This window comes from Oryx dammah, unplaced genomic scaffold, assembly GCF_014754425.2.
Source record: "Oryx dammah isolate SB20612 unplaced genomic scaffold, SCBI_Odam_1.1 HiC_scaffold_27, whole genome shotgun sequence".
Taxonomy (NCBI): Eukaryota; Metazoa; Chordata; class Mammalia; order Artiodactyla; family Bovidae; genus Oryx; species Oryx dammah.
Genome location: NW_024070211.1, coordinates 11,918,736 through 11,990,824, shown reverse-complemented (window position 1 = coordinate 11,990,824; position 72,089 = coordinate 11,918,736).

Genomic DNA, 72,089 nt, shown 5'->3' with positions numbered 1-72,089 from the left:
ACTGTGCTGGTGATGACGGTGGTGGTGACTGTGCTGGTGATGGTGGTGGTGACTGTGCTGGTGATGATGGTGGTGGTGACTGTGCTGGTGATGATGGTGGTGGTGGAGATGATAGTAATGATGCTTATGGTGCTGGTGGCAGTGGTCATGGTGTTGGTGAAAATGGTGATGGTGGTGATGATGCTGGTTATGAATACGGTGATAACAATGATGATGATAATAGTTATGATGAGAAGGAGTGTTGCCAAAATACATCACTGGCTCGATGGACACGAGTCTGAGTGAACTCCGGGAGTTGGTGATGGACAGGGAGGGCTGGTGTGCTGCGATTCATGGGGTCACAAAGAGTTGGACACGACTGAGCAACTGAAATGAACTGAACTGAACTGTGCACCAATGCTGAATAGGAATACAGAGACAGTGTTTTGGAGAACAGAGAAAGAGTAGCTTTATTTCTTTGTCAGGCAAAGGGGAAACACAACAGGCTAGCACCTCGAAAACTGTGCCTCCCTCCCTGGGGAATAGGGAAAGGTCTTATAATAAGGGCTCTTCGTCAGGCGTATATGATAAGGATCAAAGCAATGACAATCTCACATTCTTCTTTCTTCTGCAAAGAAATTGGGTCTAGTTGTCTCCAAGGTTATTGCCTGCGACCTTCTTTCTGAAATAGAGAATGCTATGAGGGAATGTTACAAGGGTTGCGGGCACAGGAGGATGTGGGAATGTGTATGGGTGGGGGGAAGAATGCCAGGTACAGGACACACAGAGTCAGAGAATTATTACGGAATTAATTTTGTGAAGGACAAGTCTAGTTACATGCACTGTAAGTTAGAAACAGCTAAAGTAAAATTAAGTTGCTTAACTCTTACAGGTCTATTCTTGGGATTTCTATAGCCATGCACTCACTCCTTCATTTCCCTTGTTTCTTAGCAGAAAAACCCAAGTTTCCATTTCTGTTTTAACAGGAGCAGGATGGTGATGATGATGAAGATGGAAATGAGATGAGTGGAAGATGGTGACTACATGCTGACCACAGGTAAGTAGACTCCAAACTGGTTGGAACCAGAAGGTTGATTATTGAGACCCCTGAAATTTCATCCTGTTACCTCACCACCAACCAGTCAGAAGAAGGTTCATGTTGATCAAGCATCCTACACCCTCTCCCTCGTACTGTCTTCAAAATCCCTTGCCTGAAAGCCATCAAGGAGTTCAGGTCTTTTGAGCATGAGCTGACTGTTCTCCTTGTTTGGAGCCCTGCAGATAAGTGCTATACTTTCCTCCACCATAATTCAGCGTTGGTTGATTGGCTTTGCTGTGCATCAAGTGAGCAGAATCCAAGTTCAATTCGATAATGACTTTATCCTAAAGGTTACCTCATGGTTACATGATGGCTGCTGGAGTTCCAGCCCAGGAGAGCTACATTCTTGGGGGGGGGGGGAAGGAGGGAAGGAGAAAAAGGCTCCTTCCAGCTGAATAAATTCTCATCAAAGAACTTTCCTGGAAACTACATCCACCACCTCAACTCATATTTCATTAGCCACCCCATCTGCAAGGAAGATTTAGGGCAGAAAGCCACCCATAACAGTACTGCCCTCTTGCTACTAAAGGAAAATCGTAGACTGGATCCTGAGCAGAGGACCAGTAGTTTCTCCCATAGCCAGCAACCAGGAAATTTAAATACAAATGGGGAGAGCTCCAACCACAGAATTTCCTCCAGGAATTCCCCTGGCCTCACTTAAATCTGCTTTAAAAATAGTTAAAGATGATAAAATAGCAGAAAAAAATTTAAACATAAAAGGTAGAAACAAAAATTTAAGAACTCTTAATTTCATCATCCTATGTGATTTTCTGATTTATTTTACGTGTGTGTATGTCCGTGTGTGTGTGTGTATTTGGTCTTCATCCACTATTCCTGGCACAGAGCTCCTAAAACCCTTGCAAAGTAAAAGGGAAAATCGTTCAGTCATGTCTGACTCATTGTAATTCCATGGACTTTAGTCCACCAGGTCCTTTGTCCATGGAATTTTCCGGGCAAAAATACTGGTGTTGGTTGCCATTCTCTTCTCCAGGGGATCTTCCTGACCCAGGGATTGAACCCGGTCTCCTGCATTGCAGGAGGATTCTTTACCATCTGAGCCACAGGGAAGCCCAAAACTCTTGTAATTTCCTAGAGCCAAAAGCGTTTTTTATAATACTTTTTCATAATTTTTTGTTACGATATTTGCTTTTGTTCCTAGTTGCCATTGTGTTTCCTGAAAGAAATGGGGGAGAGGAGACTGGGGTGGGAGTCAGAGAGACTATGCTGAACGAGGGGGGAAGGAGGCCTGAAATAACTTCAGAATATAAAGGTATAATGGGTGTCTTTTGTTATTCATAACAAGTCCCTATCAACCACACCTGAGTTTACATTAATGAGGTGAGTTTTAGAAAGCCCCTAAGGATGAGGACTGGTTGCCACGGGAACCAATCGTGCGACTAGAAAGTTGGAACTTTCAGCCCCCACTCCCAACCTTCTGGGAGGGGTGAAGGGCTGGAGATTGACTTGATCGCTACTGGTCAATAATTTAATCAATTATGCCCACGTAATGAAGGCTCCATTAAAATCCCTGAACTGCAGTGCTCAGAGCACCTCCGGACTGGTGAACAAGAAGGCAGGCAACCCTGTGCAGGAGGGTGGCTGCCCTAAACACTACAGGGACAGACGTTTCTGTGCTTGAGACCCCGGGGGACTTCAAACCTCACCCTATGTACTTCTTCATCTGGCTGCTTAATTCATATCCTCTGTAATAAACCAGTAATCTTAAGTCAGTTGTTTTCCTGAGCTGCTCTGGGAAGTTAATCAAACCCAGGAGGCAGTCGTTGGAACAACCAATTTATAGCAGGTTATCGGAAGCATAAGTGACAACCTGAACGTACAGTTGGCCTGGACTGTGTCGGGGGCAGGGGCCGGGGTGGGGGCGTGCAGTTTTGTGGGACTGAGTTTTTAACCTATAGGATCTGACGCTATTTCCAGGTAGGGAGTATCAGAACTGCGTTAAAGTGTAGGCTGCCCTGTTGGTGTTGGGGAATTGCTCGATGTGGGAAAAGCCCACACATCCAACCAGTGTCAGGAGGGATGTGATGCTGATATTGAGATGAACGAGCCCCACAGGGCTGTGCTTTTCCATTACCTTAAAAATTAATTAAGCACCGTTAGTATTCTTGCACAGTTCCTCCTGGGATTTCTTTTTTTCTGGGTATATTTAGAATATACTTTCTATCCAGATGTATATACTGCTTTTCTTTTTCCCTCTATTTTATGAGCATCTTCCCAGGTGAGTTATTTCTTGACTGTCTGGTTTTTAACGGCTACATTACATTCCCTCATGTGTTTGTCCCATAATTGAGAGAGCTAATCCTCCGTTGTTAGGCAGAGAGCTGTGTGTGTCTGTGTGCTGCTAAGTCGCTTCAGTCATGTTCCTACGCTGCAACCCTATGGACAATAGCCCATCAGGCTTCTCTGTTCATGGGATTCTCCAGGCAAGAATCCTGGAATGGGTTGCCATGCCCTACTCCAGAGAATCTTCCCGACCCAGAAATCGAACCTGCGTCTCTTGCATGGGCTGGTGAGTTCTTTACCACTAGCTCCACCTGGGAAGCCCCAGGCAGATAGAGAGTTCCCATCTAAATAGTTTGTTATAAATGTCCCTATGATGACTGATTCTTCATGGAAATCTTTGTCTCCATCTGATTACTTCCTTATGATAGATTTGGGGACTTAGCGGAACACTACGTATGGATATTTTTAAGGCTTTGGATATGTTTTGCTAAATTGCTCTCCCAGAAGCTGGCCTGGGATCCACCCCCGCAAGCGGGTCCAAGAACATCCTCAGATGGGTTCTGCGGTCTCCTTCCTCCCCTCGTTCAGCATGGTCTCTCTGATTCCAATGTCAGCCTCCTCTCTCCTGATTCTTTCAGGAAACACAATGGCAAGGTTTATTTTCTGAAATATCTAATCGTGTATTTATCTCTAAGTACTTTAAAAAGTCAACATGATTAATCTCATTAAGTTTAATTTGCAGCAAATTATGCCTTTAGCTTGAAGTTGGGGTTGCTTTGCTGGCTGGAGATGAGACAGGGTTTGGCTATTTATAACAGAGCCCACGATGGTAACTAACAGCTCAGCTGGGTAAACAGCTTCAGGCCCTTTCTGAGGACGGTGCTATTCCTGGCTGGGAGTCTCAGAGTCCTGGCCACTGTACCCTCATGTCCCTGAGCCATCTCTGCTCTCTAAGCAGCCAATGACCATAATGACTGGAAGTTTCTAGCGAGTTGACCGCTCCCCACACCCCTCAGACCCTGCTTCCCTCTGCTTTTCCACCCTGGAGTTCTCCAGTGTCCTGGACACTTGACCAGCCATAACAAGCAAGGCAGCCCCAAAGTGCCAGGGCTTTAACACCCCCAGGGCACCTCTCAACCAGGGAGGGACAGGATAGGGGTAGATAAATAAATACTGAGCTTCCCTCTAAAGGACAGCCTGAGGCATGTTCCACACACCTCCTCAAAGGGCCCTCAGCAGGGCTGAGCCCTCAGTGTGACGGGCTCTCTGATTCAGGCTTCAGGGCTTTCCTCCCTGCACCCCCCCATCCCCTCCTCACTGTGCTTCCTGGGATCAGCTCCTACATAAACCCCCTGCTTTTTCGGAGGGCTCCAAACTCAGTCCTGATCACTCTGGAGCAGCAGCAGCTGGACAGTTAGAGTGGAGGATGTGAGAGGTACTCAGGGAGGGTGGGGCAGTGATGGACAGAAGGGTAAGTGGTGAAAGCACACTTTTCCCCATTTGAGCCTCTGGTAAGACTGTAGCCCTCTGAGACTCTCAACAGGGCATGCAGGTGGCACAAATTAGGAGACTGAGGTTGACCAGCATATACTAACTACCATGTGCAAAATAGAGAGCCGGGGGAGCCTGCTGTACAGCACAGGGAGTGCTCTGTGATGACCTAGACGGCGGGCATCCAAGAGGGAGGGGGTCCATGTACACATGCGGCTGATCCACTCCACTATACAGCAGAAACAGACACAACATTGTAAAGCGATTATATTCCAATAAAAAAAGAATAAATGGCCATTTAAAATATAAACAAATAAGCAGAACATGCAGCTGTCCTGTGCCCAGACTCCTCCTGAACCACAGAAACAAGTCTCATTTATCATCTCAGAGCGGTGGCTGTGGGTCTGTCCTTCCCTGACCTGACTCCCATCCCAGACACTCAACACCTGCCTTCTCCTGAGGGCACCTTATCCCTCCTAACTAGTGTCTGAGACCCCTCCTGTTCCCTGTGCTCACAGTCTGTCCACCTCCCAGGCCTCCATCTGGGGCCCAAAGCCTGCTTGGAGGTCTGCCTGTTGTCACCTGCCAGCCAGGTAGCTGGGCTGGACAGTGACCCCCGTCTCACCTTCCTGGGGCCAGGCACCAAGTCCTCCTGGGCAACCTTCTACCCCCGGCTCTGGACTGGCCTTCCCCTCTCCTGGTTTTAAGACCCAGGCCCCACATATCCTGCTGTGATGGTTAATTTTATATGTCAGCTTGGTGCTTGGGGTGACATTTGTGTTTAAATCAATGAACTTTGACTAAGCAAACGGCCCTCTGTAATACAGTGGGCCTCATCCAATCAGCTGAAGGGAATTCTCCAGCAGCCTGCCTCTCCAGACTCCTGGCCCCACACTGCAGATTTTTGACTCTCCAGCTTCTATAACGGCATCAGCTAAGTCTTTATAACAACTCACTTTCTATATACAGGTACACATCTTCCTGGTTCTGTTTCTCTGGAGAAGCCTGACAACACACTTGCCCAGGCCAAGAGCCAAGGTCCCCAGGGCTGTTCAGATATCGAGCAAATAACCTCCCAAAGCCAGTGGTCCTAGGTCTGGGGACCATATATTTGCTTAGCTCCTTTCCTTGTCCCACTCTGCTTCCCCTTCGCTATCTCTCCTCCTCCCAGAGAACCACTTCCTTAAGAATCTTTATCTCAGGCTCTGCTTCTAGGGAACCCAATCTCAGCTAATTGGTAATAGGAATGGTCCTAGGAAGTAAGTTCTTAAGATGTAATTGTAGAGATGATGCAAATTTGGCCCCTGTACACTGACTCCAAAATAAATCTTGAAGACAGAGTTTTGAGTAAAGTAGAAAAGAAAAGCTTTATTGCTTTGCCAGACAAAGGAGACCACAGCAGACTAACGCCCTCTAAACTGTGTTTCCCAGCCAAGCAGTGGGAAGTCTTAGAGTCCAGGGACTTAGTTGCTGATATTGATCAGGTCCACGCAGGGCCTGCGTCCCTTCAATCTAGAGAGCTTCTGCCGTCAGGTAGTCTCATGATCTGTTGCTCTTTGTTGCTCAGGCATTCAGTCACGTCTGACTCTTGGTGACCCCATGGACTGCAGCATGCCAGACTTCCCTGTCCTTTTAACCATTTCCCGGAGTTTGCTCAGACTCATGTCCTGGGACCTGACCTGTGTGTGTGTGTGTTGGCTGCTTAGTCATGTCTGACTCTTTGTGACCCCATGGACTGTAGCCTGCCAGTCTCCTCTGTCCATGGAATTCTCCAGGCAAGAATACTGGAGTGGGTTCACTTCAGCTCAGTTCAGTTGCTCAGTCATGTCTGACTCTTTGTGATCCCATGAACTACAGCATGCCAGCCTTCCTTGTCCATCACAGAGCCTGCTGAAACTCATGTCTATCAAGTCGGTGATGCCATCCAACCATCTCATCCTCAGTTATCCCCTTCTCCTCCTGCCTTCAGTCTTTCCCAGCATCAGGGTCTTTTCCAGTGAGTCAAAGTAGCCAAACTATTGGTGCTTCAGCTTCAGCATCAGTCCTTCCAACGAATATTCAGGATTTCCTTTAGGATGGACTGGTTGGATCTCCTTGCAGTCCAAAGGACTCTCAAGAGTCTTCTCCAACACCACAGTTCGAAGGCATCAATTCTTTGGCTCAGCCATCTTTACGGTCCAACTTTCACATTGCACATGACTACTGGAAAAACCATAGCTTTGACTAGACGGACCTTTGTTGGCAAAGTGGTATCTCTGCTTTTTAATACACTGTCTATGTTTGCCATTGCTTTCCTTCCAAGGAGCAAGCATCTTTTAAGTTAATGTCTGCAGTCACAGTCTGCAGTGGTTTTGGTTCTTAAGGTTCTTAAAATTATTTTTTGTTAGCTTTTTATTTTGTACTGGGGTATAGCCAGTTAGGGCTTTCCGAGTGACTCAGTGGGAAAGAATTCTGCCAACGCAGAAGACGCAGATTCAATCCCTGGGTCAGGACGATCTCCTCAAGAAGGAAACGGCAACCCACTGCAGTATTCTTGCCTGGATAACCCCATGGACAGAGGAGCCTTGCAGACTATAGTCCACGCAGTCACAAAGAGTCAGACAAGACTTATTAACTAAACAACAGCAACTAAACGACAATAGCCCATTAACAATACTATGATAGTTTCCAGTGAACGTTGTCGTTCCTTAACTGTGACCTTCTCTCTGAAACATCTTCCGTTTGGCGGGGGTTTTAGCTCTACAGATGAGCTCAAAGATATCATGTACATCCCTTGGGTAACCAGGTCCCTGCCCCAAGGCTACATTATTGTTTCTTGACTGTTCCTCCCTGTCTCTGCATCCACTCCCTTCTGTGATTAACACCTGTTTGAACCTGCCCTTTGGAACTCAGGGATGGGGACCCAGAAAGGCTTTGTCCCAGGAGCCTCACAAGGTCCTCTGCTCAGTCCTGGGCAGTGAAGACCCATCACTGGTGGTAAGAGAAGCAGAGACACCCCTGACGTGTGGTGGCAACGCCGTGGTTGAGACATCCACCACAGGGAACAGGGTTGGCGAGAGGGGAGCACTAGCTGGTGCAAGATCCTAAATACTATGGGAGGGAAGTAATTGTAAGGAAACTGGAACTGGAAGCTATTGTTGAATGGTTCTGATACATGAAGCCTGAAAATTACAGACTCAGATGTATTAACCAGCAACTTGAAGCAAATGTTCATCCGAGAACCTACTTGGCAGCTCATGGAGAGACATCCATCTCTTGTATCCAGAGACCAGACACAAGCCATCACTGTAAGAGTGACAGCTTCAATGAAGGATGAGTCCTCTGTCTGGGAAAGTTTTCTGTGTCCAGGTTAGGGCCCCTGATGAGACAGGAGCAAGCACCTGAGACTCAGGGTGAAGATATCTGGGTGGATGGGACATGAGAACCCAGATTCCCCAGAACCTTCAGGCCTGCAAAGTGACCCACTTCCCTTGTTGCAAGACAAAAGTCTCCTTTCCAAAGGATGATGGGGGGGCTTCAAATGAGAAGGTCTTTACATGAAAACCATTGTCCTCTTCAGGCTCTGCCTCTACATCCCCTTTTGGCCACCAGAGCTGAAACCAGGCTCAAATCTGAGCATAAACCAACAGCTAAAGCACCGAGTCTTCCAGGGGAGAAAAGGGATTGTATATATATCCAAGGAGCTGCGGGACCTGGCTACAAGGGCCAGCAGGAACCAGGAAAACAAGCCTGGAAATGGATCCTGGAAGTGCCGGATGGAGGAGAGCAGGGTATAAAGCTGGATAAAGCCACATGTTGATATAGGGGGACTGTCCTGTGACACAGGATTTAACACTCTGGGAAGGGCCTGTTCCAAAGCAGGGTTCCTTGGCAATTATAGGGATGAAAAGATCCCACCATGGCAGATGGCATAATTATCATAATGAGCAGTAAGGTTGAAATGACATCCTCATTAAATCTAAAAAAGTGTTGAGCTTCAAAAGACACTGGTAAGAAATTGAAAGACAAGCAATGGACTAAGAGAAAAGATCTGAAAATCAGATGTCTGATAAAGGACTGTTGCCAGAATACAGAAGGAATTCTTAAATCTCAGTAAATAGAAAATAATTTGATTTTCTAAATGGAAATATAGTTGATTTACAAAGTTGTGTTAGTTTCAGATGTCATATACATACTGTCATATACATCTTCATATACATATTGTCATATGACATATACAGTTGTCATATACATATTCCTTTTCAGATTCTTTTCCACTATAGGTTATTATAAGATATTGAGTATAGTTCCCTGTACTACACTGTCAGTCAGTCAGTTCAGTTGCACAGTCATGTCCGACTCTTCGTCACACCATGGACTGCAGCACTCCAGGCTTCCCTGTCCATCACCAACTCCTGGAGCTTGCTCAAACTCATGTCCATTGAGTCAGTGATACCATCTAACCATCTCATCCTCAGTCATCCCCTTCTCCTCCCACCTTCAATCTTTCCCAGCATCAGGGCCTTTTCTAATGTGTCAGTTCTTCGCATCAGTTGGCCAAAGTATTAGAGTTTCAGCTTCAGCATCAGTCCTTCCAATGAATATTCAGGACTGATTTCCTTTAGGATGGACTGGTTGGATCTCCCCTGTAATCCAAGGGACTCTCAAGAGTCTTCTCCAACACCACAGTTCAAAAGCACCAATTCTTCGGCACTCAACTTTCTTTATAGTCCAACTCTCACATCCATACATGACCACTGAAAAAAAAAAAAAAAGCTTTGACTTTGACCAGGAAAGCCCATTTTATATATAGTAGTGTGTATACATGGGCTTTCCTGGTGGCTCAGACGATAAAGAATCTGTCCACAGTGCAGGAGACCCAGGTTCAGTCCCTGGGTCAGGAAGATCCCCTGGTGAGGGGAATGGCAACCCACTCCAGTATTCTTGCCTGGAGAATCCCATGGACAGAGGAGCCTGGTGGGCTAAGGTCCATGGAGTCGCAAAGGGTCGGACATGACTAGGCAAGTAACAGTTTCACTTCTTCTTTTCTTCAGTGTGTATATGTTAATCCCAGACTCCTAATTTATCCCTCCTCCCCTTTACTCTTTGGGAAAATTTATCCCTCCTCCCCTTTACTCTTTGGGAACCATAAGTTTGTTTTCTATGTCTGTGAGTCTCTTTCTGTTTTGTAAATAAATTCAAAAATAACCTGATTTTTTTAAATAGGCAAAAAGACCTGAACAGATATGAATGGCAAATAAGTAGATGAAAAAGATACTTGGCATCTTTATTACTAGGAAAATGCAAATTAAAACCACAGTGAGATACCACTACATACCTCTTAGAATGGTTAAAAGTAGAGCCCAGTGATTTCAAATGTTAGTGAGGATATGAAACAACACAGCTGTCACACACTGGGGTGCGGGGGGGAAGCACTGTGGAAAGCCTCTGGCAGGTTCTCAAAAAGTTAAGCATGCAATCTGCTGTATGACCCAGCCATCCTACCTATAGGTATTTACCCAAGAAAAATAGAAGCACAAGTTCACTCAAAGACTCATACACACATGTTTATGGCAGCTTGTTTTGTAATATCAAAAACCTGGAAATAACTCAAATCTCCATCACCAGGTCAATGGATTAACAAACTGGCGTATCCAAGTGAAGGTTATTATTCAGCAATAAAAAGGAACAAACTATTTATACCCCGTAACATGGATGAAACTAAAACCATTTCCGAGTGAAAGAAACCAGACAAAAAGTACATGTTCTATAATAATTCCAGTTACGTATAATTCTGTTGATAAAAAATGTTAACTAATCTATAGTGAGAGAAGCAGATCACTGACTTCCTAGAAATAAAAAGGGAGGTGGAGAAGAGGTGAATAAAAGGGAAAAGATAGTACTGGCCTGGAGGCAGATGGCTGTCAACTTGTGGCCCACCAGGAATGGTAGCTCTCTCTTGTGCTGAACAGAACCTCAGCTGGTCTCAATGTGTTTCCAGACTGTCCTTTCCTAAAGTGAGTGCCAGAGGGGCCAGGCAGGATTTGCTGACAGCAGGTGAGTGAGGACCCCTTCTCCACCCAAGTCTCTAGGAAAGTATTCCAGGGGTCAGCCCATGCCAGTCTGGGTAATGGATGGCCTTTCTCTCATGTTCTCTGGGAGATGGACTCCTCATTAATCTGCTGCGGTGTCATTAAGTCAGAAAACATTTGTTCGTGGGGCTTCTGTTGGCCTTTAAAAACTGCAGCTTAAACATCAACCAGGGTTTAACTCTCCCCTTCCCAGCATAGGCCCAGGCCTTGGCCAGACAGGTTCACAGATCACTGGCCTTGACTCCCAGGAGGCCCCTGGATCCAGTTTCCATCTCTTAGCCCAGAGCAGGTGGGTGTGAGGGCAGAGGGGGGACAAAGGGAGAAGAGGAACCCTCGACTCCTGAGCCACTCAGTTCAGGTGTTTGTAGACAAAAGACTCTCCCCTTGGCAGGTTAAAGAGCAGAGGACTGGGGGGTGGGGAGGAGCTGTGGGGAGCTTGTTGGGGGCTGGGTGACAATGAGTCATTCCCTTGGCCTCTCTGTGCTGGGTTCCTACAGAGTTGGAGGGGCCTCCAGGCCCCAAGCTTCTAGGGTCTGTGTTTTACAGAGGGTAGAGCCTGCTTCCCTGAGAGGGGTGACATGTCCATGCCTCCACCAAGGCCCCTGCTCCCTGCTGGGACCACATGTCCCATGCGGCTAGGTAGCAGGGCCACCTCTGGGGATAGAGGGGAGTAGGTGACCCAGATGAGCTGATGGGGGGTGAGTCCCTGTTACTGAGGGTCCTTTGGGAGCCCAGCACTATGCCAGGACTCCCCACTCACCCTCACACACTATATCCTATACCAGCCTCAGACCACGAGAGAGAAGTCTCACCTTGACCCCTCCCCTTCCCTCCTCCCTGCTTTTGCACACGCAGTTCCTCCTCCTAACACACCTTCCCTCCTCCATCCAAGTCCCACCCAGTGCAAGGTCTGCCTCTTCCAGGAAGTCCTCCCTGATGACTAACAGTCAAGCCCTCAATGGTTACACCCAGCTGGCTCTTGGGTTGTTCAGTTTCCTAACACAGGTTGGTGCCACAAGGCCCAGACACAGACATTAGCTCATTTCATCATCTCAGCAGGTCAATCGATATTTACTGGATCCTGACTTGGAGCCAGGTGCTGCAGGGTCACAGAGGCGACAGGAACAAACATCCACGGAGCTCCTGCAGGTCCTTGCACCTGGTGGGTGGCTGGATTCAAAACCCGCCAGACTCCAGATCCACCCCCACCCCCTTACCTGTCCCCAGAACTCCTTGAACCCCCCTCAGCTGGGGCAGACCTCTTCCTGGAACCTGGAGCTTCCTGGTCACACAAGTAGGGCTCAGGCAGCCGCAGCTGTGCAGAGAGAGGGGGCGGGACAGGGGTCAGAGAGAAGGACCCTTGGGCAGGACTAGGGTGAGGCAAGTGAAACACTCCCTTCTCTGTGACTCCCCCATCTGATGTCCACCTGGGACTGCAGGCCCCCTGGCTGCACGCCTGTCCGCCCCCTTTCTCCAAACCATCCCCAGGGCCTGTCTGTTGCTATAGCACATGATGAATCTGCCTTTAGGATTCTGGTTCGAGATCTGTTCTCTTGCCTTCCCGAGCTGGTCAAGATTCTCAGAGAAATACTAAAGGGACAGATGGTGGTCACTGATCCCAGGTGGTGGGAGGACAAGGCCCAGGGTGAGAATGGACAATAAATCCCATCACTTGGAGCCAGTGATGACTTTTCCTGCAGATGTGTCTCAGCGTGAAAGCAGAGAGGGAGCGCAAAGGGCTTGTACATCCTCTCTGCTTGCCCAGGTCCTGAACTCCGTCCCTGGCTCCTCCCTGGAGCTGTTGGGGTGAGTTCCCAGTTCCCTGATGGGAGGCTAACAATGAATGACAGCTTGTGACCTCACTCTGGGCTGCTCCTGGGTAAACTTCAAGTTGAGAGAGAGGAGAAAGAGAAAATGAAATTCCAAGATGCTACAGCCAGAAGGGTCCCCAACAGTCTGAATCTAACTCTCATTATAGATGGAGAAACCGAGGCACTGAGAAGATACTGGACTTTACATATCTGAGCAGTGCTGGGCCCGGCACACAGGACTCCTGAGTGCCAATGCATCCGTGTGAGATGCTGTGTGTATGTGCACGCGTGCCTGCGTGTGTACAAGCTTTGTTAGGATGTGTGTCTGTGACGATCTCCCAGCACATGTGTGAAGGTTACAAGGACAGATGTGTGCAACAATCTCAGGGTGTGGGTGTGAATGTGAGTGGCTGGGTGTGTGAGAGGGATGTGGAGGTGGCCTGTGGGTGAGGGTGGTGGTCTCAAGATAGTGTAGCTCTTTCAGAGCATGTGCATGCCTGTCTCAGCAAGGCCACCCAGCTTGGGGACTCACTATTTGCAGAATGCAGGTGGAATTGGTGCCAGTGTGTGCAAGGTGCCAGGCACTGAAGGCGAAGCTCAGAGGCCAGAACTTGGTGCTGAGCCCCAGGGGTGAACTGACCCCTACCTTCTCCTGCTACAGGTCAGGGCCAGTCCAGAGCTCAGGCATTGAGCCTGTGAGTGGGTGACCTCAGTCATGGTTAAGGAGGAGGCCAGCCTGCCCAAGCTATGTGGGCAGTGGCTGGCATGGCTCAGGTGGTGACCCACATCCCTAATGTAGATTACAGACTCCTGGGATGGCAAGGAAGACCAGTCAGGTGCCTCCCAAGATCTCTCTGTCAACTCCTTGGCTAGCAACTCCTCCACACTCCTCCAGAGGTCGTAACATTTTGCCAGCTCTGGTTTCCTAGAGTCACTCCCCTGTCTGTGTTTACAGTGAAAGGGACTCCATGATTTAGAACATAGATGGAATCTTCAGTTATAGAGAAATTTGTCCAGAAGGCCAGCTCATTGTCCAGTGGGAGGAGCCACATCCTGACCCCAGCTTCTGAGGCCTCCCTGAGTCCCATGACCCTGGGGAGGGTGCAGCCCATTGACTCCACACCCAGGTCAGGAGGGGAAGGCGGGTGGCCAAAGTGAGACCAATGGTGTGATGGTTAAGAATTTATTTGGAATTAGACAGAGGCCTGAGTTCAACCTGCTCACGGTGTGACCTTGGGCAAGTCCCTCCACCACTCAGAGGACAAACATCTTATAGGGCAGGTCCCACATTGGGCTCTTGGACATCAATGTTGTTTCAGAAAACACCCATATTCCCAGAGAAAAGAAATTATTCTCCATCTAATTAGTTTAATTATTAGCAATCAAGTTGTGATCAGTGCAGCAGGGTGAGTGATTAGGAAAAATTACCTCCCCGCAAAAAGTTTAGATTTAACTTTTTTGGTTCCACAATCTAAACACCAAAAATAAAAAAGAGTGGGTTCTCTGTCCCCACCCCATCCCCCCCACTGGCTGAGAATTCCCCAAGGTGTGGGCACCAGCCCAGAGAGAGAATCAACCTACATCCAGATGGGCAGGAGGGCACACTGGGCCTGCTGAGACCATCAACCACAAGCCCTGGAAGATCTGTGCTGTCTCAAGACCACAACCTGCTCCTTTGGAAACCCCCCAGTTCCACCATCAGGCCCCTCTCATTCACCTGGTCACACCCATACACACCTCTGTCTGGAGACAAATGATATGTCTGTCTTTGGGTGTCAAAGTATTCTGATATTTTATTCCAATAGATCCTCCCTCAAGAGAACCCAGGCTTCTTGGGAACCAGAGATGGTTATATCATATGGGGGGTTGGGGGGGTATCCTGGAGGAGAAGTTGAACTGACTTCATGGCTTCCTGTCTCTGTAAGATTTGGCTCAGGTGGGATGGAGTGGGTAGGTGGGACTATCAGTGGCCTTCATCAAGAGAAGCCTGGGAAGCAGCCTGCAGGATATCATCTGGATAGAACAATGCTTCACCCAAAGGAATGAATGCCCAAGAGTGTGCAGGGCCTATAAGAGTCCCTTATATCATACTCCCTCTTTCTTCCCCTTCACTAAAGAGTGAGTCCTTGGCTTAGTTCAAGACTTAGGACCTATTTACTGAGAGCAGCACTCTGTGCCAGCCATCCATCGCTTAGGGATGAGCAGAGCCTGGAGATGGTTATTTTCAGTCCAGCTGAGTCAGGTAGACCAGCCTTTCCAACCACACCCTTTCTCAGCTTGTCCCCCAGTCTGCATAAGATATCTCATCATGGGCAGAGGAACCAGGAGGAGGAGGACTATAGAGGAAGGTGGGAAGGGATAGACGGAGGGGCTTTCCTTTACTGGCTGCGTGTTGGAAGGGGGAGGGAGACAACATTCTTTAGAGGAGCTAGGAGGATGTCAGGACTTCCTTCCCTTCCCCAGCACCTGCTTTGGGGTTTAAAGAAGAATAAACAGGACACAGTACTCAGAACCGTAACTTCGGGTACCCAGAATCCAGAATTATATATAATCCAGGATCCAGATTGTAGAATCCTAGACCTCAGAGTTATAGATTATAAAACTGTAAACCATTGAACCTAGAAGTAAAGACCCCAGAGTCACAAAATTCTAAACTCAGAATTCAGAACCCAGAGACACAGGATCCAGAACCATGGAATATAGAGCAGAGAATAAGGGACCCTGAACATGGAATTATAGAGCTCAGATCCCAGAATTACGGACCTTAGAACACTAGAGACTATTCATAGGACTTTTCCCTCTCACTGAAATGCCCTCTGCCTCCTATACCATCTGAAATCCTTCAGCACCCACCCAAATACTTTGCCCCACAGGAAGTTTCCCTGGTGCCCCTACCTTTGGCAGGCCTCTTTCCTTCAAGCTGTCTAGGCATTTCCTAGATCCTGTGATGCTGTCCACACCTGCCCTCTCCTCTCATATTATATTTCCACCTGCATCCACACTTCATCCCTGCATTGGGTCTGACCCATTTCCATGCTCCTGGTAAACATTTGAGGCATGTTTGTGGAAAGAGTAAATTCTTGAATCATTTAACCTGAACTCCCTCAAGTTTCACAGGACTTGCCTAAAACCCAGAAAGGGAATACATTTTTCCAATGGTCATACAATATATTTGGAAATCTCAGAGAAGATCCTAGTCCTTCTTATTATAAACCTAGAGCTTCTTCTCCACCCCAGGTTATCTCTGAAGAACTAGAGAGTTGATATGGAAAGCTGTTATATCTCATTGCTTTATAATATCCCCAGTGTTGTTAAGTTCATGCTCAAAAGCCTCAAAAGCATTGGAGAAACGACTCAGTGTGGTAATGCCAGTGATAGCAGTAGGAATGAAAATAGGATTACTGGAGGTAGAGGTTGGTGGGGGGGAGGCGGGGCGGGGCGGACCTGACCTTGTGGGTATGCAAGAGTGTATGCCAGTTAAAGAGCAGTGAAAAATCCCAGAGGTAGATGTATCCTGTGTTCAGAGACTACAGGTGGAGGGTAATCATAGGTCATATTATAGGAGACCCTGTAGGGTTTTATATGCCATCCTACGAGGGTTAGGCCTTACCTAATGTGTATCTTTTGAGGGGTTCCCAGGTGGTGCTCCGGTAAAGAAACTGCCCGCCAATGCAGGAGACCTAAGAGACATGGGCTCAATCCCTGGATTGGGAAGAGCCCCTGGAGAGGGGCATGGCAACCCACTCCAGTATTCCTGCCTGGAGAATCCCATGGATAGAGGAGCCTGGCAGGCTACAGTCCATGGGATCACACAGAGTCAGTTCAGTTCAGTTCAGTTCAGTCGCTCAGTTATGTCCGACTCTGCATCCCATGAATCGCAGCACGCCAGGCCTCCCTGTCCATCACCGTCTCCCGGAGTTCACTCAGACTCGCGTCCATAGAGTCCGTGATGCCATCCAGCCATCTCATCCTCTGTCGTCCCCTTCTCCTCCTGCCCCCAATCCTTCCCAGCATCAGAGTCTTTTCCAATGAGTCAACTCTTCACATGAGGTGGCCAAAGTACTGGAGTTTCAGCTTTAGCATCATTTCTTCCAAAGAAATCCCAGGGCTGATCTCCTTCAAAATGGACTGGTTGGATCTCTTTGCAGTCCAAGGGACCTTCAAGAGTCTTCTCCAACACCACAGTTCAAACACATCAATTCTTCAGTGCTCAGCCTTCTTCACAGTCCAACTCTCACATCCATACATGACCACAGGAAAAACCATAGCCTTGACTAGATGGACCTTAGTCGGCAAAGTAATGTCTCTGCTTTTCAATATGCTATCTAGGTTAGTCATAACTTTTCTTCCAAGAAGTAAGCGTCTTTTAATTTCATGGCTGCAATCACCATCTGCAGTGATTTTGGACCCCAAAAAAAATAAAGTCTGACACTGTTTCCACTGTTTCCCCATCTATTTCCCATGAAGTGATGGGACGAGATGCCATGATCTTCGTTTTCTGAATATTGAGCTTTAAGCCAACTTTTTCACTCTCCCCTTTCACTTTCATCAAGAGGTTTTTTAGCTCCTCTTCACTTTCTGCCATAAGGGTGGTGTCATCTGCATATCTGAGGTTATTGATATTTATCCCAGCAATCTTCATTCCAGCTTGTGTTTCTTCCAGTCCAGCGTTTCTCATGATGTACTCTGCATAGAAGTTAAATAAGCAGGGTGACAATATACAGCCTTGACGTACTCCTTTTCCTGTTTGGAACCAGTCTGTTGTTCCATGTCCAGTTCTAACTGTTGCTTCCTGACCTGCATACAGATTTCTCAAGAGGCAGGTTAGGTGGTCTGGTATTCCCATCTCTTTCCGAATTTTCCACAGTTTATTGTGATCCACACAGTCAAAGGCTTTGGCATAGTCAATAAAGCAGAAGTAGATGTTTTTCTGGAACTCTCTTGCTTTTTCCATGATCCAGCAGATGTTGGCAATTTGATCTCTGGTTCCTCTGCCTTTTCTAAAACCAGCTTGAACATCAGGGAGTTCACGTTTCACGTATTGCTGAAGCCTGGCTTGGAGAATTTTGAGCATTACTTTACTAGCATGTGAGATGAGGGCAATTGTGCAGTAGTTTGAGCATTCTTTGGCATTGCCTTTCTTTGGAATTGGAATGAAAACGGACCTTTTCCAGTCCTGTGGCCACTGCTGAGTTTTCCAAATTTACTGGCATATTGAGTGTAGCACTTTCATAGCATCATCTTTCAGGATTTGAAATAGCTCAACTGAAATTCAATCACCTCCACTAGCTGTGTTCGTAGTGATGCTTTCTAAGGCCCACTTGACTTCACATTACAAGATGTCTGGCTCTAGATTAGTGATCACATCATCATGATTATCTGGGTCGTGAAGATCTTTCTTGTACAGTTCTTCCATGTATTCTTGCCACCTCTTCTTAATATCTTCTGCTTCTGTTAGGTCCAGACCATTTCTGTCCTTTATCGAGCCCATCTTTGCATGCAATGTTCCCTTGGTATCTCTAATTTTCTTGAAGAGATCTCTAGTCTTTCCCATTCTGTTGTTTTCCTCTATTTCTTTCCATTGATCACTGAAGAAGGCTTTCTTATCTCTTCTTGCTAGTCTCTGGAACTCTGCATTCAGATGCTTCTATCTTTCCTTTTCTCCTTTGCTTTTCACCTCTCTTCTTTTCACAGCTATTTGTAAGGCCTCCCCAGACAGCCATTTTGCTTTTTTGCATTTCTTTTCTATGGGGATGGTCTTGATCCCTGTCTCCTGTACAATGTCACGAACCTCATTCCATAGTTCATCAGGCACTCTATCTATCTGATCTAGACCCTTAAATCTATTTCTCACTTCCACTGTATAATCATAAAGGATTTGACTTAGGTCATACCTGAATGGTCTAGTGGTTTCCCCTACTTTCTTCAATTTAAGTCTGAATTTGGCAATAAGGAGTTCATGATCTGAGCCACAGTCAGCTCCTGGTCTTGTTTTTGTTGACTGTTTAGAGCTTATCCATCTTTGACTGTGAAGAATATAATCAATCTGATTTTGGTGTTGACCATCTGGTGATGTCCATGTGTAGAGTCTTCTCTTATGTTGTTGGAAGAGGGTGTTTGCTATGACCAGTGCATTTTCTTGGCAAAACTCTATTAGTCTTTGCCCTGCTTCATTCCGCATTCCAAGGCCAAATTTGCCTGTTACTCCAGGTGTTTCTTGACTTCCTACTTTTGCATTCCAGTCCCCTATAATGAAAAGGACATCTTTGTTGGGTGTTAGTTCTAAAAGGTCTTGTAGGTCTTCATAAAACCATTCAACTTCAGCTTCTTCAGCATTACTGGATGGGGCATAGACTTGGATAACTGTGATATTGAATGGTTTGCCTTGGAAATGAACAGAGATCATTCTGTCGTTTTTGAGATTGCATCCAAGTACTGCATTTCGGACTCTTTTGTTGACCATGATGGCTACTCTATTTCTTCTGAGGGATTCCTGCCCACAGTAGTAGATACAATGGTCATCTGAGTTAAATTCACCCATTCCAGTCCATTTTAGTTCGCTGATTCCTAGAATGTCGATGTTCACCGTTGCCATCTCTTGTTTGACCACTTCCAATTTGCTTTTATTCATGGACATGACATTCCAGGTTCCTATGCAATATTGCTCTTTACAGCATCGGATCTTGCTTCTATCACCAGTCACATCCACAGCTGGGTATTGTTTTTGCTTTGGCTCCATCCCTTCATTCTTTCTGGAGTTATTTCTCCACTGATCTCCAGTAGCATATTGGGCACCTGGGGAGTTCCTCTTTTGGTATCCTATCATTTTGCCTTTTCCTACTGTTCATGGGGTTCTCAAGGCAAGAATACTGAAGTGGCTTGCCATTCCCTTCTCCAGTGGACCACATTCTGTCAGACTTCTCCACCATGACCCGCCCGTCTTGGGTTGCCCCGCAGGCATGGCTTGATTTCATTGAGTTAGACAAGGGTGTGGTCCTAGTGTGATTAGATTGACTAGTTTTCTGTGAGTATGGTTTCAGTGTGTCTGCCCTCTGATGCCCTCTTGCAACACCTACCATCTTACTTGGGTTTCTCTTACTGTGGGCGCGGGGTATCTCTTCATGGCTGCTCCAGCGATTTGGCACACACAATGTATATCTTGTGTATATTATATCCTTAGATTGTATATAAATTCTTTGAGAGCAGGGGCTATGTTTTTCCCCCTAAAACTCAAGGATAAACACATATTTGATCAAGAGAAAGATCAGTGAGGGAACACTGCTGGTCCAAGGCTCAACTGAAGCAGCTCATAAGAAAAAGAGTGAATGTCAAGTTAGAGCAAGTGGGTATTTATCAAGGGTAGCCTGAGTATGCTAAGGGGTAGGGATGAGTGGGGGGTAGAAAAAGGTGGGTGAAGGTCAAGAGAGTGGACAGAGTACATCTAATAGTCCTAAGCACTTTGTGTACATGAAATTAATGGCTTAGCATGTAAGAGGCCACTGAGTACATCTTGTGTCTATAGGAGTGGCCATGTGAGTTTCAGGACCATGGACAGCTAATGGGGGCATTTAGATGGCTTTTCAGATTTCTGGGATCACTCATTTCCCATGGTTTTCTAGATGGACTTATCTGGTTGATTTTTATTTTTTCATAATTTGCTCTTGCAAATTGTGCATTTGATCAGGAATGAGGGAATGGGCTCTGAAGCCAGACTGCCCAAATTCAATTCCTCACTCTGCTCCTTACTATTAATAGTTACAAAATTTGGGGCATCCAGCACCCAACAGTGTGTAGAATGTAGGATTTGGTGCGTTTTTTTCCTCAGTAGGAGTAAAGAGCTGATCCAGCATCGCCCTCCTTGCAAAGGGCATTTAGAGAGTCAAATCCGAACTTGAGTCCCATCTCATTGCTTTGCCTCCTGGCTCATCCCTTTCTTTCCTTGATCTGCTTCCCTCCTTTCCACCCTCCCTCACCCTCCTGCTCTCCGTTTTCTCTGTTTAGCCCCAGACTGTCTCCTCCCCCTCCCCACCTCATCCCTGTTATTAAACGGCACTGTGGAATGCACTTAGTTTGTATTTGGCTCAGGGGCCAAAGAGGGTCAGTGGTCCTGTGTTCATTAAACTGTTCTGTGTAGAAAGATGTAATGAACAGGTTTTATTACAATCTTGGCTCATCCTATGAGACAATTGTGTTTTCATTGGAAGGGGGAAGAACCACAAGCCTTAGCCACCAATGTTTGAGACCTGGGAGTGAGTGAGGAGAGGAAGGCTCAGCTCTGAATCCAGGAAGGGCCTGGGATGCTAGGCACTGTGTTTGAATAGGGAAGCAGGGAAAGAGAGGAAGCTGAATCCAGGTGAGTCCTGGACTTTTACTGCAATGCTGTCATCACTGTGGGGTCAGAAATCCCTCCTGGTTTTGACTAGAACAAGGTCAAAGTCAGAGTGCGGCCATTAAATTCCTAGGGGTGATAATTTCAAGGAGTCCTCAAATCTGTCTCTTGTGCACCCAGTACTTGATAGCTCCAAGCACTTTTTGGAAATGGAGTTACTGGCTGAGCACATAAGAGGCCACCATTTTATTATATGTGTGCTACAGAAATTATAATGATGGAGAAATTCACTGAAAGCATTTCTGAATTCCTAGTGACTTCTGCCCATTATGTATTTCTTCAGACACTGGTGTTGCACAGTTGCCATAGTGATATAATGAGAGCAGCCACCATCCAGTGAGCACTTAGTGGTTTAGTAGACAGCAACTCTGGTGGGGGAGATAGTTATTAATATTATGCATCTTTTGTGGCTAAGGAACTGAGGCTCAGGAGTAAAGTGCCAAGACCAAGACACTGAGCATTAGACAGTGAAGGTCAGTGATCCCTCGGAGGCAGGACACAAAAAGCTGAGACCAGTGATTTCCCAGCTTCCTATCCTGAGAGAATTCCCAGGCCAAGATGCTGAGAGGACTCAGCTAGAGCTGAGGTAAAGGGATGAAGCTGAGAAACCGGGAAGAACAAGAGGAGATAGGGAGAGAATTGCGGCAGGTCCCTCCCAGGTGTTCAGTGGAAAGCTGGTGAGTGATCCATTGGAGGAAACTGCCAACTCTGAGGAAAGAACCACCCAAAAGGATTAGAGTAGCAGTGCCAGAACTCACACAGGGCTAGGAATAATACCCGTTCCCACTAAGCAGACTGGAAAACCTCATGGTTCACAGGGAACTGAGAAAAGTACATAGAGGGGTCTTGTCCAGATGGTGGGAAGTAAATCAGTCTAGGTTAAACATCACTTCAATTCCTCTAGTGTTAGTTGCTCAGCCTTGTCTGACTCTTTGTGACCCCCATGGACTGTGTCCCGCCAGGCTCCTCTGTCCATAGAACTTTCTGGGCAAGAGTACTGGAGTGGGTTGCCATGCCCTCCTCTAGGGGATTTTCCCAACCCAGAGATCAAACCCGGGTCTCCTACATTGCAGGCAGAATTTTTTACCCTCTGAGCCACAAGGGAAGACTTCTGTTCCTTGACCATTCTTAAAAACAAGACTTGAAAGGATCGAATAATTTTTGCCCAAAAGTTCGTTTGGATTTTTCCATCAGATATTATGGAAATTAACAAGTAACTTAACTACACCCCAGAATATAGCTTAGGAAATTTTATAGAAATACAAAAACATCAGCGTCCAACAAGGTAGAATTCATGATGCTTAGGGTTCAAATAAAAATTAGCAGGCTTTCAAAGAAGCAAGAAAATGCAAGCCATAATGAGAACATTAAATGAATCAATCAAAATGAACTCAGAATTGACACAGATGATAGAATTCATAGACAAGGACTTTAATGGTTATTATAACTGTGTTCCTTATGTTCACAAAGTGAAGTAGAGACATGGAAGATATTAAAAAGATCAAATGGAACATTGAGAGGTGAAAACTACAATGCATGCGATGAAATATACACTGGAGGGAACTGACACAGATTAGAAATTGCAGAAAAAAAACTCAATAAACTTGATACCATAGTAACAGAAACTATTCAAACAAAAACAGAGAGAAAAAATAATTTTTAAATGAACAGAAAAAATAATATTTTTAGTAGATTGTGAAACAAATACAAATCCTCGACTGTACATGTGTAATTGGAATCCCCAAAGGAGGGAGGGACAAAATGCTTGAAATAATAATAGCCAAAAATTTACCAAACTTAATGAAAATGGTCATCCTAGAGGTCAAAAAAGTGCAATAAAGCCTAAGCAAAAGAATCATGAAAAAAACTATAGGCTTTTCCTGGAAATTGATAGATCGATTTTAAAATTCTTATGGAAACACAAAGGTTCTACAATAGCCAAACAACCTAGAAAGAGAAGAATAAAGTTAGAAGACTAATATTTCATGATTTCAAGACATTATAAAACTATAGTAATTAGGACAGCATGGTGTTGGCATAAAAATAAATAAATAAATCAGTTAGTGAAACAGAATAGTCCAGAAATAGACCCACAAACATAAAAATACAATTGATTTTTGACAAAGGTACAAAGGCAATTCAGTGGAGAATGGGCAGTCTTTTTATCGCCTGCTGTTGGAACAACTCAATATCCATATAGAAAAAAATAAAAGAACATCAATCCATATATTAAACTGCCATATGTAAAAATTAACTTTTAATGTATTATAGATGTCAGTGTAAAACCTCTCCCATAAGATAATGCAGAACACTTTTGTGATCTTGGGTTAGGCAAATGTTTCTTTTATGTAACATCAAAAGCAAAATTCAAGAAAGAACTAATTGATTAAATTGAACTTCATCACAATTTATAACTTCTGCTCTTCAACATAGAAAACTTATGGTTACCAAAGGTAAGGATGTGGGGAGATAAATTTTGAGTATGGGATTGAAAGACACAAATTGATATACATAAATAAGCAAAAAGGATTTACTGTATAACACAGGAACTATATTCAATATCTTATAATAACCTATAAGATACATTTATATGAACTTATATATATATATGTGAATCACTTTGCTGTACACCTGTAACTAACACAGTATTTTAAATCAGCTACACTGCAATAAAAATAAAAAGCTAAAAAAATAAACAAAAACTTCTGCTCTTTAACAGATTCTAGTAAGAGAATAAAAAAGCCACAAAATGGAAGAAAATATTTGTGAATCATATTCAGATAAAGGACTTGTATCCAGAATATGCTAAAAACACTTACAGCTCAATAATACAAATAACCCAATTCATAAATGGGCAAAATATATGAATAGACATTTCTCCAAATGATAGACAAATGGCCAATAAATACATGAAAAGATGCTCGATACTATTAGTCACTAGGTAAATAGAAAATACACAGCAAACCACAATGATACATCACTACACACCTATTAGAATGCCTAAAACAAAGCAACACTGACAGTAGCAAGAGCTGGCAAGAGTGTGGAGAAACTAGAACTCTCATGCTGCTGATGGAAGTGTGGAATGGTTTAAGCACTTGGTATGGGTTTGGCAGCGTTTTAAAATGTTAAACGTATGATCCAGGCATTCCACTTCTAGGTGAGAAAACACCCTCAGGAGACAGCCCGTGGTCTCTGGTGGCCCTGCTGGGTTCCGGCTGGTCTGACTCCAGGGGCCCTGTCCTTCCAACACGGTACCCAGCTGGCAGTAGCAGCGACTTTGAGATCGGAAGGGCTTGTTTTGGGATCTCACTCCAAGGAACCCAGTGATCCCTTCAGAGGGTATGGAGCTGCCTCCCTCCCACTGCCTTCAGGGGTATGACCCTAGGTTAGATGCCTCATGACGCCAGTGCCCACCACTCTTCTTACTTATTAGAAGCCAGACAGGTTAAAGAGTTCTGCTGACCCCTTGGATCACAGCACAACTTGGCCCCAGAGACCCCTTCCTCTGCCAGGGGCCCTTCGTAGACAAGATGTGTTAACTCACCAGCAGGGAAACAGCCGCACTGCTAACCATCCCTGGGCATGTGAGCCATCTGTGCCCGGTGTCCTGGCATGCAGCTGGACCCGTCCTGCCCATGGGACCTTGTCCTTCTTCCTGAGCCACAGGAACCTGGAACCTGTGAGACCAGAAGGGTCTGCTCTCCCCCAGGACTGAGACGGGTGCAGGAGGGCACTTAGAGGAAAGCAAGGACAGAGACCCAGAGGAGGTGATCTGGCAGGAAAAGGGAGACCTCAATGGCTAAAGGGGAGAATCCAGCTTTCCTGAGCACCTCCTATGGGTCTGGCATTTATACACACCCCTTTTTAAGCCTCATCATCTTAGAGGCAGATGTCATCAATGCCATTGTGTGATTATATCCATTTTGCAGATGAGGAAGTCAAGGTCCACTGAAGGTCACATAGCTTTGCCGTGGTGGGGCAGGGATTCAAACCCAAGACCCTGGTGACCCCTAAGTTCATCTTTGTTCCAACTTCACTGTCTTGGTTCGCTCCCCACTGCATGGGAGTCTCTGTGGCTACTCTACCTCTGTTGCCTCCACCCAAAGCCACCAGGAAGATCCTTGAGAAAGAGAAGCCTCAATAAATTTCAGCCTTCAACCAGGAGGGGCCAAGACCATCCCTCGGGAGGAGCCAGCATTTCCCGGCAGAGTAAATCACCGGCCTCTTTAGTCATGGCAGGTACAGACACTACCCTTCTTCCCCGGGAAGTTTGTAAATCAAACCTTAGACCTGGATTTGCAGAGTCTGCTGGGGTGATGAGTGAGGCAGGAAGCAGGGGGAGGGCTACTGGGAGAAGAGCAGCACCCAAGCCAAGCCCTGGGGGCTTTCACGGGGCGGGGGGGTTGGGCACAGCATGGTGCTGAGGGGCCACTGCTCCCACCTGGGCCCCTAGGGGTGGTCCTGATGTTCCTGGGGCACTTGCCAGCCCTGACCTTCTGTGGGTCCCTGACCTGGTGTCTGCGTGTCTGGGGGCAGTTGGAGCAAAGGATCTGGGGTTCAGGGACGGAGGCTAAAGAGGGGGCTTGGGAGGGGGCAGCAGCTCTGAGCTGAGCTCTGGGTAGGGGTGTTTGATGGGAAGAGGGGGCTGATGGTTAAAGAGGACAGGTCGGGAGAGGGGTTGTCGAGTAGGGCCCTGGGCCAGGGCAGCCGGGAGGAAGCCAGAGGGGCAGGACTCAGCACCCTGGGCTAGAAGCCAGGGCCTGGCTCAGTTCTGGTGCTGCAGCTGCCTCATCTGCAAAGTGAAGGTGATTATTCCTGCACTGGATGTGGGGCTGTTGAGAGAACTCAAGGAGGTCAAGGGACAAACAGCTGGTGGGAGGGACCATCCTGACCACTGTAGGCAGGCCTGACTCTGCTCCACCTGCCTCTGCTTCCAGCCTCCTGGTGATTGGCCAGGTCCTGGTGTTCCTGTCCCTGAGGGCCCAGCTGACTGGATGAGATGCAGCCTTTAGGCAAATGAGGTTGCTCCCTCCCTCCTGCCCCTTCTCCCCTAAGGCCACGGGTCACTGGGGCTGGCTTGATTTTCCCCAGGAATGGCTACAGCCTTGTAAAGCATGTGATTTGTTTTGTCTAAATGCACAACACCTCTGGCCCTCTCTCCCCAGGATCCATGCTGCTCCCCCAGGCCCACCACTCACCCTTCCCTTTCTAATCCCTGACCCCCTCACCAGCTGTGTGACTTTGGGCAAGCACTTCACCTCTTTGAGCTTCAGGCTCCTTCCTTGTTAAATGAGGATGAGAATGTGTCTTGATTATTTACACTCTCCCGTGGTCCTTAGACAAATGTTTCTTGGGAGCCCCCCGTGTGCCAGGCCCTGGTCTGGGCATTGAGGACACAGAAGTGGTCAGTGGAGACCAGGACTCTGCTCTTTCAAGCTTCCATTGTGGTGGGTTGTTGGGTGGCCACAGTGAAGAGCTGGCAGGGAAGGTGTTTGCAATGGCCAAGAGCCAAGGCTATGCAGTGTGCATGGGTAACACACCCAAAGTCAGGGGTGGGTTGTCCATGGAGCCCAGGCCAGGCTGGCTACAGAGCAGGCATATGACACACCTTATAATGGACCCACCATATGGATTTCCATTACTTTGCCAACAAAGATCCGTCTAACCAAGGCTATGGTTTTTCCAGTGGTCACGTATGGGTGTGAGAGTTGGACTATAAAGAAAGCTGAGCACCAAAGAAATGGTGCTTTTGAACTGTGGTGTTGGAGAAAAACTCTTGAGAGTCCCTTGGACTGCAAGGAGATCCAACCAGTCCATCCTAAAGGAAATTAGTCCTGAATATTCATTGGAAGGACTGATGTTGAAGCTGAAACTCCAATACTTTGGCCACCTGATATGAAGAGCTGACTCGTTGGGAAAGACCCTGATGCTGGGAAAGATTGAAGGCAGGAGGAGAAGGGGACGACAGAGGATGAGATGGTTGGATGGCATCACTGACTCAATGGACATGAGTTTGGGTAAACTCCGGGAGTTGGTGATGGACGGGGAGGCCTGGCATGCTGCGGTCCATGGAGTCGCAAAGAGTCGGACATGACTGAGTGACTGAACTGAACTGAACTGATGTGGATTTCCAGACCCACGTGTGAGGTCACTTCCTAGTGCAGGGACATCAGGCCTCAGCTCATGGTGGAGGCCGAGAACTTCTGAGTCCCCTTGTCTTCTTGGGTCCACCCAAGGGCTCACAGGCCATACAGGTGAGGATCACCTGCTCATGGAAAAGTACCTCTCAACTTCCCTGTCCTGAACTCTCTGTCACCCTGTCCACTAGCTCCAGAATGCCTAGCACACTTACCTCGGGACTTGGGAGGTTTTTGAGCCGAAATCTTATTATCAGAACATTTTGCTTTGCTCATCAACCCCCAGCCAGCTGTACACCCAGCACTTTCCTCCACACAGAAGATAACAGAATTTTTAATTATTATAATTATCACTTGAAATATTGCTTTACTACCACTGATAAATAAAATGAGATTTGGCTCCTCTTTGCCTGTCTCTCCCTTCAGCTTTAAATCTGACAAGGAGTTTTGTAACATGTCCAGAAGCAGGAGTGGGTAAGAGAAAGCCCCTGGGGAGACTTTGTGCAGAAAGGAGTTTATAGTAGTGAGTGTGAATGTGGATGTGGAGACATATCTGGGTGTGAGGGCCCCTCGTGTTTGCCTGAGTGTGCATGAGGGTGTGTGTGCGGGCATGTGCTTGTGTGCACATGCAGTGATGGGGGTGGGCAGGGGCAGGCAGCACCTTGTCAGGGGCAGGGCATGGGATGGCGAATCAAGTGAAGGTACTTGGGGATGGGTGATGGAGAGCAGCTGCAAGGCTGTGCCTTGGGGTAACAACCAGTGTCCGGAGGAAGGTGGGCCCTGTGCCTCCTGGTTGTTTATTTCCCCCCTCCAAGGCTCTTTCTCTTCACCTCCAACTGGGCACAGTGACTGTTCCTCCTGCATAGGACTGTTAGTTGTGAGGATTATGTGAGATGGGCTGTGAGTGCCCTGGGAGGGTTAGTTACGAGTACTGGGGGCATGGTGAAGGGACAGTGTGATGGCAGGTGACAGCATGACCATGGGTCATGAGGAGTCAGGTCCAAGGGTCCAGATAGCAGGGCCAAGGCATTAGACTCGCCTGAGCTGGGGGCACAGAGGCCCTCCATGGAGAGACCTGTCCATCCTCCCAGGAGATAGTTTGTGGGCTCTAGCCAGGCCTTTTCTCCTGTCCCCAGCACTCCCCGGTGGGAGCTTAGGACCACAGCAGGGACCATCAGGCCCAATGATGGAGCCCACCCTCCAAGAACCTCAGCTCCAAGAGGGATGGGAAGTCACAACCATTCCTAAGCACCTACTATCGCTCAACACCTGTGCCTGCCTCAGTTCCCAGTCTCCCAACAAGCTGCCACTGCCCTATTTTACAGAGAAGGATACTGAGGCTCAGAAGAGTTAAGTGCCTAGCCCAGAGCCACAAGCCAGAATGGCAAGAACAGGGGTCCTCTGGAGAACAGGGCCCACTCCTCCCCCATGGTTCCTCCACTGACCACCCACTTGGGGGTCCTGGGGTGAGCCCTTGAGCCCCCTTCCCTCTAAATGTCAGGCTGGCAGAGAGAATACAAGGAGGGCAGGCACACCCTCCCCAAAAGGGTGCAGATTCCACTGTGAGACTTTCCAGTAGGACTTCAGGCTGGTCCTCCCCTCCCCCTTAGTCTCACTCTCCTCACCTGTCATATGAGGACAAGGACCCCACCTGGGGGGCAGTGGGGTCCACATGGAGACGGTGCAGCGCAGTGTTTATACGCAGGATGCTGAGCCCAACAGCCTGAATTCAGATCCCGCCCTCAGCACCCACGTGCCGTGTGAAGTAAATCGCTTAACCACCAATTTTCTTATCTGTAAAGTGGGAGGCCCTAATAAAATAATAGGTGTCTTGTAGAGGTGTCATGAAGATTAGCGAAGTCAGGAGCCTTGGAGAAGTTACAGCAGGGCTGGGTGCAAGGTAAATGCTCAATAAATGGGAGCATATTTTAATGTGATGATGGGTAATTACAAAGATTAAACATAACAGTAATAGCTGACACTTAGATAGCACTTTGAAAAAAGGATATGATGTTGGTGAGCATTTTATTCAAGACAAACTCAGAGACTGTCACTGTCCCCATCTCTGCCTGCCCACCCCAAGCTGACCTCTCCCTGGGCCTCAGGGGAGCCTGCCCACCAACCTTCTTTCACAGGCGCCCACCCACACCCTCAGCCCTGAGAGCTCTGCCCACCTCCTCCCAGGACCGGCACACTGAATCCTGGAAACAGAGTAGTTTCCGTCTAATCATCCATCCAGTCCTACTGCTCATCAGAGCCCGCCTCCCTGAGGTTTAATTACCCAGGCCTGCGGGGTCCCAGCTGCCTCCGTCTGCACCATTTCTGAGCCCAGAAGGCCCGCAACTGCACAGCTGTGCTGGGTCACCTGGGCTGAATTCTCTCCCACTTCGGGAGAGGGAAGATGGGGGGAGATTGAGTCGGGGGTAGGTCTAGCTGGGCTGGGAATAGAGTAGCAGCTTGGCTCCCAAAGGCAGAATGTTTGCTTTGGAATGAAGCATTTAAATGATGGAATTCTGTCCCTGCCCTCCCCTCTGCTTTCAGATGGGGAAACTGAGGTCTAGGGAGATCGAAAAACTTTCCCAGCGTAACATTAAGTGTCAGCTAAAAGCAGGGATTAGCACTTAGGTCACCTCCTCAGACCACTCTGACTGGGGGATTAAAAGACATTTATGAGAGAAGAAATGGATCCATTTGCTGCTATGGGGGAGAAGACGAGAAAGGGAGGCCCTGAATGTCAAGGTGAGGAGGTTGGACTTTTGTTACTTAGGCAACTGGGAGTCGTGGATGGTTCTTGAGCAGGAGAGTGACATGGTCAGAGCTGGCTTCAGGACACTGTCTCTGGAAGCAACATGGGGACATGATTAGAGATGATGAGTCTGGAGACAGTAGTCCAGGAGGGCTAGTGATGAGGACTGACCATGACATAGTGATGTAACCCTAGTGATCACGGCTATAGCACCTTTACACATTTCCGTGTATGTAGCCTTCAAAACGGACCCATTAATAACAGCCCCGTTTTTCACAACTCTGAGGCTCAGAGAGGTGAAGTTACTCCCTGGGATTCACACATGAATTAAGCGGCAGACCCCAGGCTTGAACCCCGTGCTGGCTGCTCCACGTTAAGGGTGACATGTCTGAGACTGTGGCAGTGAGGGTGGGGAGGAGGGACGCTGCCACACACACCTGACCTGAGGGGACAAAGTGACAAGGAGCTGGCAGGGAGCTGGCAGGGAGCTGGCAGGGAGCTGGCAGGGTTGGGTGAGCTTTAGAGGACCATCCTGGGAGTTTGCACTTCGGAGGGGATGTTGGGGTGGAGCCTGGGTTTCGGGGGAAGATAGTGACCCCATTGGACAGATGTGTGATAAGAGGCAGGAAAGTCAGGGGGCATTTATCTCCCTCCTCTCATTACCCGTGACTTTGGTTCATTTTGGTTTTGGTTTCGCTGGATCTTCCTTGCTGCTCCCAGGTTTTCTCTAGTTGTGGCCGGTGAGGGTTACTCTCTAGTTGCGGGAAATGGGCTCTAGGCACACGGGCTCTACTATGATGTATTAGCTTAGTTGCCCCGAGGCATGTGGAATCTTCGCGAGCCAAGGATTGAAACCATGTGCCCTGCATTGGCAGATGGATTCATAACCACTGAACCACCGTCTAGTCAAGGCTATGGTTTTTCCTGTAGTCATGTATGGATGTGAGACTTGGACTATAAAGAAAGCTGAGCACCAAAGAATTGATGCTTTTGAACTGTGGTGTTGGAGAAGACTCTTGAGAGTCCCCTGGACTGCAAGGAAATCCAACCAGTCCATCCTAAAGGAGATCAGTCCTGAATATTCATTGGAAGGACTGATGTTGAAGCTGAAACTCCAATACTTGGGCCATCTGATACGAAGAACTGACTCATTTGAAAAGACCCTGATATAGGGGAAGATGAAAGGCAGGAGGAGAAGGGGACAACAGAGGATGAGATGGTTGGATGGCATCACCGACTCAATGGACATGAGTTTGAGTAAACTCCGGGAGTTGGTGATGGACAGGGAGGCCTGTTGTTCTGCAGTCCATGGGTTCGAAAAGAGTTGGACATGACTGAGCGACTGAACTGAACCAAACTGAACCACCAGGAAAGTCCCCCACACCAGTATCTTATAATCTGAAGGGAAAAAAAGGTTTTAAATCAATCACTAAAGACCCCCAATCTTACAGGAGCACTTCCCTGAGTTCCAAACTCTGAGCTTCACATCAGTCAGGTAAAGCCAGGACGTGCTGTGGTGACAGATATGCCCCAGATCTCAGTGGCTTGAAACTGAACGGGCTTCTTCCTCAGTCGTGCCACCTGTCCTGCTTGGTTGGCTGGGCCTTCTGATCCATGTTATTTTTCCTCCTAGACCCTGGATCCTGGGCCTAAATGGTGCACTTTTGGTCATTCCAGCAGAGAGAAAAGGGGACAGGGGAAATTGTGCACAGATTCTTAAATTCCCACCTGTACATGTTACCTTCAGTCACATTTCATTGCATAAAGCAAGTCAATGGCCTCATTCGAGGGATGGTATGGGGAGGGAGGTGGGAGGGGGGTTCAAGATGGGGAACATGTGTATACCTGTGGTGGATTCATGTTGATGTATGGCAAAACCAATACAATATTGTAAAGTAATTAGCCTCCAATTAAAATAAATAAATTTATATTAAAAAAATTTTTTAAGTTCAAGTGGGCAGCCAAGTGCAATTCCAAGTGTCTGGGACCTGTGTGTGTGTGTGTGTGTGTGTGTGTGTTAGTTGCTCAGTCGTGTCTGATTCTTTGCGACCACATGGACTGGAGCCCACTCGACTCCTCTGTCTATGGAATTCTCCAGGTAAGAATACTGGGGTGGGTAGCCATTCCCTTCTCTAGAGGATTTTCCCAATCCAGGGATCAAACCCAAGTCTCCTGCACTGCAGGCATATTCTTTACTGTCTGAGCCACCAGGGAAGCCCACACATCTCGGAGGAGACCAGGAAAATTTGGTGCACTGTACCAAAGCCCACCACAGCGTGTTTGATATCCTCTGTTGTGCATCTAAGAGGCAGCTGGAACCCAGCATATCCAAAATAAATACCTACCCCAAGCCTTCCCTGAGCCTGCACACTGCACCTCCTCCACCAGTTCATCAATCGGAGAACTTGAGAGTCGCCCCTCCTATGTCAAATTCATCGTCCAGTTCTGTTGATTCAGCCTCCACGGTGTGTCTGAGTTCCACCTGGTTCTGCCCACCTGCACTGCGGGCACCCTGGTCCAGGCCCCCAGCTCCCCACTGGGCATCTTCAGTGCTTCCACATCCCCCTACTCCTTCATGCTCCTCTGCACTCCACTACCCACAGCAGTGAGCGTGGCCTCATAAAAACATACACAGCTGGTAACTCTTCTGCTTGAAAACCTCCAGGGGCTTCTGCTGCTCTGAGAATAAGTTTCAGAGTCCTCACCGTGGCCATGAGGTTGTGCGTGAAATGACAGCCATTCCCACGGCCTCTTACAGCTCTGCAGCCCCTCATATACCACAGCTCAGCCACCCTGACCCCTGGATGACTCCAAGATGACGCTGAGGTCATCGGATTCACCATTCTGACACTTGGGATAACCTCTCACCCACAGATCTCAGCCTAAAGTCTGAAAGTCTTCCCAGACCCCCTGGAGAAAGAATTCCCCACCCCGGGCACTCTCTACCACATCATCCTGCTTTATTTATATCACAGCCTGGGTTCAATCCCTGGGTTGGGAAGATCCCCCTGGAGAAGGGAACAGCTCTCCACTCTAGTATTCTGGCCTGGAGAATTCCATGAACTGTGTAGTCCACAGGGTCGCAAAGAGTCAGACACAACTGAGCAACTTTCAGGTTCACTTTCATCCACCACTTCAGAAGTTATCTTGCCTATTTGTTCATTGGTGTGGCTGCTGTTGTTTAATCACCAAGTCCTGTCTGACTCTGCAACCCCGGGGTCTCCAGCCCACCAGGCTCCTCTGTCCATGGGATTTCCCAGGCAAGAATACTGGAGTGGGTTGCCATCTCCTTCTCCAGGAGATCTTCCCGACCCAGAGATCAAACCCACATCTCCTGCACTGCAGGTGAGTTCTTGACCACTGAGCCACCAGAGAAGCCCTGTTTGTTCCCTGGTATATTTATTATCAATTTCCCGTACAAGGATGCAAGCTCTGCGGGGCAGGAACTTTTTTTGGTGCCCTTGCTGCACCCGCCTGCCCTGCATGATGCCAGGCACATAATAGATGCTCCAGAAATACTTGGTGAGTGAATAAATGAGTAAATGGGCCAGAGCCCAGCGCTCCTGCCTCCAGGGCTGGGCTCTCCCTGTTCCACAAAATCAGGAAGGAGGGGGTTTTAAACACTGTCAGGGTCCTGGCCCACTGGGTACCTCCAGGGCTGGAAGACACAGTGGGAGCCTGTCTTCATGTTCCCTGGGCTCTTGGGAGCCCTTCCCCTCTTGACAAGGCCCTTCCCCTTGTCCAAGGGATCTGAGAGTCAGCAGGCAGCCTCCCCTCCATCTCCAGCCCTCCTTCCACATGTCTGCCAGGTCTGCACAGAACCAGCCTGACCCCTGAGACTTCAGCAGACTCCACCCACCCCCAGCCTGTTATGAGGACTGAAGGCAGGATATCTAACGGGGGAGGCTTGACCACTGCCTTCAGGGAGGCCTCAGGTGGTGGGGGAAGGGACAGTCCTGACCTTAGGAACCCTATCTGAGGGAGGAGACACACATTTCTCTCAGCAGCCACCAACCCGGGGACAGATTCAGAGACCTGCCTCAAGGAGTCTCCAGCCTCGTGGCCGCATCAAGACTTGTCTTAAGGAGACACTAGCTCCTGCTAAGGAAGACACGGCCCACCTTTGGAAGCCCACTGTCAGCTGGGGGAGCCTAGTCCTCCCTGGTCAGGAGCCTCTAGAAAGTCTGGGAACTACTGAGGAGACCCGCTCCCTGCAAACTCACAGAGACGTGAGCTCACTGAGAGAGTCAGTTCCTAGGCAGGTTGATAAGTCCGGGGTCCCCAAGGAGGAGAAAGGGGTCTAGGGCTCTCTAAGCAGAAATAGGGGTCTGGAATTCTCAAGGAGGAGTAAAGGACAAAGGTCTTTGTTTTTTTTCTCCTGTACATTCCTTAGTCTTCAGTTTGATCCAGTTCAGTCGCTCAGTCGTGTCCAACTCTTTGCAACCCAGTGGACTGCAGCATGCCAGGCTTCCCTGTCCATCACCAACTCCCGGAGTTTACTCACACTCATGTCCATTGAGTCAATGATGCCATCCAACCATCTCATCCTCTGTCGTCCCCTTCTCCTCCTGCCTTCAATCTTTCCCAGCATCAGGGTCTTTTCCGATGAGTCAGTTCTTGACATCAGGTGGCCAAAGTATTGCAGTTTCAGCTTCAACATCAGTCCTTCCAATGAATATTCAGGACTTATTTCCTTTAGAATGGACTAGTTGGATCTCCTTGCAGTCCAAGGGACTCTCAAGAGTCTTCTCCAACACCACAGTTCAAAAGCACCAATCCTTCGGCACTCAGCTTTCTTTAGAGTCCAACTCTCACATGCATACATGACCACTGGAAAAACCATAGCCTTGACTAGATGGATCTTTGTTGGCAAAGTAATGTCTCTGCTTTTTAAAATGCTCTCTAGGTTGGCCATAACTTTTCTTCCAAGGAGCAAGCGTCTTTTAATTTCATGGCTACAGTCACCATCTACAATGATTCTCGAGCCCCCAAAAATAAAGTCTGCCACTGTTTCCACTGTTTCCCCATCTATTTGCCATGAAGTGATGGGACCGCATGCTATGATCTTAATTTTCTGAATGTTGAACTTTAAGCCAACTTTTTCCCTTCCTGAAAACCTTCTGGCTAATCCCATTATCTTAAAATGTATCTTGTGGGAGTGGGCCTGGGAAGACCTTTACAACCTTGAGACATTCTTTTGATTTATTGTAATAATCAATTGAAAAAGTATATAACTCCCTTTACTAAGACTAGCGAGGGAGGCATTCTCTGCCCCTCTCTGATGTCTATGTCAGAAATATTCTCTGTCCCTTTTCACTTTAATAAAACTCTGCTATGCAAAAGCTCTTGAGTGATCAAGCCTGGCCGCTGGTCCTGAAGTTAAATTCTCTTCAGAGATCACGAATCAGACACCGTTCACCATAAGCTATCATCACCATGTCCCAACAGAGACCCCCAGTGAAGTGGGCCCTCTCCCTGGTGGGCCCTCTGCCTGAAGCAGAGGGGCAGCTTGAGGAGGTGGGGACTACCTTCCCCAGATGAGTGGACCCTGGATCAGCTCTGCCAAGACCACTCTCTACTGGGAGACCAGACCCTCAGGATCCTCCCCAGCCCGGTGGTGTAAGGTGGGAGCCTCGCTGCGCCTCCCCCAACCCCCGCATCCTGTGTCATCACAGTCGGGCCTTGCCCTTCTCTCACCTCCCCGCCCCCTAGCCTCCCCACTTTCCCCCTTCACCCCTGGTTCCTGATCCTACAGTTGCAGAAACAGAAACTTGGCTAATTTCTTCGTCCCATAAATTGCCCAATGGGGAGGCTGGGTCGGCAGCTCCAGCTCCACTCCATCACCCACCCTAATGCATCTTCTGACACTTTCAATTTATTTTTCTATTCCTTTGCCATCAGAAATGACGATTAAATTTCCAGCGTAAATACTGCTTTACCAAACTGAATTAATCACAGGAGAGGAGGAGCAGACAGGCCAGCAGCACCGTCAGAGCACCTCACGCATTAACCCTTCCTCCTAACTGAGGCCACACCGGGAGGGCAGGGTCTCGAGCCTCCCTGGGGTCACCTGACCCAGACCCCTTTACCCTCTTGCAGCCGTTCTCCAGTGGGGGTCTGGGAGGAGAGTCTTGCCCAAGGTCACCCTCCCCATCAGGACAGGAAGAGTCAGGACACCAGTCCCTCATCCCTGCACCTGACTCCTTCCTGACCCAATTCCAGCCCCAGAAAGAGGACCTCGATATGGGGAGTATCTAGGATCTGCCATTTTTCAAGCCACATACAGGGCCCGGGGTCCTGCAGCATGAGGGTGGGGGCCAACTTGATCCCAGAGCCTGGGCTGACAGGAGTCTTGGAGGGACGGGGTGGGGGCAGCTTGCCATCCCCTCGCCCACGACCATCACCATGCCCCCCGCCATGTCATAGCCACTCGTCAATCCAACCAACAGCTGCATTTGACACGCCTCCCCTGTTGTCCATCTTCCACCTCCACCCCCAGCCCAGTTGTCCCTCCTGGGACCCCCATGGCCTCCCCACTGATCTCCCCACTTCGACACCTGTCCCCCAACCTCCATCCTTCCACAGAGTCATCAGCTCCGAATACCGCCCCATCATTTCCTGGCTGGTAACCCTTCCCTGCGTCCGTGCTCTCAGGTCAGGTCCCCTCCCTTCACGGCCATGGATATTAGAGGGGCTGACTCCTTCTCCCTCAGGCGGTTCCTCCACCTGGAGGGCCCTTTCCTTCCTCACATCAAATTAGGTTTCATCTCCTCAGAGAACCTTCACTGACCACCATCTCCCACCTAAATGAGGTTTTATCCTCTTACAGTTCTATATCTTTTCCTCAGAGTATGTAACACAAATGATAATCATGTATTTATTTGTGGGTTTATTTGTTTAATAGACACTTGAGGGAAGGGAATTTTTATTGAGCAGAGTTCCATGTGCCATATATTGTTGGTTATCCATTTTAAATATAGCAGAGTGTGCATGTCCATTCCAAACTCAGTAACTATCCAGGGAAGGGATTTTTGTCTGAATCACTCAGCACTGCAGCTGAAGCCCCTAGAAGCTGCGCTGGGATGTACCAGATGATCTGTGCAGATTTTTGGCTCATGATGACAGATGATTCTCCATCTCTGAGCTCCTCCTCCCTGGGGTTGAGGGGACAGACCCATGCACAGTTCAGTTCAGTCGCTCAGTTATGTCCGACTCTTTGCGACCCCATGGACTGCAGCATGCCAGGCTTCCCTGTCCATCACCAGCTCCCAGAGTTTACTCAAACTCATGTCCCTTGAGTTGGTGATGCCATCCAGCTATCTCATCCTCTCATCCTCTTCTCCTCCTGCCCTCAATCTTTTCCAGCATCAGGGTCTTTTCAAATAAATCAGTTCTTCGCATATTGGAGTTTCAGCTTCAACATCAGTCCTTCCAATGAATATTCAGGACTGATTTCCTTTTGGATCTCCTTGCCATACAAGGGACTCTCAAGAGTCTTCTCCAACACCACAGTTCAAAAGCATCAATTCTTTGGCACTCAGCTTTCTGTATATTCCAGCTCTCACATCCATACATGACTACTGGAAAACCATAGTTTTGACTAGACAAACATTTGTTGGTAAAGTAATATCTCTGCTTGTAATATGTTGTCTAGGTTGGTCATAGCTTTTCTTCCAAGGAGCAAGTGTCTTTTAATTTCATGGCTGCAGTCACCATCTGCAGTGATTTTGGAGCCCAAGAAAAAAAAGTCTCTCACTGTTGCCTTTGTTTCCCCATCTATTTGCCATGAAGTGGACCAGATGCCATGATCTTAGCTTTCTGCATGCTGAGTTTTAAGCCGACTTTTTCACTTTCCTCTTTCAGTTTTTCTTGCCTCTTCCACCCACACACAGATGGGGGAAACTTCAGGCAGAGAAGCACCCTAAAGGAGGGACAGAGTAGGAGCTCCTGGGGCAAGTTCAGGAAGCTTCTTGAAGGAAGCCTCTCTCGCTTCTGACCCTCTTTTTGCTCTGTCTCCTCACCAGCCCCCTGCCCAATTTTGTACCATAGTTGCCCTCTGCCCTGATGGAAGGGCCCCCCACTGCACTCCATTATTCAGCCAGGCTTGGGTAGGAAGGAGGAAAGTTAGCAGTGGCCCTCCTGCAGGAAGTGAGCCTGGAAAGCAGCAGGGATTCCACAGGAAGCCTGCGACTCTGGGCTCCTTCCTGCCTTGACATGAGATGGAGCAGGCACCTGTGAACCTCAAGGCACCATGTCACCCCAAAGCAGGTGGCCATCTTTCTGCAAAGAACTTCTCAGAGGCACCTTCCCAGCCCACCTGGGCCCCAGTCAGTCTTGCACAGGGGGAGAGCAGGCTGCTGGCAGAGGGGTGGCCGTGCATTCGTGGGAAAGCCAAAGTCAGCCCCTTCCCCTCCCAGAGCACTGAGCTCTGAGCCCTGGTTCAAAGCAACCCCACATCCTTTCCCGCCGCTTCCCTTCATCTTCAAAGTAGCCTTGCAGCTGGAACCCCAGGTGAGGGTGATGCTGTTTACTCCTGAAAAAGAGGCCCAGAGCAGGAGGTGACAAGCCTAGGGTCACACAGCTATTAGCGGTGGACCTGGGACCTGCAACCCCTCCTCTGATTCACCCACATCTTTCCCCCTCTCCCTCCTCCCCAGCTCTGTGGATGGTTGAAGACCAGGCTCTGGCTTTCAAAGTCCCTGAGCATTTCCTGCCCTCTGGCCACCCTGCAGGGCCCTCTGCCTGCCCACCAGCCTGGCTCTTAGACTGAGCGGCTCCTCCCCAGGAACTGCCCTCCCTACCACCAGCCTGTGAAGTGACTGAGATCATAGTAGATTCCCCCAGAAGAGCTGTCACCCTGGCAAAGCTCACAGAGAGGAAACATAGACTTATATGCCAGTTCCTCTGGTATGAGTTAAGGACAGTGAAAGTGTTAGTTGCTCAGTCGCGTCCGATTCTTTGCAACCCCATGGACTGTAGCCCACCAGGCTCCTCTGTCCATGGAATTCTCCAGGCAAGAATACTGGAGTGGGTAAGCCGTTCCTTTCTCCAGGGGATCTTCCTGACCCAGGAATTAAACCCAGGTCTCCTGCATTGCAGTGGATACCATCTGAGCCACCAGGGAAGCCCATGAGTTAAGGAATGTTTGAGTTAAGGAATGTTTTTCTTAAATTCATTCACTCACCCACCCATCCACCCAACCTCCCATCCACCCAGTCTCTGATGAGCAGCTACCACCAGCCGGCACTGATCTAGACGCTGGAGTGCATCAGCGGACTGAAGAGATGGGCACACAATAGGCTGTCAGGACACAAGAGCTGTATCACCGTTACTGTTACACTTTGGTTATTATTGTCTGAAGATGCCCCCGGCTCTGAGGTCTCAGAAGCCATCAGCTTGAAGGGTATGGGGTAACCACTACCTCCCCTGGGTGAAGCTGCTCCTCTTTGGCTGCCAGGAGCCACAGAGACCCCTGAGCTCCCACAGGAGGGGATTGCACCCAGGCACAGGGTCAATCCCTCCCCATCCCCTATCCTTGCAGAGGAGGCAGGTGGCTCCTGCTGACAGGCATGGCACCAGGAATCTGGGGAAGGTTTAATTAACTATGACAATTGACACCTTCGCCAGATGTCTGCTGTGAGACTCCGGCTCTGATGATAAAAGGTTCGGATAATTCTGTTGGAGCAGCACTTTCCAAGCCGTATGTTTTTCATCTGGGTCACCAGGAAATTCAGCTTGTTTTTGAGGGCACCGCCCAGGGAGGGCTGGCTGGTCTCTTGTTTCCCTTGCTGGAGGGTCACAGAGAATGCAGGGGCAGACGGGGCTGGACAGCAAATCGGCACGTCCACCAGGAGAGCCACACCCTCCCTGGGCCTCGGGGCAGTTTCGCTCAATAACTCCCTCACCTCTGCCTTGCTTTTTGCAAGGACTGCACAGTCACATAACTGTGGGGTGGGGGGACTTCACCAGTTTACCTTCACTTTCCTCCTGCTCCATCACAGGCAGATCTTGGTGTGTTTCTTTCTGATGTGACCCCAAGCTCCTGGGACACTATCTGGCACATAGTAGGTGCTCAATCAATCGGTAAGTACATCCTTTTTTATTGAAATATAGTTGATTTGCCATGTTGTTTTAATTTCTGCTGTACAGCAAAGAGATTTAGTTGTACATATACACACATTCTTTTTCATATTCTTTTCCATTATAGTTTATCACAGGATATTGAATATAGTTTTCCTGTGCTACACAGTAGGACCTTGTTGCTTATGCATTCTAGATATACTAGTTTACGTCTGCTAATCCCAGGCTCCCAGTCCATCCCTCCCTCACGGCCCCTCCCCCTTGGCAATCTGTTCTCTGCTTTTACAAGTCAGTTTCTGTTTTATAAATAGGTTCATTTGTGCCATATTGTAGATTTCACATAGAAGTGACATCATATGGTGTTTGTCTTTCCACCTTCAATTAATATGGTAATCTCTAGATTATCCATGTTGCTGTAAATGGCAATATTTCATTCTTTTTTATGGTGGTGGTGGTTTTAGTCGCTCAGTCATGTCTGACTTTTATGATCCCATGGACTGTAGCTTGCCAGGCTCCTCTGTCCATGGGATTCTCCAGGCCAGAATACTGGAGTGGGTTGCCATTTCCTTCTCCAGTATCCCACTGTATATGTATATAACATGTCTTCTTTTCATGAATGTGTGTGCTTTTTTAAAAAGATTTATTTATCATTTATTTTTGGCTTCACTGCGTCTTCATCGCTGCACACAGGCTTTCTCTAGTTGTGGTGCACGGGCTTCTCATTGCAGTGGCTGCTCTTGTTGCAGAGCACAGGCTTCAGTACTTGTGGTATGCAGGCCTCGTTGCCCCTCAGCATGTGGGATCTTCCCGGACCAGGAACTGAATTCACGACCCCTGCATTGGCAGGTGGCTTCTTACCCACTAGACCACAGGGGAACTCTATATCACATCTTTTTTATCCATTCACCTGCTGATGAACATTTAGGCTGTTTCCATGTCTTGGCTCTTGCCAATAACGCTGCTCTGAACATAGGGCTATGTGTATCTTTTTTGAATTAGAGTTTGGTCTGGATATAGAGTGTGTCCTTATTGACAACAGCACATATACACTGAGTGCTTCCTGGGCACCTGGCCCCACACGCTCTAATTTAACCCAGTCACACATGTGACTCAGTTCAGTTCAGTCGCTCAGTCGTGTCCGACTCTTTGCAACCCCATGAACTGCAGCGCGTCAGGCCTCCCTGTCCATCACCAACTCCTGGAGCTTACCCAAACTCATGTCCATCGCGTCAGTGAGGCCATCCAACCATCTCATCCTCTGCTGTCCCCTTCTCCTGCCCTCAATCTTTCCCAGCATCAGGGTCTTTTCAAATGAGTCAGCTCTTCGTGTCAGGTGATAGTGGGTGGCAATCATGGCTAGCATCTATTAGTCTGAGATATAGGCTGGCACAGTTCTAAGCACTTCAAATGGATTAGCCCTTAATCCCAACAAAGCCAAAGGAGACAGGCACTAATACTAACTTCCACTTCCAGGTGCTGGAGAAGACTCTTGAGAGTCCCTTGGACAGCAAGGAGATCAAACCAGTCCATCCTAAAGGAAATCAACCCTGAAGATTCACTGGAAGGACTGAGCTGAAGCTGAAGCTCCAATACTTTGGCCACCTGATGCAAAGAGCTGACTCATTGGAAAAGACCCTGATGCTGGGAAAGACTGATGGCAGGAAGAGAACAGGAAGACAGAGAATGAAATGGTTGAATGCCATCATTGACTCAAAGGACATGAGTTCAAGCAAACTCTGGAGAGATAGTGAAGGACAGGGAAGCCTGACGTGCTGCAGTCCATGGGGTCACAAAGAGTAGGACACAACTTAGCAACTGAACAACAACTTCCAAGTGAGATGGCCCTTAAGTGAGCCTGATTGGTGCCGAGTGGCAGAGCTGAATCTCAAGTGTCCTCAAGTGTCTGACTCTGACTTCCCAGGGCTGTGTTATTTCCCGCATTTTTACAGATGGAATGCCACGTTCGTCCAGGTGTTCTGGTTCTCTGTCACTGTGAAACAGACTGCTTTGAAGCTCAGCAGCTTAAAAGTTCGCTCACAATTTTCAGGGCCAGGAACCTGGCGCACGGAGGACAGCACAGGCGTCTGCAGTGACAGGCCGCGGCCAGGTGGCCGGCCGGGCTCAGTGGGGCCGTGTGTCTGGGCCTCCGTTCTGGTTGTCAGCGGCTTCAGTTCCCCCAGCAGGCCTGCTGGGGCTGCAAGGCACCAGACACCACCTTCCCTCACCAAGCGTGTCACCTGGGATGGCTCAGCCGCCACAGCCGGGGTTAGCGGGCATCACTCTCCCCAAGCCGTCCCTCCCGCGGTTTCCTGGGCTTCCTCGCAGCCCGTCAGACACAAAACTCTGGCCTCCCCCAGAGGGACGGTTATGAGAGGCAGGAAGAGGGAGCTGCTTGGGCCCAGAAACCAGTCCAGCATCACTTCTGCCATCTCCTGCTGGTCAATGCAGCCCGAGATTGCCCCCGACCAGATTCAAAGCGGTAAATCGCACAGAACCACCGCTGGTCTGTCAGTTCTGTGTAACAGATGTCACCCAGAGGCAAGCCCACCTGCCTTTCCAGTAAAGCCCTCTTCTCCCCATCCCATGAGCTCTGCACCTCCTCACACTTTCACCTGTGGCCTGCCAGACCCTGGCCCACTCAGTGTCCTCCAGTTCCAACTCAAAGCCCAAGAAGACACCCTGGGGGCCACCAAAGTGTGGTGTGCAGCCTCCTGAGTAGGGGAGGGGCTTGTTTACATGCAGGTTCCCAGGACCCTCCCCAGACCCGGACACCAGAACTTCTGGGAAGCGGTGGGGCCAGGGAATCTGTATTTAACCACCTCCCTGGGTGAGCCTGCCTCACTCCAGCCTCTGGGAACCACTGTTCCCAACCTCCTCCTAGACCCTCCCATTAGTGCCAGCCCTGGCCGATCTCCACCCTTGGCCCATCCCCTCCTCCCAGAAGCCCTGCAGCCAGAACCAACACTGTCATTCTCAGGGTGTCAGGTGAGGCTCAGAGGGGGATTGATTGTCCAGTCTCTGCTCTCAGCTCCAGCCCCACCCCCTTTTCCTCCCCCTGGACCCCAACCCCGGATAGAGGACCCTGATGGACTCTGGGGAGTCCTGGGTGGGGAGGGCCCTGCTGACTCGCTCACACTGGCTCCCCAGGAGGGACTCAGCTTCAGAGTCCTGCGGCCCCAGGAAGGAATCCAGAAGCCCTGGGTGTTTGTGACTTGGCCACCCTAGAGGTGCTCCACCACCCCGTCTACAGCCCCCGCTCTGTCCACGCCTGGCCTCGATCCGGCCATGGGACCTGCATGCCCACAGACCCATAGGCACCCCAGTCAGTCAGGGCCTGAGCCTCGACTCTACTTTCTCCCGTTACAGCTCCCAGATCTCACCCCAGCGCCCAGGTTCATGGTTCAGTGAGAGATAAAACCACTGCCGAAACTTGCTTCCTAACTTTGCATCCCCAGGAGACTGAGGGGCTGATGGAAAGTTATGGAAGCCCTGAGCTCAAGGTCCCTGGAAGCTGACTTATGCCAGGCTTATGGGCTCCCTCTTCATTGCCTCACTGAACCCTCGCTGCAGCCACGAGGGTCCTGGCTGGGGACACTGAGGCCCAGAGAGGTCTGCATCCCAGCCACAATGCACACGGCCTCACTGGGCACAGAGCAGGCAGTGGACATGGAGGCCCTCACCCCCCAACCCCTCACCCCTGCAGCACTGCCCTCCCTCCAGCCCCTCCACCTCTGCCAGGGCCTCCAGCAGCCCCTTGGCCGTGACGGTGCGCCGGGCTCCACGCTTATCGGGAAGAGAGAAATCACAGCCCCACCCGATGCACTGTCTGCCACCCGGGTCGGGTCCGGGCTGCGGGAAGAGCTGGTAGAATCAGTCCAGATGGAGCTGTTGAATCAGCCCCACGCGCTCCATCCTGAGCCCCGTCATTTACTCTAAAGACCATGTTGTGCTTCCTCTTCACTTGGTAAATTTCAAAGTGGCCTTTGGCCAAAAGCAATAAAATTCTGACCTAGAAAAGTGAAAAGGCCTTTGAAATTATGAGCCCGGAGCGCTGCTCTGATGTGTGGGTGAGGACAAGGTGGCTGAGGCTGCAGAGAAGGAAGAAAAGGGGAGCCACAGTTCTGGCTCCTCCGGGTCTACACGGATGTCCATGGACCCGGAGCCCCAACCGGTGAGGAAAGGAAATCGGGGGATGGTGTCGGGGGGCGGCCAGCTCGGGGAGGTAGGGGCATGTAGGTCTCTCTGTCCCTCCAGGATGGCTGTGCAAACCAGCAGCCCAGACGTAAAAGGGAGGTTGCCCACTTGCCAAGGCCAGGATGGTTCTCAATATTTAGGGTTCACAGCACGGTGGAATTTTTGGCAGCCCACTTAAAGGTGGCCCAGCAATCCAGCCACGATGCCAAGGCCACGTTTTGCCAAGCCCACGGTTTCTCTTGCCCTCTGCTCTGGGTCTTTCTGTGCAGGCTGTGTTCTCCCACATCCTGACTATGCCTCTTGTAGGTGTTTCTAGCTTAGGCTCAAAACTTAGATGGGGCCTCTTTGCTCCCATGTGAGTTTGGGGGTGGGTCATTTTGTTTTGTTTTTTTGGCTGCATTTGGGTCTTCATTTGCTATGGGCTTTCTCTAGTTGCAGCAAGTGGGGGCTACTTGCAGTGGCTTCTCTTGTTGCTCTAGGAATCTAGGTTCACGGGTTCAGTAGTTGCGGCAGCAGAGCTCAGTTTCTCCCAGGCATGTGGAATCTTCCCAGACCAGGGATCGACCCTGTGCTCCCTGCATTAACAGGCAGATTCTTAACCACTGCACCACCAGGGAAGTCCACTTATATGTCAGTTTTGAGATTAGTTTACATTTGGCTGACTATACAAGAGGGAAGGACGTTCAAGAAGGGAAGGGGGACATAAGACCAAGCTTGCAGTCTCTGACCTAACTTTTGGACAAAGTAGAGAAGGAGAGGTGAGCCCTGCCTACATCTGCCCACCACGTCGGAGTTGCAGAAAGTGGAAGGGAAAGGCTATATGGGCTTGGCTGTAGCACAGTAGCCCTGTCCCCAGTCAGTGTGGTTCTGATGAATCAACTTCTCCTCCTCTGGGGTAGGGGTGGTCAGGAAGAGGTGGGTGAGGCTGGAAAGGAGCACGAAGACTCCCTCCCCGCTCTGTCAATCATACTCTCAGCAGATGTTGCACAGATCCCAGGCACAACCCCTCAACATACCCCACCCCAGATCTTACCACTAGGATGGTCCAGCAAGCACCCGCAAGTCTCCATCTTTGGCCTCCTCTCAGCCTGCATGCCAGGCACACAGCCTTCCACCCGGGATGGGTTAGCCTTCCACCTGGAGGACCCCTGTGGGATAGCTGGCAGGCATGTTCTAGAATGCCTCCTAGCATTCTTCACTGGGACTGAGCTCCGGTTACCTCCAGTGGTAACTGTTCTGAAATGCACCTGGGTTGCTGACTTTGAACTATTCTGGCTCTGCCTTAGGTAGGTCACCTCCCTCTCTGACTTCAGTTTCATCCTCTTGAGGATGCCCACCTGGCCGCTTGCTGGGGAGATCTGTGGTTCTGGATGCCAAGTACTTAGACCGACATCTGTAGCAGCAGGTGCTCCGCCCAGTGTGTATACTCCAGCAGGCATCAGTTCTTCACCACTTCAGTACTCGCGTCCTTTTATGCCAACAACAGTCCTTGAGTTGGGAGGGACCAGAGGTAACCCCTCCTTCTACTCTCAGTCTGTGGTTCTGGGTAGCCCCAACCAGTTAGAGATTTACGTTAACTTGACCACAGTTATTGGATCAAGGATAATCACATGGCCTTGATAAGATCCAATGAGATGCAATGAAACACTAACTGGGGATGCTGAGACTGAAGCACTGGCGCTTTGCCTCTGAAATTGAGCCTTAGGGGACAAAAAGGATGCTGCGACATTTTACCACCATTAAAAGTCTGAGGATGGAGCCGACGGGGCAGAACCAGAGCAGGGAGAGAGTGAGAACTTGTTTGAGCTCTTGATCAAACCATTCCTGAAACCCTCCTCTTTGACTTTTTAGTTACTTTTGTCAACACTTCTCCTTTGTGCTAAAGTCAGTTTGATATGAATTTTCTTCTCACCGTCTGTAACTGAAAGCAATGACATGGGTATTTTATTATTATTACTATTATTATTTACTCTCAGGCCTCAGTTTCACCATCAGCACAGTGAAAGTGAAAGTCTGACAGAATCTGAATCCAGCTCTGATGTGCTGGGATTCTAAGGAATCTGAGGGCCTGGCAAGGCTTGGAGCTCCCAGAAGTAGGAATGGGTTTTCCTTACTCGGGCCACAGGGAGGACAGCAAGCAGTGGGAGGGATATTGATAAAGATAAGTCATTTAGCTTTTGCTTGCTCATCTGCTGGGGGCTTTGGTTTGGAGAATAGGTGCCAGGGAAATAAAGAAGAGCTTCCTGCTGAGCCCAGGATGCTCAGTGGTAACAGTGATACCCAGGCTCACAGTAATCTCTCTTACCTGTCAGGTGTATAAAATGTATCCTAATCCACTTGAACCTCTCCATTGCACCATGCAAGCAGCAGACCCCAGGAGAGATTAAGTGTCTCACCCAAGGTCACATAGTCACTACAGAACTAAGCCTCTACCAACTGGGTAGTGATCCAAACAAGTGACTTCCCCTCCCCAGGCTCAGTTTCCACATCTGATAGGTGGACATAGTCATGGACCTCACAGGATCTGCGTGAAGAACAAATGAATTTGTGGTTGGGTGGAACCACTCTGAGATGCCAGAACAAGGCATCAGAGCACAGAAAAGGAAATGGGGAGCCCAGGAAGGCAGTTTCCCAGTGCATTAAGTTCACACACCATTCCTGTCCTCTCTCTCCCTCTAGGGCACAGAAGGCCAAGCTGAGGTCAGAGACTGTACAAATGCCAAAGACTGTCATCAAATTAGCCATTTTGTACCCCGTGTGCTTGTGCAAACATGACGTGGCTGTTGAGGAGGTGATTCTGGGGGTCAGGAGGGCTGAGTGGGAATTAGGCATGTGTTTCTCCAGGGGCCCCACATCTCTACCTCCCAGGGCACAGCAGCACCGAAGTCCAACTTCTAAAGCCTGGAGTGGTGGAAGGACCAGGCCCCAGAGCTGTCTGCCCCAGGCCAGCCAGGAAGCAAAGAGGAAGGCAGGAGAGTGAGTTAGAAACTGAACCACCATGAAACCTCCTCCCACTGGTTCCTCTCCTGCTTCCCACCTCCCACTTCCACCAGGCAGCCTGGGTAATGTTCTAAAAAGTAAATCAGATCACGTGCCTGTGGCCTCCCACTGCACTTAGAATAAAATTCAGCCTCTCACCACAACCTCCACGGCTTCCTGTCTGTCCACAGCCTGGAATGCTCTTCCCCAGCTCTCCATCCCAAAAGTTCCCCTGTCTTTGAAGTCTCAGCTGAAACAGAGTCAGCCCCACCTGTTCATTCATTTCATTTCATTTCATTTCATTTCAGTTGCTCAATCATGTCTGGCTCTTTGCGACCCCATGAATCACAGCACACCACGCCTCCCTGCCCATCACCAACTCCCAGAGCTTGCTCAAACTCCTGTCCATTGAGTCGGTGATGCTATCCAGCCATCACATCCTAGGTTGTCCCCTTCTCCTCCTGCCCCCAATCCCTCCAAGCATCAGGGTCTTTTCCAATGAGTCAACTCTTCGCATGAGATGGCCAAAGTATTGGAGTTTCAGCCTCAGCATCAGTTCTTCCGATGAACACCCAGGAACAGTCTCCTTTAGGATGGACTGGTTGGATCTCCTTGCAGTCCAAGGGACTTGCAAGAATCTTCTCCAGCACCACAGTTCAAAAGCATCAATTCTTCAGCACTCAGCTTTCTTCACAGTCCAACTCACATCCATACATGACCACTGGAAAAACCATAGCCTTGACTAGTGGACCTTTGTTGGCAAAGTAATGTCTCTACTTTTTAATATGCTATCTAGGTTGGTCATAACTTTCCTTCCAAGGAGTAAGCGTCTTTTAATTTCATGCCTGCAATCACCATCTGCAGTGATTCTGGAGCCCAAAAGAATAAAATCTGACACTGTTTCCACTGTTTCCCCATCTATTTCCCATGAAGTGATGGGACCAGATGCCATGATCTTCATTTTCTGAATGTTGAGCTTTAAGCCAACTTTTCACCCTCCTCTTTCATTTTCATCAAGAGGCTTTTTAGTTCCTCTTCACTTTCTGCCATAAGGGTGGTGTCATCTGCATATCTGAGGTTATTGGTATTTCTCCTGGCAATCTTGATTCCAGCTTGTGCTTCATCCAGCCCAGTATTTCTCATGATGTACTCTGCATATAAGTTAAATAAACAGGGTGACAATATACAGCTTTGATGTACTCCTTTTCCTAATTGGAACCAGTCTGTTGTTCCATGTCCAGTTCTAACTGTTGCTTCCTGACCTGCATATAGGTTTCTCAAGAGGCCCCACCTGTACCACTCACTTATTCTCCATCCATGCCCCTGTGATCAGTCTCCCTGGCTGGTCAGCACCCTGGGAGAAATCACCAGGGCCTATGGAAGGATCAACTAATTAATACTCTGAAGCAAACCTGTTTTACTTACTGGAGGTCACAAGACTCAAATCCTTAACTCATCACTCCCAGGCCAGTCTTTCACTACCAACCACTCTTAACTTCACTGTGAAAGTTGGGGGTGGGAAAAAAAAGGAGAGAAGGAGCCAAAGCAGATGCCAAATCCATCCATGTCTTCCAAAATGAATTGCCCTCAATCCATGCTTCTCCAGTGTGTCAGAATTGGGGCCTGTTGGCTAGGTGGGCTGGGAGACATGACACACTCAGAGCCTCTGCTGCAAAGCCCATGGACTCTGGAGCCAGACTGACCAAATTCATATCCCTCATCTTCCAGTTACTAACTGTGTGACCTTGGCCAAGTCATCTGACCTCCTGTTGGGCTGAGAACCAAAGGAACCCAGGGAGGGGTTTCAACAGGTGGGGACAGGGTGGTGGAGCTGGGTTTGCAGAGAAATGGATTGGAAGGAGCCAACTTGGGTGTGAAGAGCTGTCATCTGTAATTATAGTCCTGACCTAAGTAGGTTCCTACAGAGTGGGCTTATAGTGAATGTCAGCTAAGCTGGAGTCCATAGGTCCCATCCTTTTCCCACACCTGGATGGCAAATACAGAGATGAACACCACCTTAGTCATGGTGTTTAGGCAACACTGCACTGTGCCCACTGTCCCCATTGTCACCTCAAAACTGACCATCTGCTTCTCACCCTCTCAGAGAGGCCCTCTTTCAGCTCTTCCTCCCTGCGGCCCTCTGATATCCTCTTGTAGTTTCTGCTAAGATATCACCTAAAACCCCACTTTTGTCAAAACACCAGCTTTGATTTCGTAGAGCAAGACACAATCTGAGATCTGATGGATGCCACCAAAATAATTCTAAAAGAATTAATTTTAATTTGGTAAAAATGGCAAATGTATAGTGTATACATTTAAGCAATATAGACTATTACAAAAAAAAATAAGATCAAGATTTGATGAATCTCATTCTAGGCACCTCTCTGTGCATATGTGTAGCCTAGAAGGAAAAACAGTTGAGGAAAAATGAAATTATACACTCTATTTTTAATAAAAGGTTGTTAAATACAATTTTACTTAAACTGAACAGAATAATTTAAAATTGAGGTTAAACTGAAATAAGTATTAACTTCAGAGAGAGGTTGCTTCATGACATATTTTTTTTTCTAAAAATATTTTTATAGTTAAGAAGAAAGCTAGTAAAAATATTAAGATGTTATGGTCATGCTTTTAAAAAGAACTGTATGTTTTTATTTTAGACTCAATGTGTTGATTCCCAGTAATAAAAGTTAGGAAATTAGTGCACTTATACTATACCTTAAAACATTATTATTACCTTGTCAGGGTTTACAACTGCTTCATGCTGTTATGGAAGCACAATTCTCATGGCAATTTAGAATGAGCTTTGCATTTAAATAGAACCCTTTCTCAGCCCCAATCCTTTCTTCCTTCCTTCTTTCTTATTTTAATTTTTAACTATATCCTTTCCTTTCCTTTTTTCTTTTTTACTTTCAATTTTTTGTTAATAGAATATTTTTCTCCAGACTCATGAATGTTGTTTCCTTAGTTCCACACATGTGAAAATGTTCCTGATATCTTTTTACTTGAAAGACAACTTGGCTGGGTATAAAATTCAGGACTTGTATTTTCTTTCCTTCACATTTTGTAGACATTGTTCCACTGTGTTCTAGCATTACTGTGGAGATCTTTTGTGCCAGTTTGATTTCTGCCTACCTTGTGATTTGATTTTCCTAAATGAACAGATGAACTTTTTATTTCTGAAGTGCAATTATTTCCTTCAGATTTGTCTTAGAGATGTTATTTCTCAGTAGTTTTTCTGGGAAGATTGTGTGTGCTTTGGACCTGCAGGTTCATGACTTTATTTCCAGATTTTTATTTTAGTATAACTTTGAATATTTTTATACCATTTGTCTCATACAAGGTTTATTTGTTGGCTAACCTTTGTCTGTCTTTTATGCCTGTCATCAATCTAATCTTTGGCTACCCTCAAACGTTCTTCTTTTCTATTAAATGTTGCATGACTTTCCATAGTTTATCCACAATATTTCTTAATATAGGTTAGTCATATCCATTTTATTTGTTGGTGTTTATAATGTGGTTTAATCTCCTCTTTTTTTTTTTTCTATTTCATTCCTGAGAACCACCAGCTTGACCTTCACTATTTTTACCAGCTTAATTTTCACTATTTTATAATCATTTATTTCCATTATTATATTTCTTATTTGCATCTTATTTTTTTAATTTTTAATGAAATGCAGTGTGGGAGACCTGGGTTCAATCCCGGGATTGGGAAGATCCCCTAGAGGAGGGTATGACAACCTACTCCAGTATTCTTGCCTGGACAGTCCCCATGAACTAAGGAGCCTGGTTATCTACAGTCCATGGGATCACACGTAAAGAGTGAGACACAACTAAGTGACTAAGCATAGCACAGCATTGCTGCCCTAGGTCTTTGTTGCTGCTCACAGGTTCTCTCTAGCTTGGTTAGTGGGGGCTACTCTCCATCTGCAGTGCGCGGGCTTCTCCTTGTGGTGACTTCTCTAGTTGCGGAGGCTCTAGGACACACAGGCTTCAGTCGTTGTGGTGCATGGGCTTAGTTGCCCCATGGCATGTGGAATCTTCCCAGACCAGGGATCAAACCTATCATCCCTGCATTGGCAGGCAGATTCTTAACCACTGGACCACCAGGAAAGTCCTTTTTTGAGTCTCTTAACGAGGCATTGCCTGTTACTCCAGGTGTTTTGTGACTTCCTACTTTTGCATTCCAGTCCCCTATAATGAAAAGGACATCTTTTTTGGGTGTTAGTTCTAAAAGGTCTTGTAGGTCTTCATAAAACCATTCAACTTCAGCTTCTTCAGCATTACTGGTTGGAGCATAGACTTGGATTACTGTGATACTGAACGGTTTCCCTTGGAAATGAACAGAGATCATTCTGTCATTTTTGAGAGTACATCCAAGTACTGCATTTCAGACTCTTTTGTTGACCATGATGGCTACTCCATTTCTTCTAAGGGATTCCTGCCCGCAGTAGTAGATACAATGGTCATCTGAGTTAAATTCACCCATTCCAGTCCATTTTAGTTCACTGATTCCTAGAATGTTGATGTTCACTCTTGCCATCTCCTGTTTGACCACTTCTAATTTGCCTTGATTCATGGACCTAACATTCCAGGTTCCTATGCAATATTGCTCTTTACAGCATCAGACCTTGCTTCTATCACCAGCCACATCCACAGCTGGGTATTGTTTTTGCTTTGACTCCATCCCTTCATTCTTTCTGGAGTTATTTCTCCACTGATCTCCAGTAGCATATTGGGTACCTACTGACCTGGGGAGTTCCTCTTTCAGTATCCTATATTTTGCCTTTTCATACTGTTCATGGGGTTCTTAAGGCAAGAATACTGAAGTGGTTTGCCATTCCCTTCTCCAGTGGACCATATTCGGTCAGACCTCTCCACCATGACCCGCCCATCTTGGGTGGCCCCACATGGCATGGCTTAGTTTCATTGAGTTAGACAAGGCTGTGGTCCTAGTGTGATTAGATTGGTGAGTTTTCTGTGATTATGGTTTCAGTGTATGGTTTCTGATGCCCTCTTGCAACACCTACCGTCTTACTTCGGTTTCTCTTACCTTGGACATGGGGTATCTCTTCACGGCTGCTCCAGCAAAGCACAGCTGCTGCTCCTTACCTTGGATGAGGGGTATCTCCTCACTGCCGCCCCTCCTGACACTGAACGTGAAATAGCTCCTCTAGGCCCTCCAAGGGAGAGGGCAATGGCACCTCACTCCAGTACTCTTGCCTGGAAAATCCCATGGACGGAGGAGCCTGGTAGGCTGCAGTCCATGGGATCGCAAAGAGTCAAACACAACTGAGCGACTTCACTTTCACTTTTCACTTTCATGCATTGGAGAAGGAAATGGCAACTCACTCCAGTGTTCTTGCCTGGAGAATCCCAGAGACAGGGGGAGCCTGGTGGGCTGCCATCTCTGGGGTCACACAGAGTCAGACACGACTGAAGTGACTTAGTAGCAACAGCAGCAGTAGCAGGCCCTCCAAATTTGGCCTTGGAATATGGAATGAAACCGGGCAAAGGCTAATAGAGTTTTGCCAAGAAAATGCACTGGTCATAGCAAACACCCTCTTCCAACAACACAAGAGAAGACTCTACACATGGACATCACCAGATGGTCAACACCAAAATCAGATTGATTATATTCTTTGCAGCCGAAGATGGAGAAGCTCTATACAGTCAACAAAAACAAGATCAGGAGCTGACTGCGGCTGAGATCATGAACGCCTCATTGCCAAATTCAGACTTAAATTAAAGAAAGTAGGGGAAACCACTAGACCATTCAGGTATGACCTAAGTCAACCCCCTTATGATTATACAGTGGAAGTGAGAAATAGATTTAAGGAACTAGATCTGATAGAGTGCCTGATGAATTATGGACGGAGGTTCATGACATTGTACAAGAGACAGGGATCATGACCATCTCCATGGGAAAAAAATGCAAAAAAGCAAAATGGCTGTCTGAGGAGGCCTTACAAATAGCTGTGAAAAGAAGAGAAGTGAAAAGCAAAGAAGATAAGGAAAGATATAAGCATCTGAATGCAGAGTTCCAAAGAATAGCAAGAAGAGATAAGAAAGCCTTCCTCAGCAATCAGTGCAAAGAAATAAAGGCAAACAACAGAATGGGAAAGACTAGAGATCTCTTCAAGAAATTTAGAGATACCAAGGGAACATTTCATGCAAAGATGGGTTCAATAAAGGACAGAAATGGTATGGACATAACAGAAGCAGAAGATATTAAGAAGAGGTGGCAAGAAGACACAGAAGAACTGTACAAAAAAGATCTTCACAACCAGGATAATCATGATGATGTGATCACTCACCTAGAGCCAGACATCCTGGAATGTGAAGTCAAGTGGGCCTTAGAAAGCATCACTATGAACAAAGCTAGTGGAGGTGATGGAATTCCAGTGGAGCTATTTCAAATCCTGAAAGATGATGCTGTCAAAGTGCTGCACTCAATATGCCAGCAAATTTGGGAAACTCAGCAGTGGCCACAGGACTGGAAAAGATCAATTTTCATTCCAATTCCAAAGAAAGGCAATGCCAAAGAATGCTCAAACTACCGCACAATTGCACTCATCTCACATGCTAGTAAAGGAATGCTCAAAATTCTCCAAGCCAGGCTTCAGCAATACGTGAACCGTGAACTTCCTGATGTCCAAACTGGTTTTAGAAAAGGCAGAGGAACCAGAGATCAAATTGACAACATCCACTGGATCATCAAAAAATCAAGAGAGTTCCAGAAAAACATCTATTTCTGCTTTATTGACTATGCCAAAGCCTTTGACTGTGTGGATCACAATAAACTGTGGAAAATTCTGAAAGAGATGGGAATACCAGACCACCTGACCTGCCTCTTGAGAAACCTATATGCAGGTCAGGAAGCAACAGTTAGAACTGGACATGGAACAACAGACTGGTTCCAAATAGGAAAAGGAGTACGTCAAAGCTGTATATTGTCACTCTGCTTATTTAACTTCTATGCAGAGTACATCATGAGAAACGCTGGGCTGGAAGAAGCACAAGCTGGAATCAAGATTGCTGGGATAAATATCAATAACCTCAGATATGCAGATGACACCACCCTTATGGCAGAAAGTGAAGAGGAGCTAAAAACGTCTCTTGATGAAAGTGAAAGAGGAGAGTGGAAAAGTTGGCTTAAAGCTCAACATTCAGAAAACAAAGATCATGGCATCCGGTCCCATCACTTCATGGGAAATAGATGGGGAAACAGTGTCAGACTTTATTTTTTGGGGGTCCAAAATCACTGCAGATGGTGATTGCAGCCATGAAATTAAAAGACGCTTGCTCCTTGGAAGGAAAGTTATGACCAACCTAGATAGCATGTTGAAAAGGAGAGACATTACTTTGCCAACAAAGGTCCATCTAGTCAAGGCTATGGTTTTTCCAGTGCTCATGTATGGATGTGAGAGTTAGACTGTGAAGAAAGCTGAGCGCTGAAGAATTGATGCTTTTGAACTGTGGTGATGGAGATGACTCTTGAGAGTCCCTTGGACTGCAAGGAGATCCAACCAGTCCATTCTGAAGGAGATCAGCTCTGGGATTTCTTTGGAAGGAATCATGCTAAAGCTGAAACCCCAGTACTTTGGCCACCTCATGCAAAGAGTTGACTCACTGGAGAAGACTCTGATGCTGGGAGGGATTGGGGGTAGGAGGAGAAGGGGACGACCAAGGATGAGATGGCTGGATGGCATCACAGACTCGATGGACGTGAGTCTGAGTGAACTCCGGGAGTTGGTGATGGACGGGGAGGCCTGGCGTGCTGCGATTCATGGGGTCGCAAAGAGTCGGACATGACTGAGCGACTGAACTGAACTGAAAGAGGTATTGTGTCATTTGAAATTGATGAAGGCTATAAACAGCAATTGTTTTTCTCTGATTCTTTGGGCAGTTCCTCCTGTAGAGTATTTTCCTCATCTGTTTTCATTTATGTTCATTTTCTCCCTTTTTGCAACATCTAAGCCCAGTTCTGGTGTTGGTTACTTCTTACCTCAATTTTGAGTGGGGCCAGCCCTTTGTGGGAGGGAAGCATGGGAAAGGGTGGGAGGGATGGCTTGGGGAGACCACAGCTTCCATTTGGGTTTGTCATCTTAGACTATTTTACCACATCAGTTGTTTCCTTTGCTGTGGGAACACAGCTCAGTGTTTGACACCCAGTGATCAATGTGGCCCCTAAAAAGCCATTAAGAAGGTTGTGACAGTTCCAGTGCTCTAAGCCAAAGATTTTGGGGTAAAGTTTTCAGATTTGGGATATATCCTTCGAATCCTCAACTTTCCTATCCATGAAATATGCTGGGGATGTTTGCATAGATTCTGTTTCCTCTGGGCAATGGTCTAGACTTCACAGTATTTGGGCAAGAAGGATTCAGTGTGTGGTTTGGGGCTGTGGCAATTTCTGATTTCAACAAAAATTCAGGGGAAAAATTCCCCTATATTCCAGTTTTGGTTGTTGTTGTCTTGAGCTGATCTTGAGAGAGGAAAGTGATTCAAGTATCCTTTAGCCATCATTTTTGCCTGGAAATTAAATGCTTTTTCATCCATTATCTCTGTTAATTCTAACACCAATCTTAAAAGGTGAATATGAAGATCATGGCATCCGGTCCCATCACTCCATGGGAAATAGATGGGGAAACAGTGTCAGACTTTATTTTTGGGGGCTCCAAAATCACTGCAGATGGTGACTGCAGCCATGAAATTAAAAGACGCTTACTCCTTGGAAGAAAAGTTATGACCAACCTAGACAGCATATTCAAAAGCAGAGACATTACTTTGCCAACTAAGGTCCGTCTAGTCAAGGCTATGGTTTTTCCTGTGGTCATGTATGGATGTGAGAGTTGGACTGTGAAGAAGGCTGAGCACCGAAGAATTGATGCGTTTGAACTGTGGTATTGGAGAAGACTGTTGAGAGTCCCTTGGACTGCAAGGAGATCCAACCAGTCCTTTCTAAAGGAGATCAACCTGGGGATTTCTTTGGAAGGAATGATGCTAAAGCTGAAACTCCAGTACTTTGGACACCTCATGCGAAGAGTTGACTCACTGGAGAAGACTTTGATGCTGGGAGGGATTGGGGTCAGGAGGAGAAGGGGACGACAGAGGATGAGATGGCTGGATGGCATCACTGACTTGATGAACGCGAGTCTGAGTGAACTCCGGTAGTTGGTGATGGACAGGGAAGCCTGGCGTGCTGCGATTCATGGGGTTGCAAAGAGTCAGACACTACTGAGTGACTGAACTGAACTGAACTGATGTTTTATTATCCTGGGCTGGGTGGCAGTGGCAGCAGGGCTGACAACTAGAAGACATTGATCCTGAGCATAAAACAAGAGTGCATGGTCATCTTAGGTAAGAGCAGCCTGCTCTGCCTCAGGGACAAATCCTGATATGTCAGATAAAATTCTCTCATAACATGGGTTTGGGTACCCACAAGACTTCTATGAAAAATGCATAGCACTCACTGCTGCTTCTGTGTTCATCATCCACAGCAGACATCACTAATCAACCAAAGTAATCTATTTCCCTTGCACCTTATCCACACTACATTACAGGCAGACATTACCAGCTAACATTGGCAAGTGAAATGAAGCATATTTGCCACCCCAGTATTAGAGATTCTTCAGCTACATCAAAAAATGACAGAGGAGTCAGAAAAACCTGAGTTGAATTTTAGCTCTGGTATTACTAGCAGAATGACTTCAAACAAGGCTTTACTTCTTTGAGCCTCAACTTTCCCATCTATAAAATAGGGATCATTGTTATTACATAAAATTATTAAAGAAACCACATTAGATAGTGCATGTTAGTCATGGTTACATTAAAAAAAAAAAAATCCAGGCTTCCCCAGTGGTTCAGTGGTAAAGGATCTGCCTGCCAATGTAGGAGACATAGGTTTGATCCCAGGTCTGGGAAGATCTCACATGCTGCAAAGCAACTAAGTCCATGTGCCGCAACTATTAAGCCTGTGCTCTGGAGCCTGGAAGCCACAACTATTGAGCCCAAGTGTTGCAGCTACTGAAACCCTCACACCCTAGAGCCTGTTCTCCACGAGAGAAGCCCCCACAGTGAGAAGCCTGAGCACCACAGCTAGAGAAAGCCAGCACAGCAACGAAGACCCAGCACAGTCAAAACTGAACAAATTAATAAAATCATCTTTAAAAGCTCCAAAACCTGTAACTTAAAACATAAGCACTTATTTATTTCCTGCATCTGCAACATAGCTGAGGAATTCTTTCGGTCTGGAAAAACTTGGCTGACCTTACCTGGACTTACACATCTGTCTGTGGTCAGCTGGCAGGTTAGCTTGAGCTGGATAGTCTAACGTGGCATTACTCAAACGAATGATAGTTATCCGGCTGTTATCCCGGGTAATGGAAGGTGGGTGATTAGGCCTGGGGGAGTCTCTCATCTTCTAGGAGGCTATCCCAGGCTTGTCCCATGGCAGCGGCTGCATTCCAAGAGATTGGGTAGAAGAAGGCAGGGTCTCTTGGGGTGAGGCTCTGAACTGTCACATCCCTGTTTCCATCCCATTCTATTGGGCAAAGGAAGTCACAAGCCGCTCCAAGTACAAGACGGGAAGAAATAAACTCCACCGCTTGATGAAAGGAGCTGCAAAGTCATATCACAAAGGGCTTGATTACAGGGACAGGTGGAGAATTGTGGCCATTCTCACAGAGAGTTTAGCATAGCCCTTCACGCACTAATGGCCACATTTGAAGCTCACTAGTGGGTTTGAGAGAAAAAAAATCTAAAGTCACAAATTGCCTACTTTTTCTCTTGGTTGATGGAGCTTATAAAGACTGGATATGGCAAATAGCTTTTATCTCATGAGTTAACTCCTGTATTGGATAAGATTGTGAGATCCACGCTTAGTGGGATTGGTGCTGAAATCCATCAACAGCGTCTCATGTCAGTATGTGATAGGAGGCGGTGATGAGTGTGCCACGGTGTGCTGGGCAGTGAGACTAGAGCTCAGAGGAGGCAGCCCTGCTTTGCTGTGCCCTCCCCAGTGTGGGTCACAGGTGCATGAAAGAAGAGTCTTCTTTTGACAATGTGGCATTTTTTTTGCTAACCTGATGGCAGTGTGTTAGCCAGCGGTCCCCAACCTTTTAGGCACCAGGGACCAGTTTTGGGGAAGACAATTTTTCCACAGACTGGGGTAGGGGATGATTTCGGAATGATTCAAGCCCTTTACATTTACTGTGCACTTTATTTCTAATCTAATGCCGCCACTGATCTAACAGGAGGTACTGGCCCATGGCCTGGAGGTTGGGGACCCCTTCATTAGCTCACATTTTTTCACCAAAGCTGATAGGGGCCAGGACTACCAGGTGCAAGGTGAAAGTCACCGGGGATAGCATCAGAAAGCCTGTATTCTTTTTTTTTCTTCTTCTTTTTAAAAAAATCTTTTTTATTTTGTATTGGGGTATAGCTGATTAACAAACAATGTTGTGATAGTTTCAGGTGAACCGCGAAGGGATTCAGCCATACATATATATGTATCCCTTCTCCCCCAGACTCCCTTCCCATCCAGGATGCCACATAACAGTGAGCAGAGTTGCCTGTGCCATACAGTAGGTCCTTGTTTGCTATCCATTTTAAATATAGCAGTGTGTACATGACCATCCCAAACTCCCTAACTATCCTATCCCTTACCCCCTTTCTTCTCCTCAGCAATCATAAGTTCCTTCTCTAAGTCTGTGAGTCTCCAGAAAGCCTGTATTCTGGTCCCAGGCAGATCCCATGGACCAGCTGTGGGATGTCAGTATGAGTCTTTTCCTACCTGGGGATTGGGGACATTAGGAAAGGGACGGTGGAGGAGAAGGAAGGCTACCTGCCTGAAAAATGGGATGAGCCCAGATGAACTCTGAGATGTGCAATGAGTCAGCCTGTTAAAGAGAGACTGCCACCAAATCACCCCACTCAACCCCAACCTCGACTCCCTCCTCCACCCTGCTCCCCTATTTCCTAAACAAACCCTAGAACATCACTGTTGGTCCCATGGAGTTAATGGGCACGAAACTGCCTTTTTATTTAATGCAAATCCCAGCTCACCTTATTGTGAAGGAGTTTCTGTTCATTTGTACTTTCTCGGTGACACAATCCATTCCTGTCTCCAGTGGAGCCTCTAATCCCTGCAATTTCCATGGTGCTAGTAATTATGAGGAAAAAGTCTGAAGCACAGAAATTCTGCACCCTGTCTATAAGACTGCACACTTTCTGGAGTTTATTAAATTTATTTTGCAGGAACTGAGAAGATTAAACTCACTGTGTAGCTCCAGAGGGCAAAACAAGGACCAGCTGGCAGAATTTTCCAGGAGGCAGGTGGGATTCAAAGGAAGAAGCACTTCTCATAATCAGAGCTGGTTGGTACCAAGCGAATTGTATCAGGAAGCCAGGGGCAAGGCCAGCAGTGTCCAGAGCCAAGTGTGGTCACTGTGGGGACAGTGAGGAGTGAGGGCTGTGGGCTATGGTGGTGGTGGTGGTGGTGGTTTAGCAGCTAAATCATGTCCAGCTCTGTGACCCCGTAGACTATAACCCACCAGGCTCCTCTGTCCATGGAGGTCTCCAGGCAAGAATATTGGAGTGAGTTACCATTCCCTTCTCCAGAGGATCTTCTTGGACCAGGGATCAAACCCATTATCTCCTGCATTAACAGGCAGACTCTTTACCAGTGAGCCCCCAGGGAAGCCCACTGTGGACCATACCTGAGTCTATTTCTCAACTCACGCTTCTCAGGAGTTTGGAAGAGTGAGTCAGCTTTCCTAAGCCTGTTTTTGCCTTTCCCCCTCTGTAAGAAGCTGACCTCCCTGCCTAGCACAGGGCTATATCCAGCGAGTGGCCATGCTAAAATATCATCATTTGGAGTTGGAGTGGGGAGCTTTCCTCTCCCCTTGAGTTTGCCCATTAACAGTGTGGAAACTGAGGCAGAGAGAGGTTTGGTAAATTACCAAAGGTCACACAGCCAGCTAAGTGGTGGAAGAGGGGTTTGAACTAGGACACTCAGGTTCTAGAACCCATGTTCTTAGCCACTACACTGTTTTTCGGCCACAGAGGGGTGGGTCCATTCGGCCTTTGGGAAGAGTCTTCCAACAGCCAGTCTAGGTGGCCAATGCGGTGACACAAAACCGGAACCTGGTGAAACAGGTTTAGAAACACACGACCACTATCCAGTGAGCTGCTCACACCTGCTGGATCGTGGCACCATCTCTGGACCCAAATATGAATGTGTCAGGTCCCCACGCTGGCCTTAGGCCAGACTACGGGAGGCCCCCGAGCCAGTGATTTGTGGCAGATACATCCCAGGGGCCACACGTGCTCCCCAGGACTGCTGTTGACAAAGACGCGGATGCAGAACAAACGCTGGAAAGGCCTGGGTCACGGAGAAGCAACAGCTGGGGGCGGAGCAGCATGAGCAGATGCAGCCAGACTCTCAGACACGAGGACCCACAGAGCCTGAACCAGGCCAGCAGGAAGGGAGGGACGGAGACCCACACCCGCACCTGGATGAAGGGGGGTCACCGACTGCCTAGTGGAGATTTATTGGAAACTCGGAGGTTTCATCCAGCCATTCCTTCTTGGAGACTTATTAGCAGCTTCTACTTACTTGTTATGTGCTGGTGGCCACCACGGGAGTGGTCAAGACTGACCAGGCTCTACCCACAGGGAGCGTGTGTTCTCCGGGACCCCCATCAGTCAGGGTACTGAATGCTGGCCAACCCCAAGGACACACCCGCAAGTCTCCACGGGTTACTAAAAATGTCCTTTGCATTCACGTCACAGTGTGATGTGGATCTGTTGGCTCTTCTCCACCTTGGAGCTTTGCTGTCTGGAACAGGTGGCCCCTGAGGTCACTCTGAATGGGAAAAGTAGCATGGAGTCACATTAGCTCTTTGCCATGTCAGCCTGGAAATGACATGTTACTTCTGCACATGGTCCACTGGTCAGAACGAGTCACGTGGCGAGGACTTAGGGGCAGGGGAGATTGGAATTCAGGACAGCATCTGGGTTTCAGCAGATTCAGAGCTAGAAAGACGCCATCATAATGAGAAGCACTGCCAGGTATTGGAAAAGGGGCCATCCGGCAGGGATCAGAATTCCACATCCTGGGGCCCAATCCACCATGAGCAAGGCCCCAAGCAAGCTCTGGAGTGCTGCCAGCATTCCCCCATTCTGGTCCAATGATATTGGTAACATCCACAACTCAACAATGCTTGACCACAGGCTCCATCGAGTGTCATTCAAAGTTGCATTTAGTTTTATAGTTCACGTACTGTGACTTGTTAACAGTTCTCTTCACAGAGGCTGACCTTTCTCAAGGAATCATTCAGTCAATGTCCCAAAGCTCTTGAGTCTAGGAGCTCCTGAGATCACACCACACACAGCCTAATGGAGAGGCAGGCACCACAGGACCACAGTCAAGTTCAGGAGCCCAGAAAGGGCCACACCAGAAAGACAGCCCCTAGAGAATGTCACCTCAGCAAGGCATCACTTTTCCTCTGGCTGACAGACAACTTGAACACCACTTTTTTCCTGGGTGTGACAAGAAGGGCAAAGAGAAACAAGATTGGGGTGAGGACTGAGTCTCTGAGAAGAGCCTCATTAGTGGGAAGGGTGTGGGTGCTAGCTCTGGAATGTTCCATGGCAGGGACTGAGTAGCCAGGCTTCGAGCCTTCATTAAATGTGATGGCAGGACAATTGGGAGACCCAGCCAATTCATCACATCTCTGCACCTGAGCAATGCTGATGTTGCTGAGTGACCAGGGTCCCCTCCTCAGGAGGCTGCAGGAACCGGGAAATCAAAGGTCGCAGAGCCATGGGCCTGGCCGGGACCTCAGAACAGTTGCCAGTCCAGGCCCATGCTCCTGAAATGCTCCCACGTTCCTTACCTCAAGAACCTGTGTGCGTGTGTGTTGGAGGATGGGAAGAGAAAGTTCTAATTATCTCCACATCTCTGAAAGAAAATGGATCCTCAGAGAGGACAGTGCCTTGTCTAAGGTCACACAGCTGCTGTGTGGAGGAGTTGGGTGTAAAAACTAGGTCTCTGCTGGTTTCCATGCTGCTATTTCTCTCTGGGAACCAGAGAAGTGATGAGGCCTGAATTCACCCAGCAACAGCAAGCCGTACTTTATCCTAAAGAGATATTGTTCGGATATGTGCTTGAGGGATCCCCTTTCCAGCCCCTGAAACTTTATCAGTCAGGACAAGCAAAGCTCTGCTGCAATAACAAATAGTCCCCAAATCACCACAGATCAAAAATCTATCACTCAGGCTTTGTGTTCACTGGGGCCCAGCTAGCCTCTGCCCCTTGTGGTCTTCACTCAGGGACTTGGAGGGTCTCCCATCAATATTAAATGCTGAAGTTTATTGTTGGAACACTCCACTGTCGCAATCAACTTAAGCTGCCATAACAAAATACTAGAATAGTACTGGGTAGCTTAAACAACAGGAACTTATTTCTCACAGTTCTGGAGACTAGAAGTCCAAGATCAAGGTGCCGGCAAAGTTGGTGTCTGGTGAGAGCCCTCTCTCTCTCTTTCTCTTTCCCTCTCTCTCTTTCTATCTCTCAGTTACAGATGGCTACCTTATTGCTGCGTCCTCACGTGACCTTTGCTCCTGCCTGAGTGTCGGGAGAAGGAGAGGAAACAAGCCCTGGGGTTTCTTCTTATAAGGACACTAATCCCATCACAAGAGCCTCACCTTCAGGACTTTACGTACGTGCTCTCAGTCCCTCAGTCATGTCTGACTCTTTGCAACCCCATGGAATACAGCCCACAAGGTTCCTCTGTCCGTGGGATTCTTCAGGCAAGAATACTAGGATAGCTTGCCATTTCCTCCTCCGGGGAACCTTCCTGAACCAGGGATTGAACCCATGCCTCCTATATCTCCTGCACTGGCAGGCAGGTTCTCTACCACTGAGCCACCTGGGAAGCCCCTTCAGGACTCCACCTAAAACTTATTACTTCCCAAAGGCACCATCTCCAAACACCATCATATTGAGGGTTAAGGCTTCAACCTATGGATTCTGGAGGGGACACAATTCAGCCCATAGTAAGCACTTTTGCTCACAACAAATTAGCCAGAATGAGTTGCTCGACTACTCCCCACAAACCATAGGGGGCTGGGAAGTCCACCCTTCTTTGTGGAGAGCAGGAATCCTGGGCAAAAGGTGCTGGTGACCCCCACATCTAGCTTTCCAGGAGGGGTGACTAGGTGGCTGCTGCTGCCTTTTAGCAGTCACAGGACCCTGGAGCAGGAGAACAACGAAGGGAAATTTCATAATAATAACTCATTGAGAAACTGTCCCAAGTCAGGCCAATGATATGTTCTATACATGACCTAATACAAACATCACATGTATGGGGAAGTGTGGTCACTCCCTTTTACAGGTTGATTTGCACACAAATGGTTATTGAGCATCCTTTCTGTGCCAAGTTATGCTCTAGACAGCATGAAATAGCAGTGAGCAAAGCCAGCCCAATCTTCGAGTTTACATTTTACCATAGAACATGGATAATAACCAGATGAACAAGTGTGCATATGATCCTTGATGTCATAGAGGGACACCTACTAGAGAAGAATAAAGCAGAGGGCAGAGGGGACCATGGGGAGGCTGTGGCCATGGGGTAAAAAGGCCGTCTGGTGGGGGCACCTCTGAGCAGAGACCTGAGCGAGGCGGGTCCTGTGGATCCAGGCGGAAGAGCATCTGGGGCAGAGGGAAGGGCACATGCCAAGGGCCCAGGGTGGGAACGTACTGGGTGTGGCCACAGGACAGCCAAGAGATCAGTGGGGCTGGAGCAGAGTGAGGAAGAAAAGGAGTGGGGAGAGGTCACAGATGATGGGGAGCGGGTCAGGTCAAGGCCAAGGAGGCCTCGAGAGGAGCCTTGGACCTCATTCTGGATGTCAACTGTCCTGGGGGTGATCCCGGTGGGAGGGCACCTGGGCAGTGTAATGTTGGCATTGGGCAATTCTGCTCCCAATCCTGGCTCTGCACTCCCCAGCTGGCTGCACTTGAGCAAGTGTGTCTCGGGTTCCTCATCCTCAGAGAGGTCATCCCACCAGCTTCAGGTGACAGCAGATTGAAAGTGAAAGTGAAGTCACTCAGTCGCTCTTTGCAACCCCATGGACTATAGCCTGCCAGGCTCCTCCACCTATGGGATTTTCCAGGCAATACTGGAGTGGGTTGTCATTTCCCTCTCCAGGGGATCTTCCTGACCCAGAAGAAATCGAACCCTGGTCTCCCGCACCAAAAGCAGACTCTTTACCGTCTGAGCCACTGGGGGAAGGACATTTAAATGAGTCAGCACGGGCCGGCACACCACTGCTGGGGCCACCTCTCATGATGCCAGGGCACCTCCTTAGCTGTTCTGACAGTGTTTCTGCCCCGCCCCCATCTCCAGACCACCTCCCGTCTCCAGAATTGTCACCGCCTTGTCACTGCGAGTGACATTCTCCCCATGAGGGGTTCCCGGGGGCTGCCTTCCTAGTTAGCCTCCCCTTCCCCACTGTCCCACCACCCAGCAAGGAGACCCCCACAGCCTTTTTTGTGCATCACCCTGCTCCCAGCACAGGCCGCTCGACCTGGAGTGGTCACTTGACCCAGGCTGGGCCCGGCAGGAGTTTGGTAGCAGACCCACGAGTTAATTTTTTCCTTGGCCAGACCTGTAACGTGTTAACTGCCTAAACTCAAGTGGTCTGCGGTGGGGCTTTGTCATGAGCCTGGACAAGGAGGATACGGGGGGTGGTGGGGGGGAGGCGGGGCATGGAGAGGCATGGGGAGCACAGTGTGTGAGAGGAGCAGAGACCCAAACCTGGGAGGGGGAGCCCTAGCTCTGCCCACTCCCTGGCTCTCTGTTTTGGGGTCTGACCACACTCCTGCCCTTGGATCTGGGGGGCCACCCCGGGTCCTGGACCCCCTCCAGGTATAAATCAGCCTAAGTGAGTTTCTGATTCCTGCCACCAAGAGAGCTTCATGGCCTATGGCTGCACACCCTTCTTTCAAGGCCCCATTCATCTGTGGCCCCTCCGTGGAGCCATCCCAACCTACCCCAGCTGGGCGTCTCCTGCCACCTCCAACTTCAACACCTTGAATTCCCCATGACCCTCTTGCTCATCAGTGGTGTTTGGCCATATATCTCATCATTGCTGCTGGACTGTCTCCTCCCAGGGGGTCTGTGAATCCCATTTCCTGACTCAAACCCCCAAATCCCAGGCCCCAGCGCAGGCCATACATACAGCAGGTGCTCAGGGCCAGTCTCTTGAGGCGAGAGCTCATCAGAGCAGAGATGACTTCACTGGGCTTTCCCTATGCAGGCATTTGCACTTCCTGCCTCCATCATCCCACTGAATCCTCATGAGGAGCCAGACCTCCTAGGTTCAAGTCTCAGCCCTCTCACCAACTAGCTGTGTGACCTGGGCAAGTGGTGGGCCTCGATTTCTCATCTGTAAATTGGGAATAATCACAGTGCCTTCCTCATGAGGTTGCTGTGTGGATAAAATGAGTTAACACAGGGTGGGGCGGGGGGGCTTGACTTGTCCCTGACACCAATAAGTGCAAACGTCAGCTATTTTGAGGTTGACATAGACAGGGCAGCCTGAGGCCTAGGGTTATTGGGCACACGACTGCACATACCCTGCTCGGGAAATCTGGAGATGCTGGGCCATCGCTCACTACCACTGGCACCACGCTGATGTCCAACTACAAGGCTGGTGGCCCGTGGGCCAGGCTATTCTGAACAGTAGCACACATGTGTTAATAAAGAACTAAGGAGGAAGTGTGCACAGACAAGCCTGAGGATGCTGCTAAAGCCCCGTGCAGAGGTTGACCAGAAAGAAAAATGTGGGTGTTCTGGGCAGAGCAGCAGTCAGCAGGGAATGTTCACCAGGAGGCACTGGAGCAGCCAGAGCAGTTGGTAAAAATGCAGAAATGTGCCTTTAGTGGTAGCTATCAGCTGCCTTTTCATACTGTTCATGGGGTTCTCAAGGCAAGAATACTGAAGTGCTTTGCCATTCCCTTCTCCAGTGGACCACGTGTTGTCAGAACTCTCCACCATGGCCCACCCGTCTCGGGTGGCCCTGCACACTGCGGCTCACGGTTTCACTGAGCGAGACAAGGCTGTGGGCCACGTGATCAGACGGGTTAGTTTTCTGTGACTGTGGTTTTCGGTCTGTCTGCTCCAGATGTTCAAGCTGGTTTTAGAAAAGGCAGAGGGACAAGAGATCAAATTGCCAACATCCTCTGGATCATCAAAAAGCAAGAGAGTTCCAGAAAAACATCTATTTCTGCTTTATTGACTATGCCAAAGCCTTTGACTGTGTGGATCACAATAAACAGTGGAAAATTCTTCAAGAGATGGGAATACCAGACCACCTGACCTGCTTCCTGAAAAATCTGTATGCAGGTCAGGAAGCAACAGTTAGAACTGGACATGGAACAACAGACTGGTTCCAATTAGGAAAAGGAGTACGTCAAGGCTGTATATTGTCACCCTGCTTATTTAACTTCTATGCAGAGTACATCATGAGAAATGCTGGGCTGGATGAAGCACAAACTGGAATCAAGATTGCCGGGAGAAATATCAATAACCTCAGATATGCAGATGACACCACCCTTATGGCAGAAAGTGAAGAGGAACTAAAAAGCCTCTTGATGAAAGTGAAAGAGGAGAGTGAAAAAGTTGGCTTAAAGCTTAACATTCAGAAAATGAAGATCATGGCATCTGGTCCCATCACTTCATGGGAAATAGATGGGGAAACAGTGGAAACAGTGTCAGACTTTATTTTGGGGGGGTTCCAAAATCACTGCAGATGGTGACTGCAGCCATGAAATTAAAAGACGCTTACTCCTTGGAAGGAAAGTTATGACCAACCTAGACAGCATGTTAAAACTCAGAGACATTACTTTGCCAACACAGGTCAGTCTAGTCAAGGCTATGGTTTTTCCAGTAGTCATATATGGATGTGAGAGTTGGACTATAAATAAAAGTTGAGCGCCAAAGAATTAATGCTTTTGAACTGTGGTGTTGGAGAAGACTCTTGAGATACCCTCAGACTGTAAGGAGATCCAACCAGTTCATCCTAAAGGAAATCAGTCCTGAATATTCATTCATTGGAAGGACTGATGCTGAAGCTGAAACTGCAATACTTTGGCCACCTGATGTGAAGAGCTGACTCATTTGAAAAGACCCTAATGCTGGGAAAGATTGAAGGCAAGAGGAGAAGGGGACGACAGCAGATGAGATGGTTGGATGGCATCACCGACCCAATGGACATGAGTTTGAGTAAACTCCGGGAGCTGGTGATGGACAGGGAGGCCTGGCGTGCTGCAGTCCATGGGGTCGCAAAGAGTCAGACACGACTGAGCGACTGAACTGAACTGGGCTGAACTGTTCAGCTGCCACCCTGAGTCCCTATGCACCCCCATACTGCCCCAGCCCCTCTCCAGGTGCCCTCCCCGCCCCCCACTCCAGTAACTAAATAGTTACCATCCAGCCCAGCAGGTGTCCTTGGGGCCCCACCCAGCTCTAGCAGCCTCCAACCCTATCGATCAGAGCCTTGAGTCTACTGGTTGGTAAGTATTTTCAATCTCTCCCCGATGGAGACTATTTTTGTCTGTTATATATACACATTTGTTTGTTTATTTGTTTACTTACGGCTGTGCTGGTTTTCATTGCTGGGAGTGCACTTTGTGTAGCTGCAGTGAACAGGGCAAGGCAGGGGTGGTACTCTCTATTTTCAGTGCGAAGTCCTCTTGCTGAAGAGGTTTTCCTTGTTTCAGAGCACAGGCTACAGTTGTAGCACACAGGCTCAGCTGCCCCACAGCATGTGGGGTCTTCCCGGACCAGGGATTTACCTGTGTCCCCTGCATCATCAGGCAGATTCTTAACCACGAGCCCACCATGGAAGTCCCTATTTTTGCTTGCTTAAAACCCACTCCCTCTTTCTTTAGAGTACCACCTCCTCCATTTTCCTTTGGGGACCCTCTGACACCACATCCTAGGTCCTTGGTGGCTTGGGTTCTAGAAGATGAGCACATTATGTCAGTCTGGCCAATTAGTAATTAGAAATACTGCACACAACCTCTGGCCATAGCAAATAGCTTAGGGATAGGTATGTACCTTAGGACTGATCAATGAAATTCCATCCTGAGACTTTTTTGGAATTACTGAGCTAGTGAAGCTCTCTCTTCTGTTGAAACTTATGGGGCCTTCCAGAAAGAAAGGGGTTGTGTGGTTAGAGAAGGGGAAAATGAGAACAATAAGAATCAATTTACAGGAAGAGATGAATTCCTGAAGACCTCATCTGATCCCCTGGATCCAGCCATACCTGAAATTCCCTTGGACTTCTCATTTAATAAGCTTATAGTTCCTTTTCTGCATTTCTTTCCCTTATAATCAAAAGGATATTATTATTCCCATGAAATATTGTCCCTGGGAAGTAACTTACCTACAGTCATGCACGTGGTGACACAGAGATTCAAGTCCAAATCCAGCTGTCTCTACTGGTGATGGTCTTAGAAGAAAGCTTTAAGAGCTGGGCTGAGAGGGGACTTCCCTCCCTGGTGGTCCAGTGGTTAAGAATCCACCTTCCGATGTGTGGGATCCAGGTTCAATCTCTGATCTGGGAACTAAGATCCCACATGTCTCGGGGCAACTAAGCCGTAGTGCGGCAACTAGAGAGAGGCCCACGAGCCACAGCAAAAGGTCCCACAAGCTGCAACTAAGACTTGATGCAGCCAAAAAATAAAATAAATATTTTTCATTTTAAAAAAATGGAAAAAAGAGTTGGGCTTCGGGAAGCAAAGTAACAGGCCCTGCTCAAGATGCAATTTGCAGAGTCTAAAATTACTCAGCGAGGCAATCTGATTTAAGGAGACCGAAATTGCCAGCAATCTCCACAATTTCCTGGAATCCTCACCACTCACCTCCCAGGGTCGGTCTGTCCACGCACCATGACAGTTCTGTTATCAGGCTTGGCAGGACACAAGCTGTTGCTGTGACTGCCAGTCCAAATAGATGGTGACATACAGTGGAAGGTAATTTTCCTCTCTCTCACTTCCTGGGGAGCAGTTCCTCGGGTGTCAGCAGGATGGCCTGGTGGGGGATGGGAGAGTCTCCAGGAGGCCAAGGGCTCAAATGAACCCTGACAGGTAATCATTCCCCAGAGCAGCAGGTGAGTCGTGATTAGCGCTCCCAGGAAGAGAAGGAGATGGCCGTGCCTCACCAGCTCCCTAGGACTCCAGCCTGGAGGTTGAGTGGATCCAGTGCAGGGGAGGGGAGACCCCTGGTGTGATGGGATCATCTTCCTGGTACGGCCCAGGATCCCCCACCAAAAGGTTCCTCTAGGTTGGTCTCTACTCGGGGATGTGAAGTTAAAGGTCAAGGTGAAGAAGAGACCACCATCATCTGTGTCTCCTGTCTGGTGACCCCCTTGAAGATGGGGAGGGTCTCATCCCACTGTCGGCTCCTAAAGGCCCAGCACAGTGCTAGCACCTAGGAAAGCTTTGTTACATATTTGTTGACTGATTGAATAAGTGGAAAAACAACTGAACTGAGAGGCCCTCACTTCACAGGCAGGGAAATTTTTCAAGGTCCCTGCCAGGGCGGCTGTCTGGAGAGGCAAAGGAACCAGCAGCAGTGGAAAGTACCTGAGCTCAGCTTCCTTCTTTTAATTTTTTTTTTCTTCTTTTAAAAAATTTTGGCTGCACACACACAGCACATGGGATCTTAGTTCCCTGACCAGGAATCAAATCCACACCCCCTGTATTGGAAACACAGAGTCTCAACCACTGGACCACCAGGGAAGTTCTCAGCTTCCTTCTTTTAATCCTCATGACCTCCTCCGATTCTCGACAGCCTCCCCACTCGTTGAGCTTTCAGATGTTCACAGATGCTCCATGACAAAGGTGTCCCATGGCCAAGTAAGTTTTGGGAAAGCTGAGCTAGACAACCACAAACTGACTTTCTCACCATAGTGTTTCTTAATGCCCTTCCTACACTAACAAGAGCAGCAGGAAGAAAGAAAAGATGCTCCCAACACCGCAACTCCAAAAAGAAGTCAGCATGGGATAAATCGTTATGCTAGTCCCCTTTGGTTTATGTCTTCACCCAGACAGGTAGTTTTCTGTGGCTCAGAATATTATTGAGTTAACAGGATGGAAGAAAAAAAAATGCAAAAGCATTTTATGAAGTTAAAGAGAAGCTCAGAATAAATGACTTTTTGCTCTGTCAAGCAAAGCAAGGGGTTTTGATTTTGTAAACATAAGCCCTAAGCTTACTGCGGGGTGGAAGTGGAGGTGGAAAAAGAAGAACAGACACTCAAGGCAAATGGATAAAACTGAGAAGGAAAAGGAAACCAGGAGAAGCAGTGATCAGGAGACCCTTAGCCCCAGGAAATTTTAGACCTCTTTGGGAATTCCCTGGACTTTGCAAAGAGCCTGAGTTGTGGTTCCAAGATGTTAAAGGAAAGGTGATCTGGACCAGTTAGTTATCCGGAGGACAGGGGGCATCCCAGCTGAGCTACCTGAGACCTGGGTATTCTCTGATTCTGAGTCTCAGCATTACAATGGTAGGTTGGACTTTTGTTTCCCATCCTTTACTCCTTCCCTCCCTCTGCGATGTGGATTTGTAGAGCCCTAGAACAGGGAGGCTCACGATCTCCGCTTGGCCATATGACTTGCTTTGGCCAACGTAAAGTGGGTGCAAGTAACCACAGCACTTTCAAACTGAGGCCTTAAAAAGGGCAGTACTTCCCTGGTGCCACAATGGATAGGAATCTGCCTGCCAATGCAGGAGACACTGGTTCCATCCCTGGAATCTGGAAGATCCACATGCCACAAAGCAATTAAGCCCATGTACCACAACTACGGACCCGTTGCTCTAGAGCCGAAGAGCCGCAACCACTGAACCCACCTCTGCAACTACTGAAGCCCATGCACCTCGAGCCTGTGCTTCACAACAAGAGAAGCCCCCACAATGAGAAGCCCGCGCACCGCAACAAAGAGCAGCCCCCACCTGCCGCAACTAGAGAAAGCTCACACAAAACCCATGAAGACCCGGCACAGGCCCCCAAAACCCACTTTTAAAAAATCAAGTCAAAAAAAGGATGCAGCTTTAAAAAAAGACAGATTGGAAGCAGCTTGAAACAGCTGCCACTGGTCAAACCTGAGACCACCTAGTGTCAAAATAAAAAGTGATGGTAACAGATGATAATCTGGGGGTCGGGGGGTGGGGTGGGAAGTAAGGGGTCTGGGACTTCCCTGGTGTCCAGTGGTTAAGAATCCGCCTTCCAATACAGGGGACATGGACACGGGTTTAATCCCTGGTCAGGGAACTAAGATCCCACATGCAGTGGGGCAACAAAGCCCGTGGGCCACAACTAGAGAAGCCTGTGCAACACTGTGGAAGATTCCACATACGGGAACACACCCACATTCTGGCACGAAGATCCTGAGTACCATAACTAAGACCGAATGCAGCCAAATAAATATTTTTAAAAATAGTAAGGGGGTCCTTGGGAGTCAGAGAGTATGGGAAGAAATGTGAATATGTGATCATATTCACAGGGAAGTGGGGAGTTTGAGAAAGCCATCCAATAATGAATGTTGGATATGTAGTCCTGGACACAAGCTGGGCATGTATAGAATGGGCCCAAAAAAACTACTAAAGTCTTGGTGAGCAGAATTACAACGTAGTGTGCCCTAGGGGGAGGGGAGGCAGACACATGGGGAATAATCTGATAATATTGCAAAGTCTTTGAAAACTTAGCTGAAATTGAAATGGCAGCCCACAGGAGATGGGCAAGGATTTGTGGCCCATGTCCTCCCAGACTGACTGCCTGCTTTAAAAAAAAAAAATCTA